This window comes from Rhamphochromis longiceps, linkage group LG10 (assembly GCF_057381845.1).
Source record: "Rhamphochromis longiceps isolate RC_006_pf linkage group LG10, R_longiceps_female_GT1.1, whole genome shotgun sequence".
In the NCBI taxonomy this organism is placed as follows: Eukaryota; Metazoa; Chordata; class Actinopteri; order Cichliformes; family Cichlidae; genus Rhamphochromis; species Rhamphochromis longiceps.
The window spans coordinates 21435295-21505949 of record NC_140566.1 but is presented as its reverse complement, the minus strand read 5'-3'; the positions used below and the strand labels follow the sequence as shown (position 1 = coordinate 21505949).

Sequence of the window (70655 nt, the reverse complement as noted above, 5' to 3'; positions counted from 1 at the left end):
GAGAAAGGTGAACCAATGAATCAATAATTTCCAATTACTAACACAACCAGTGTACCCAGTGTACTGTGTCTGTTAAAATCAAAAGAACATTCAATATGATTATTTTGACCGCACCTAAATCATGAAAACACGTGATTTTGGTGCATCTATATCTAAGGCAGGTCTCAGAATAACTGAGTTTTCTACAAAGCTTATTTTTTCCAGAAAACAAAAACTATATGGAAAATAAACTGCTTAATATTTCACTCTTCCTACCACGATTTGAGGACTCTCCACGACCATTAGGAATACGCAGACTCTCTTCACAAGATGCACCTTCGTTCATTTCAAGGACTACGGACGGCACCACACTCCCTACGCCTTGTCGCGGTGCCTCTTTTCCGGTCTGTGAAATTTATGCACAACTAGTTCAGAAATTAAGATAATGTCGTTAAGGTATAGAAATGATTTATTCATTATTAATATCCTATAATTTGTTATTATAGGAGGAAATCAGCACCTTAAGTCCAGCAGCTATGACGCCAGCTTTGCGTGCCATCATATCTACAGGAAAAAGGTGAACAAATTAAGTGCAACTACACTCAATAGATAAAAAACAAATATACAACAAAAGATCAAGAAAGTAATCATTTATTTCTAATTACCTTCACTGACTGTCAAAATGTTAAAAGAATAAGCAATGCAGAAGCTCCATTTTGTAGCCAAACTATTTGTAAACCAAGACGTCAAGATTGTTGACGTCTTGGTTTACAAAACATTTTGGCATTGTTGATAAATGAGTTGGTCTGTGTACATTTACACATTTATTTGCATTTCTTTTGTCTTTTCTCAGGAACAAAAGTTGCATCTGCTTATGCATACCTGAAAATAACCAATTATTGACCATGGGCCCGACGCCAGGCCCATTTTACAAGCGCTCTTTAAATGACTTTAACTCCGTCATCATTTACGCTAGAGAGAAAATGCGAATGGTTTTGAAAAGAAGAGAAACTGTGCTTTACGAGAATATTTGCTGTATTAATAACTCCCACAAAGATGTGTGTTAGCTCTCCTGCATGCAGTAATTAAAAGCTTGGCCACAGCTGATTGCGTTGGAGACTTTATTAACAGAAAATTCCACCACAGTTGATACCCTTCTTGATAGGTGGATACAAGCACTAACCCCACGGTGTAAAGGTGCTCTGGATGCCTGTTTTTGTCATGTACTTGGATTGCACTTTGTAAGGCCTCTACCCTAAGACCTGTCCAACTTGGGTGTCCCACCTGAAGGCTAAGCTTCTGCTGATCTAGCTCTTAGGGTCACTGAGGCACCCAACCCCCTGACCATGTCAAGGTGGCAGTCTCTCATGAGGAAAAAAGAAAAATGAGTTGCTGTTTGCCTTTCAAAAAACTCTTAACAAATTCATCCATACCCAAGTTATTTGTTATGGACTTCTCATGGGCCAAGATCGCCAAATTTCTCTTTCTTTTTTGTAACATGGTGCGACGACAAGATGTTAGGACCTATCACACATCATTAACTTTCCCTTTGTGAGCTGCTGGAAGCTGGGGTGGAAAGTGAACAAGCTTTACTAAAATCACTGTGATTACATGAGTAAATTGAAACGGCAAAACTTTTGACTGCAGAGTTGAGATGGATGGATGGATTTAACTAATTCAGGAAAATCCATTGCACATGTCAAACTGGTATGGCTGAATGCCTTATTACTCCCATAAACTAGAGGTGTTTGCAAATGTGAAGTTTATATTAACTCAAAGATTCTGTTTTTCTGGCAGCGCAGAGGCAGTGGCAAAGCCAGGAGTTAAACAGAATATGGAACCAGACCACCACAGAACCACACTAATTTCATCTTTTAACACAGATTTACAGGCTATTCAGAGCCAAGCTACCCCAGAGGAGAAGACCTGATGCATTGACTCATGGGAGGACCTTGTGTCAAAAGGAGGGATGGTACAACAAATACAGCTTACACAAAAAAAGGGATTCCAGATTTACTCGAAAAGTTTTTGCATTTTTTCTATGATTTGTGTAACTAACAATGAAAAGCATACATGGTTGCAGTCTGCACAAGTGTGCAGTTTTAGATGTTTCTTAAGCCCTATGTGTTTTGTGTGTGCCTGTGTTTTGTTCAATTTTGTATGTATTTGTAGTAAAACTAATTATTTAAAAATATCCTTTTCATATCATGAAGGATGCAAGCTGTGCGTGTGAAGTGCAGAGAACAACAAAAGTACATCAGTTTTGAGGGCCAGCTGACCTACAGATCATTTTTGGAATGCGGTGAGTAAAAAACGTCAACATTTCCTGCGTGTTTCATAATGTGAATCAGTCAAGCTTTGGGGATGATGTTATAATAGCTGCTATACCAACTGTTTAGGTTTATTTTGCTCAATTTATTTAATTTCACTTTCTTTGCCTTGTTCTGGTGTTTATTTCAAATGTATAATGCAATTTTATTATGTTCACAGTTGCCAAGTTCAACATCCCGAACATATGGCTTCTCTAAGATACTTGATCCAATTGTGAAAGATATGAAAATCCTGGAGGGGATGGAATCAGGGGCGATTCTAGGATCAGAGCTTTGGGGGTGCTGAGCACCCAGAGAGCTGCCCAGCCAGGCAAGATACACTTTACTCGTCACAATGAGACTTCTTCCCTGTCTCTTTCGGTCCCTGCATCCTCCCTGTCCTCATCGTCTGTTGTCTTCTTCTCTGTTATCAGTCATGATAATTTTACCATCTCTGTGCAAGTCTGCAAATTTCTTTATTAAATCATAAGATTCTTAAATTCATCAAGTCTCTCTGTGCCTGGGTCCTCGTCACAAAACATGACATCACTGTTTTGTACATTTTAACAATTTAATCCCACATTTGTGAAAGAAAAGCAAAACACGTTTTTGAAAAGTCTGTAACAAAACCATCAAATCTGATAAAGGTTATTTAAATGCTGCTAAAGAAGAATGGATTGGAAAAAAAATACATATCCTAACCTTAATTACTGGGGGAGAATAATGAATGATGCTCATAGTGAGTAAGAAGTAAACTGAGTGCATGTTTTGGACAGAGATTCACTTTTAATGTGTATGTATAATATAATACAGATACATAAAAGACACTCCCAAAACAGAATAAATTATTACAAATAAATTATTACATAATATTAAAAAAAAAGAATATAAAAATGGAGGCAACTTTGCTTGTGGTAGAATGTATACAATGCATGAAAAAATCTTTACTGCAGATACTAATTTTGTGTTGTAAGATTTATTTTCATTGAGTTTCATGCTTTCATAGTGGTACTTGGGAGAGCTTGACATTTTTATCAGGTGGTCCACACTGTAAAAAGTTTGAGAAACACTGATGAGTTAAGTGTATGTGTGCTTTTGGAAAACATTTAAAGCTGCAGTACAGAATCTTTGAAACAAACTTAAAACATTTTTAGAATATAAACAGCACTCTGCTTCTCTTTACAGCTCCTCACTCCACCAGGGCTGTTTTGCACTTTCTGATAGTGTGCAAATGTGATGTATGTACTGCGGCAGTCATACAGACAACTGGACGGTCCAAAAGTTGGCCTACCTATTACTGGCTGAGGTTTTGGTGGCTAAACAACATAAAAATATATAATTAATTTTCATCTCCCCAATCCATTATAATGTTATATGAGTAAAATCAGTTTTTTTTTCTCTGTCAGTTTAACAGTTTCTGTTGTGAAACATAAACATATGAACATAAAGTGTGAATTAGTTTTTTCCTTCTGACTGTAGGAAGGATACACATTGTGAGATCCTTTGAGTGTGCAATTGTGTTGATGTTATGTTCAGTAGTTAGAAAAGAAATCTCCACGTGTTTTTATGTGATTCTTAATTCTTCATTGATGAATCAAAGGATGGAATTGTAATGGCACATTTCTTTATTCTTTGTATTGATCACATATTTTAACCATATCACTTTATTATAGCAAGATCCCTCCTGTAACCAGTTGTATACATGCATGTAGAATATTATCACAAGTGGGCCCCATGTTAATTGCACCTTCACAGAGAGCCCATTGTAAAGTTGAAGACATCCAGGCACCCTGCTCAAGGGAGGTGACTGGTGGTCATGAGAGGGGGTCAAGGATGAGCTGGACAGAATGTATAGGGACATAATGTGCTGTCGAATGGTCTTTGTTTGAGAGTGTCTGTGTGAGTATATAAGATGAGCAACCCCACCCAAATTTCAGAGATCACCCTAGCGTTTGGCTGGGATGTTTCTCTCCACATTGCAATGTGTTTATTAAACCGAATTCAAAAGCTGCTCACGGGGGTGTTTGCAGGTTATTTAAAATGTCCACAACAGCAGACAGAACACACAGCTTGGTGAGGGTACAATGCAACACTGTGATGTAGCATAACTTAAGGAGCAAGGAAGGTGATAAGTAAATAGCATTAGCAGACGATTGCCGTTCTTTTAAGCATACTTTATTGCTGGCATCTCCATTTTACCATAAAACAATCAATCAGGCATGCAAAAATCCCACTTGCTTTATACAGGACTTTGCCCACACCTGACCTCGTTAGTCCCTACCATTGAAACAAATAGGTCAGACCAAACAATACAATTCTAAACAAAGAACAGGAATAAAGTCATGCATGAAACTGACAAACTTATTTACTCAACTAAATGGTTTGTAAAGTAAAACACTGCATACAAAATAACTCAAAAGGCTACTTTAAAGAAAACAAACAATACTATACAAAATGAAAAACCCTCCATTTGGTTAAACCCAGTAATGCAATAATTGACCTCATGACCCTATATAAACAGGAAGTTGTGGGCGGCCCGTCCCATGCACCTGTCTCACATATAGGACCTGAATACACAACATGGACACCATGGTAAGTATAACCAAAGAAACATAATTTACCAGACATGTGCCTGTAAACAGAAGAAAATTGACCTGATGGTTAGTAGTGTTTGCTTTAAAACACATGCATGGATGTAAAGGATGTAACTACTACTACCACAAACAAAACCCGGGATAGTGTGTGTTAAGAGAAGTTACACCAGCAATGTCTAAATCAAAGCATTATGGCTGACTGTAAAATAACAGAACACAAAATAACAATATATGCAAGTGACAAATGGCAAATGAATTCTGTCCTAGCCACTTTGTCACAAACACTGACAGAGAGAAACACAGGGCTTAAATACACTGAGGGAAACTGAGGGCATGAGACATAGGAGGGAAACATTAGACCTAACGAAACAAGGGAAGCAAAACTATGAAAGTCTGTCTCATGTCAGTGTCTAAAGTAAAACAGGAAACACGCGACAGGCACAGAAACTATGACATCACAGACATGGGAACAGCAGGAAAACAGAGACATGGAACCAGGCCAGACACACAGACTAAACACAGAACAGAGAGGGCTCAAAATACAGAAACCAAAACAATAATAATCAACACAACAAAACAAGAGAATCAGAATATAACCCACAATACAGAATCAAACCAAAACATAAGAAACTCAAGAACCGTGACAGTATGTTTTTCCCCAGCAACGTGAGTTTAATTCGACACCTCAATGCTATTGAATTTCGCTCCATGCCAAAAGCACAGCGCCAAACATGTGGAGTCAGTTTTCCTCTTCATATTTTTGCCATACAGATCCAGATCGTTTCAGTCCCCTCTGTGCAGTCTAACATGGAAATTTATCTTGGAGAGGTTGAGTTTTTTTATATTATACTGCTTTTTGAAATGCATACATTAACTTCATGCATGTGAGAAACTTAATAATCAAATGGTTTAATCGACATCAGAAGGTTCCTTGCCCTGTTTTTTTTTTAAAATTCAATCCAGAGTTCCTAGAGAGCCATGCGACCACGTGTGGAGAAAGGTAACTGACATTTTGGATGTTTATGTAATTTAGATGTATATGTTACTTCCAGGGCAGCATGGTGGCTAGCACTGTTGCCGCACAGCAAGAAGGTCCTGAGTTCAATTCCACCATCAGGCCGGGGTCTTTCTGTGTGGAGTTTGCATGTTCTCCCCGTGTTTGCGTGGGTTCTCTCCGGGTACTCCGGCTTCCTCCCACTGTCCAAAGACATGCAGCTTGTGGGGATAGGTTAATTGGATAATCCAAATTGCCACTAGGTGTGAATGTGCGAGTGAATGTGAGTGTGAATGGTTGTCTGTCCCTGTGTGTTAGCCCTGTGACAGACTGGCGACCTGTCCAGGGTGTACCCCGCCTTTCACCCTATGACAGCTGGGATAGGCTCCAGCGCCCCCTGCGACCCTGAAAAGGAGAAGCGGAAGCGAATGGATGGATGGATGTTACTTCCAATGCTTTTTATGATTTCTATTAGTATTAACGTATGCCTTTTGGTGAAGAATAGAAGATTGTGGCATAGCTGTGTCATGAGCCAAGACCGTGAAAATGAGCTGATCAAAGGGTAAATACTGTACCATTTAAATGCATCAGCTTCATCATACAAACATATTGTTGCCTCGAGGCCACTGTAACCACTTTTGTATGGGCTCAAATTGTGGTCATAAATATTTTGTACTTGTAAATCAAATGTGAAGTAGTGAACTTAGGTTTACAACCTTGTAAACCAAAATATGTGAAAATTGTATGTTTGTGCCAGGGGCGATTCTAGGATTAGAGCTTTGGGGGTGCTGAGCACCCAGAGAGCTGCCCAGTCAGGCAAGAAACTTTACACATCACGATGAGACTTCTTCCCTGTCTCTGTCAGACATTTAAGGATGCAGGCATCTCTGTTATCAGTCATCATAATTTTACCATCTCTGTGCAAGTCTGCAAATTTCTTTATTAAATCATAAGATTCCTAAATTCATCAAGTCTCTCTGTGCCTCGTCTCAAAACATGACATCACTGTTTTGCACATTTTAACACAATTTAATCCCCACATTTGTGAAAGAAAAACAAAACACTGAAAAGTCTGTAACAAAACCATCAAATCTGATAAAGTTTATTTAAATGCTGCAAAAGAAGAATGGATTGGAATAAAAAAAATTAAAATACATATCCTAACCTTAATTACTGGGGAGGAATAATGAATGATGCTCATAGTGAGTAAAAAGTAAACTGAGTGCATGTTTTGGACAGAGATTCACTTTTAATGTGTATGTATAATGTATAATATAATACAGATACATAAAAAACACTCCCAAAACAGAATAAATTACAAAATTATAATAAAATACAAAATATTAAAAAATTAAACTAAAAATGGAGGCAGCTTTGCCTGTGGTAGAATGTATAAAATGTATGAAAAAATCTTTACTGCAGACACTAATTTTACTAATTTAATAATTCTAATTTTGTGTTGTAAGATTTATGAGTTTCATGCTTTCATAGTGGTACTTAGGAGAGCTTAACATTTTTTAAATCAGGTGGTACACACTGTAAAAAGTTTGAGAAACTCTGATAAGGTAAGTGTATGTGTGCTTTTGGAAAACATTTAAAGCTGCAGTACAGAATCTTTTGAAACAAGCTTAAAACAGGGAACCAGGGGCCCGTTCTTCGTACCTCGCTAAGTAGGTTAGCTGGATTTGATTGTTGACGATTTCGCGTGATCTTGGATCGTTCGATTCCCCGAAGCTCATCCGGGACTTGCTGCCATAGCAACAGAGCCGTAAGCGTAAACCTGCTCGGGAGCAGGTTTACTTTATGTAAACAGGATTAGATCGCGGCCTCTCAGGTATGTCCGCTTCATTTATACGAAAGCAACAGCGATATTCCACCACTGTTTCACCATAAATAAAAAACATCAATGTAACTAAAGATAATGCAGCACCTGATCCATTTATTGATTTCACACAGATACATACAGGTCATTTCCTAAAAAAGGGAAATGTACTATTAACATTCTATTACATGTATGTGATTATTACAGATGTAATTCATATTTCAGAGTAGTAATTGTAAATTACTTTGTGTAATCAAGATGAGAGACCACGGCTATAAAAGCGAAGGTGGATTTGGGAAGTCTGTCGCAGCCATGTCCTGTCCGTATACGCGACCAACCCATTGCGGAAGGTGCAAGATTGATAAGGAGAGTCCTCAGAATTCAGCGTATATTGCGGGATAGACAGGATCCTTTAGCTCAGCGCGACAGTGTGCTCATAGAGAGATATCGATTTTCCCGTGAGGGTATTATTCACTTAACCAACTTGTTGATGAGGGGGTGCAGGACCACCACCTGTCTTTTTTTTTGCTCTGCCCTTTTCTTGGTTGCTGTTATAAACAAACAAACAGATTATTTCAGGGTCTCTTTCCAAGAGACTAAAAGCAATATAAGTGATAAATATTACCATTCTGTAGAATATTCTTATATTCCACTTTTACTTGTTCCCATGTTCTAGTGGGTCCTGTTGTGGCTCTAATGTGAAAGGGGATATAATATAACATATTATAATATAATATAATGTACTATAATACTGGATAATATAGTGTAATATAATAAATCTACCCTACCACCTACTGGTGTTGGCCAGAGGGGCCGATGGCGCGATATGGCAGCCTGGCTTCTGTCAGTCTGTCCCAGGGCAGCTGTGGCTACAACCGTAGCTGCCTCCACCAGTGTGTGAATGTGAGAGTGAATGAATAGTGGCATTGTAAAGCGCTTTGGGTGCCTTGAAAAGCGCTATATAAATCCACTCCATTATTGTTGTTATTATTAAATTGCTTACGAGTTTAATTTGTCAGCAACTTTCTGCCAGCCCTCTCTCCTTGCTTTTGCAGCCTTTGCAGTGTTCCCTTGCGTTTTAATTAAACTCTGAAACTCCTGAAATCCCTCACTCAAGAGTTCTTGCTCTGCTGCCGAAAAATACCGAGCCGAGCGCGCTCCTTCGACATTTTCGCCGACCAATCAGAGGGTTGCCGATCAATGTTTCTACTATCGATGCGTAGCCCCTTTTACGACACCCAGTGATCTCACATTACTTCATCCAGCTGTACTAATCGTCAACAGCAGGTGTGTTCGGAGAACCGGATTAGCGAGCTCACGGTTAGCGCGATGATTTGGTCTTGGATGTGTCATTTGATCTTGGATGTAGTAAGCGACGTACGAAGAACGGGCCCCAGCGCTCTGTTTGGCACTTTCTGCAAATGTGATGTATGTACTGCGGCAGTCATACAGACAACTGGACGGTCCAAAAGTTGCCCTACCTATTACTGGCTGAGGTTTTAGAAGAGTTGTGGCTGAACTACATAAAAATATCATTAATTTTAATCTCCCCAATCAATGATAATGTTATGTTGGAATGTTGTTAAAGAGGGTCAAAAATGTTTCAACCCAGTTTGTTTAGCAGATTCTGTATAGCAGCTTTAATATAGGGAGAACACAACTTCCTGATTGTGTGAGTAAAATCAGGTTTTTTCTCTTTGTCAGTTTAACAGTTTCTGTTTTGCCTGTCACTGTTCCCTGTCTGTTTTCTTACCTGGTTCTTACTTTCTCCTCACGTTCCCCTCTTTCCTCTCTCCCTCTTTGAACTGATAATCATACACAAATAGATTGTATTCAATTAAATGAAAAATTACATTAATATAAAAAAAATACTATTAAGATCACTAACAAAAAGTCCTCTCTCAGTGTACTTTCAACCAAAAGGCAAATAACCAAACCACATGTATATCTAATAAAAGATAAATATTGAAACACTGATCCAACATTATTCCTGATTCACGGCTCATTTGATTTTACACTTTTACCTGAATGTGGCTCCTTTTTTTTTTTTTTTTTTTGAAAAAACAAACAAAAAAAACAACCCCCCCACACACAACACGTCCTTATATCCATTATGTACCTGGCTGTCTCTCTCTACACAAACACACACCAGGAGTTATAAGGTTAATGGGCATTCAGTCAGTTAGCTAGTTAGTATCCATTTATAACAGGACAGTGGTAACAACAGTAGGCTACGGACAATTTTCAGTTTTAGATTTTAAATAGGCTGTATAAATTTCAATGGGAGCAACAGGACGGTCATATGTCGCTGATTTTACTACAGAGCAGGACGGATTGTAAGGTAGCAAACATTGTCGGAAAACAAGTTTTCAACACTGCAGGTTACCTGGTGTAATGTTTTTCAGCTAAAAAGAAACATGGTCTGACTCCTAACTATATAAAGAGTAACTGAAGGTTAAATGCAGCTAATATGTCCTGTTTTAAGCCAGGCACTTACACCTCCGCTCAGCTGTTGGAGGGGTGCTTTACTGAACTAAAGGTCCTGGAAAGGTAATATAGGTTGAAGCTGGATGATCTCTATGTAAATATCCCATAGGGGTCATACAAGCTAGGTCCCTTAACCTGCGGTAGCTGTTGAAAGGATAAAGTTGTGGTATACCAGTGGACAGAAATACCATTATTACTTTAGGATTAGTTTAACACAAAGTCAGGGCTGACCAGGGACCATTGCTGTGAGTCACAGTGCGCAGCATAAAGGTCCTTTCACATCAGACACAGCATGTGCTGCTAATGCTAACTAAAAGCCAAGGATCCAGAACTTGTTGCGCTGGCTGCTGACTATGGGCTCAAAATATAAATATTTTGTACTTGTAAATCAGTTTTGTATTTGTAAAAAGAATTTGTGTGTGGACTTAGCCAAAAAATACGTGTGAAACTCTGCACTCAAGTTACAAGTACGAATTTTGACCCTATTTTTCTTTCTTTCATCTAATTGGTCAATGTCATTTCAATCACAAATTTAACAAGAACAGATGGGTTTGGCTATTGGAAGGGTGCTTTATGGAGCTTCAGGTCCTGAGGGAATAAATGGCTTTTTACATGCCAGCCCAGCGTTTTCCTTCATCACCACGAAGGAAAACAGTGTGTGGTGGTCCGAGTTTGGTGATTTTTGTGTCACAGGGTTATGTGCTTAATACAGGGACTTCCAGAGCCTTTTCAACAATGCTGTGGCATTGTTGTGGAAATGACACAGTCTTCACTAGTGGGGATAGTTACAAAGCTTTCTTCGTTATGAATTAGCAATACATGTTTTTATTGAACATTTGAAGATAAAAACCCAGAAACTCTTGTAGAGGACATAAAGATAGAAACGACAAGGAGCAGGTGCATCTAGTACAGGTAGAGCTGCCGCAAAAACCCGCAGAGCTCAGCAGCCAGCGCAACAAATTCTGGATCCTTGGCTTTTAGTTAGCATTAGCAGCACATCCTGCGTCCGATGTGAAAGGACTCTTATGCTGCGCACTGTGACTCACAGCAATGGTCCCGGGTCAGCCATGACTTTGTGTTAAACTAATGCTAAAGTAATAATGGTATTTCTAACCACTGATATACCACAACTTTACCCTTTCAAAAGCTACTTAAAGTTAGGGGACCTAGCTGCTATCGGATATTTATATAGAGATCCTCCAGCTTCAAACTGTATTATCCTTCAAGGACCTGGGCCCTATTTCAGGAAGCCGGTTTAGTGCAAACTCTGAGTAAGTATACCCTGAGTTAACGAAAACTCTGGGTTTTCGGTTTCACAAAGCGAGTTTAGATTAATTCTGAGTGAGTTACTATGACGACACACTCCGTAAAGCTAACCTGCCCCCTAGCAGGTTTACTTCAACTAACCCTGACGTTCTCCGCCTCTGTGTCGGAAACCTGACTGTAGGAAGTGTCAGACATGGCGTGCCCCTTCCTTGAAGAGCCAGTAGATGTTGAAGCCCAAATTCTCCGCAGAGCTCTCCGCCGGGAGAGAGTGATCAGAGCGCGTTTGGACATTTTATCATTTCCTGATGATTTTCTGTGTGAACGTCACCGTTTGTCAGCACAATCTATAATTTATTTGAATAACATCCTCAGGCCTAATATTGCTCATGTGACACATCGCGGACATTCTCTCAGTTCTGTACATATTATTTGTATTGCACTTTGTTTTTTTGCAAACGGGAGCTTTCTGTATAATATTGGTGACGCTGAGCACGTTTCCAAGGCTACCGTCTGTCGGGCAGTCAGGAATGTTACAGTTGCACTGAAACATCTCCTGTACTCGTTTGTGGTGTTCCCATTATCACAAATGTGGAAGCCAACTGCTCAGCCTCTGTGAGTGGTGGTGGTGGAGGACCCCCACCTGTTTTTCGGGCCTCCGCTTTTTTTCTGTTGGCTATAACGGGTCACATTTGAGCATACAGAGTAAGCAAATATGTACTTGTAATGTGCTCAGATAATTTTAATAAGTGCTTACAGAAAGAAAATTAATGTAGCCTCTAACTGCAATTGATTTACATAGGACAAACAGACCAAGCACTATGGCTCATAATACAATTACACCTTACCTGTTTGGACTATATTTTTATATTTCATTTTTACTTGCTGCCAGGAACGTTTGGGGCCTGTTGGGTTGCACCTGCGCTCACATCATGTCACAAAATAAAATGTATAAAATAAAAAATAAAATATAATAAAATAACGTGTTAAATGGGTGGAAATCCCTAGATCAATGTTTAAATTAACACTCACGCATTGACTCTGTCGGCTATGTTTTGCCATGCATGCTCCCTTTCTTTTGCAGCTGAGGCTGTGTTACTTTTTTTCTGCAAAATTTGCATGTTATCGGCATATGCTGCCATCAGAATTTCGGCCTCAAGCGCTGTAAGATACATTGACCGCGCCTTCTTTCCCTCCGTCTCCATGGTGACTCGCTTAATCTGTGCTCCACTAATCAGGGCTTTATGTATCCTCGTGCGCGCGCTTAACTTGGGGTTAAAGCAACTCCGCGTTGATTGAACTAATTGTTATCAGCCTTTCTGAAACCGAATATTCCGAGTTGGACAGTTCGGGGTTACTCAACCCTGAGTATCGTTTTTCACTCTGAGTTTTCTAAACCGGCTTCCTGAAATAGGGCCCTGCAGTTCAAAAAAGCGCCCCTCCGATAGCCAAACCCATCTGTTCTCTGATTGGTTAAATTTGTGATTGACATGACATTGACCAATCAGATGAAAGGAAGAAAAATAGGGTCAAAATTCGGACTTGTAACTTGAGTGCAGAGTTTTACATGTATTTTTTGGCTAAGTCCACACACAAGTCTTTTTTACATGCACAAATTCTTTTTACACATACAAATCCTGATTTTTTTTTTAAGTACAAAACTGATTTACAAGTACAAAATATTTATGACCACAATTTGAGCCCATACCAATCTCCAGACGGGAAAGATTCTGGATACCAGAAACCTTAGGAATTTGAGCTTTGTCTTTATCCAAATTGCTAAACTGTGCAAACAAACCAACTGGCAGCTTTTCTAAATCACCTTGTTGGTTTTCCAGAGTCATATTTCCACAGAGATCAGGGCCCTATTTCAGGAAGCCGGTTTAGAAAACTCAGAGTGAAAAACGATACTCAGGGTTGAGTAACCCCGAACTGTCCAACTCGGAATATTCGGTTTCAGAAAGGCTGATAACAATTAGTTCAATCAACGCGGAGTTGCTTTAACCCCAAATTAAGCGCGCGCACGAGGATACATAAAGCCCTGATTAGTGGAGCACAGATTAAGCGAGTCACCATGGAGACGGAGGGAAAGAAGGCGCGGTCAACGTATCTTACAGCGCTTGAGGCCGAAATTCTGATGGCAGCATATGCCGATAACATGCAAATTTTGCAGAAAAAAAGTAACACAGCCTCAGCTGCAAAAGAAAGGGAGCATGCATGGCAAAACATAGCCGACAGAGTCAATGCGTGAGTGTTAATTTAAACATTGATCTAGGGATTTCCACCCATTTAACACGTTATTTTATTATATTTTATTTTATACATTTTATTTCGTGATGTGATGTGAGCGCAGGTGCAACCCAACAGGCCCCAAACGTTCCTGGCAGCAAGTAAAAATGAAATATAAAAATATAGTCCAAACAGGTAAGGTGTAATTGTATTATGAGCCATAGTGCTTGGTCTGTTTGTCCTATGTAAATCAATTGCAGTTAGAGGCTACATTAATTTTCTTTCTGTAAGCACTTATTGAAATTATCTGAGCACATTACAAGTACATATTTGCTTACTCTGTATGCTCAAATGTGACCCGTTATAGCCAACAGAAAAAAAGCGGAGGCCTGAAAAACAGGTGGGGGTCCTCCACCACCACCACTCACAGAGGCTGAGCAGTTGGCTTCCACATTTGTGATCATGTTGGCAGCATCACATATGATCTTCACAGTGCAGAGAACACAAATTAGCATCCATTACTATAATGAAATAATTTGTTAGTTTGAAATGCTACAGGGAACTATGTACCTGTGCATTAATGCTGTGGAAAGACTTCCTGTTCACATAGTCTCCTTCATTTACTGAAGGAGCAATGATTGGAATGTGAGTGCCATCTATACAGCCAATCACGCCTGGGAACCCTGAAAATAAATGTAAAATTTAAGTAGTAGTTCAAGTATCACCACATCATGAATTAAGTTTTGTTCATCCTGCTACCTGCAATTTTGTGGAATCCCTCTTTGATGAATCTTGTGGGTCTATGACCGGGGAACACCACAGACGAGTACAGGAGACGTTTCAGTGCAACTGTAACATTCCTGACTGCCCGACAGACGGTAGCCTTGGAAACGTGCTCAGCGTCACCAATATTATACAGAAAGCTCCCGTTTGCAAAAAACGAAGTGCAATACAAATAATATGTACAGAACTGAGAGAATGTCCGCGATGTGTCACATGAGCAATATTAGGCCTGAGGATGTTATTCAAATAAATTATAGATTGTGCTGAAAAACGGTAACGTTCACACAGGAAATCATCAGGAAATGATAAAATGTCCAAACGCGCTCTGATCACTCTCTCCCGGCGGAGAGCTCTGCGGAGAATTTGGGCTTCAACATCTACTGGCTCTTCAAGGAAGGGGCACGCCATGTCTGACACTTCCTACAGTCAGGTTTCCAACACAGAGGCGGAGAACGTCAGGGTTAGTTGAAGTAAACCTGCTAGGGGGCAGGTTAGCTTCACGGAGTGTGTCGTCATAGTAACTTACTCAGAATTAATCTAAACTCGCTTTGTGAAACCGAAAACCCAGAGTTTTCGTTAACTCAGGGTATACTTACTCAGAGTTTGCACTAAACCGGCTTCCTGAAATAGGGCCCAGGGGCCCGTTCTTCGTACGTCGCTTACTACATCCAAGATCAAATGACACATCCAAGATCAAATCATCGCGCTAACCGTGAGCTCGCTAATCCGGTTCCCCGAACACACCTGCTGTTGACGATTAGTACAGCTGGACGCAGTAATGTGACATCACTGGGTGTCATAAAAGGGGCTACGCATCGATAGTAGAAACATTGATCGGCAACCCTCTGATTGGTCGGCGAAAATGTCGAAGGAGCGCGCTCGGCTCGGTATTTTTCGGCAGCAGAGCAAGAACTCCTGAGTGAGGGATTTCAGGAGTTTCAGAGTTTAATCAGAACGCAAGGGAACACTGCAAAGGCTGCAAAAGCAAGGAGAGAGGGCTGGCAGAAAGTTGCTGACAAATTAAACTCGTAAGTAATTTAATAATAATAATAATAATATATTGGATTTATATAGCGCTTTTCAAGGCACCCAAAGCGCTTTACAATGCCACTATTCATTCACTCTCACATTCACACACTGGTGGAGGCAGCTACGGTTGTAGCCACAGCTGCCCTGGGGCAGACTGACAGAAGCGAGGCTGCCATATTGCGCCATCGGCCCCTCTGGCCAACACCAGTAGGCGGTAGGGTAGATTTATTATATTACACTATATTATCCAATATTATATTACATTATATTATATTGTTATATTATATCCTCTTTCACATTAGAGCCACAACAGGACCCACTAGAACATGGGAACAAGTAAAAGTGAAATATAAGAATATTCTACAGAATGGTAATATTTATCACTTATATTGCTTTTCGTCTCTTGGAAAGAGAGCCTGAAATAATCTGTTTGTTTGTTTGTTTATAACAGCAACCAAGAAAAGGGCAGAGCAAAAAAAGACAGGTGGTGGTCCTGCACCCCCTCGTCAACAAGTTGGTTAAGTAAATAATATCCTCACGGGAAAATCGATATCTCTCAATGAGCACACTGTCGCGCTGAGCTAAAGGATCCTGTCTGTCCCGCAATATACGCTGAATTCTGAGGACTCTCCTTATCAATCTTGCACCTTCCGCAATGGGTTGCTCGCGTAAACGGACAGGACATGGCTGCGACAGGCTTCCCAAATCCACCTTGGCTTTTATAGCCGTGGTCTCTCATCTTGATTACACGAAGTAATTTACAATTACTACTCTGAAATATGAATTACATCTGTAATAATCACATACATGTAATAGAATGTTAATAGTACATTTCCCTTTTTTAGGAAATGACCTGTATGTATCTGTGTGACATCAATAAAAGGATCAAGTGCTGCATTATCTTCAGTTACATTGATGTTATTTATTTATCGCTGTTGCTTTCGTATAAATGAAGCGGACATACCTGCGTGGCCGCGATCTAATCCTGTTTACATAAAGTAAACCTGCTCCCGAGCAGGTTTACGCTTACGGCTCTGTTGCTATGACAGCAAGTCCCGGATGAGCTTCGGGGAACCGACTGATCCAGGATCACGCGAAATCGTCAACAATCTAATCCGGCTAACCTACTTAGCGAGGTACGAAGAACGGGCCCCAGGTCTCATTTCGACTGTGTTAGTCTGTTGTGAAAACGTCTCACTCCCACCAGTCTGAGATTCACTCTGCAGCACATAAACGTCATCAAGACTGCCAAGGTGACTTGCTGGTGGATCGGACTTGTCGAGGAATGTGATCTTGAAAGTTTCACCATCGTGATCGTCGACTAAAATGCACACCTGTTTCTACTTCAGTCCTTATGTTATAGAGCACACAGTTCTTAGTGAATACTGTACTGACCTTTAATTACAGTTAAAAACAAATTAAAACAATAATGTGGACTTGCATGATTGCCAAGCAAAAAACAAGGAAACACCAAAAGCTAGCAGCTAAATTGTTAAAACAACAAGTAGGAGTAACAAGTGCACACCAAACACACTCGATGGGAGACGAGGCACTCTGCCTAGGACCCTTCTCTCCAGGACCCTTCTCTCCATCTGGCATAAAGGATTGTACCTAAAACAGGAAAAGAAAACAAACCCAAACAAAACCCAAAACGCACTCAGGCAAAAATCACAGTAGCCCCAATGAGGGCGATTATCGCAATAACAAACAGAAAATCACGCACACCAACGTACGTACGCACGCGTGTACACGCACGAGCCGGCCAAGGATAAGCAGCAGAAAATCGAACAAACGTAAAGAACTGCTGTTAATTTCGACATAAATGAAGACAAAACTAAACACCAGTGACGTTTGTAGGGTTAATGAAGTTGGACAAGCTGGTAAATAATGTGCTACGTGGTGGCTAGAAACAGAGCTGCAATCGCATGGCAGGAAAAAGATGCTGTAAACGGACCAAACCATAGTCAGGAGAGCAGATGGGAGAGCATCAATCCATAAAACGAGTTTAGTCAGTTTAACATTCTTCTACATGGGATGGGCTATAGTTGCTTTAAAACGTGCTGCCGATGAATTGTGCTTTAAAAAAAAGAAAAACAGCAACAATATTAAAAAAAACAAACAAAAATGAGAGGCCGACAGTGATCACCGTTCTTTAAGAAGAAAAAGCCTCAAGAAAAAGGCACTTGGGGCACCCATCAGGAAAAGGGCGGGTGCTCAATTTTTATTCGAGGTTAGTAGAATCTATAGTTTTTCACTGGTAGTTAATGCTTAGATGCTCACACTGATTAGAAACCTGCTGACATATCAGTATATGTGTAGGGACAGCTGTATACACGATCACGGGCGCCTGATATTAGTCACAAATTTGACAAGCTGAACGCATTGTGTACTGTACAGGAGACACGGCACAAGACTGATTGACTATGGGCTCAAAATGTGGTCATAAGTATTTTGTACTTGTAAATCATTTTTGTATGTGTAAAATTTGTGCGTGCGCAAAAAAGATTTGTATGTGTAAAAAAAGATTTGTGTGTGGACTTAGCCAAAAAAGACCCTGCAAGTTACAAGTACGAATTTTGACCCTATTTTTCTTCCTTTCATCTGATTGGTCAATGTCATGTCAATCACAAATGTAACAATCCAATCAGAGAACAGATGGGTTTGGCTGTCGGAGGGGCACTTTTTTGAACTGCAGGTCCTTGAAGGATAATACAGTTTGAAGCTGGAGGATCTCTATATAAATATCCGATAGCAGCTAGGTCCCCTAACTTTCAGTAGCTGTTGAAAGGATAAAGTTGTGGTATATCAGTGGTTAGAAATACCATTATTACTTTAGGATTAGTTTAACACAAAGTCATGGCTGACCCGGGACCATTGCTGTGAGTCACAGTGCGCAGCATAAGAGTCCTTTCACATCGGACGCAGGATGTGCTGCTAATGCTAACTGCTAACTAAAAGCAAAGGATCCAGAATTTGTTGCGCTGGCTACTGGGCTCTGTGGGTTTTTGCAGCAGCTCTACCTGTACTAGATGCACCTGCTCCTTGTCTTTTCTATCTCTGACTTTATGTCCTCTACAAGAAATTTTTTTTTTTTTTGCTAGTTCTTCAAATGTTCAATAAAAACATGTATGCTAATTCATAACTAAGAAAGCTTTGTAATGAAGACTGTCACTTCCAAAACACTGCCCTGCCCCCGTGGAAGTCCCTGTATTAAACACGTAGACCTGTGACACAAAAATCTCCAAACTCTGACGACCACAGACTGTTTTCCTTCGTGGTGATGAAGGAAAATGCTGGGTTGGCATGTAAAAGGGCATTTATTCCCTTCAAAGACCTGCAGTTCAAAAAAAAAGCGCCCCTCCGACAGCCAAACCCATCTGTTCTCTGATTGGATTGTTACATTTGTGATTGACATGACATTGGTCAATCAGATGAAAGGAAGAAAAAAATAGGGTCAAAATTCGTACTTGTAACTTGCAGGGTCTTTTTTGGCTCAGTCCACACACAAATCTCCCCCCCCCCCCGCCCCGCCTCCCCCCCCCCCCCCCCCCCCCACACACAAAAATCTCCCCCCCCACACAAATTCTTTTTACACATACAAATCCTGATTTACAACTACAAGACTGATTTACAAGTACAAAATATTTATGACCACATTTAGAGCCCACAATTGACAATCAAGACGCAGAACGCGCACACAATGCGCTGTAAAACAAACAGAAAAATATATACAAAATTGCACAAAAAAAATAAATCCGCGAAACAGCGTGGCCCCGAAAGGTGAACCGCGTTATAGCGAGGAACCACTGCACACCAAATTAATGTTTTTTAGGCTAATGCTTTCTCAAGGTGGAAAACGATCACGCTAACAATATCAACTGGTGTCAAGTAGGGCTGCCACAAACGATTATTTTGATAGTCGACTAGTCACCGATTATTTTTGCGATTAGTCGACTAATCAGATCATCATCCATTGGACGCAAAACTACAGCTTATTGCACCAGCAGCATCTGCTCTTATATAACTATCATTAGCTTACAGCTTTAAGTGTTTAAGGTCTGTGCTAACTAAAAATAAAGACAAGATGATAGTTTATTAAATTTTAATGAAATTTGCAGATTGTTTCGGTGAAGTTTAATAAACTCCTTGCTATCTAAAATATAACAGGACACTGGAGTATATTCTGGAGCATCTCACACTTCTGATAATCAGTTGTCTGCTTGACGTTTATTCAGCTGTGTAAAAACTATAACTTTAATCTCAGACAAACTGATTTACTCAGGAACAAATAAAATACTAAAAAAAAAAAAAGCCAAACAATAACATTTTTAAGTTATCTAAGTGACTCATATATATTTAACCTGAGTAGCAAAAGACGGCGGTGGGTTTGAAAACGATTTGCGGGGAGTCCGGTGTTCTCACGGCGCTAGTGAGCCTAGCCCCCGGCTCGCTAACGAGCTAGTGGGTAACAGATGTCTCCGAAAACGTCGGAGCGCTTTTGAAAATATGTGGTGTCCTGATAAACTGAGCAGATATTTGAGGTTTACACAGCTACATTCTCGCCTGAAAATATGTTAAACGTTTATTTTGTGACCCAGAAAGAATAATAAGAGTAACATTAAAACTAACCAGCTGCCGCCATTGTTGGAAACTGCGCTGGGCCGCGCTATGAATTCTGGGACACAGCTGCTTCTTCTTCTTCTTCGGGGTTTAACGGTAGCTGACATCCTTGTACATGCAATGCTGCCATCTTCTGTTTCAGTCCGTTATTACACTCTTAAATCCTGCCACTTATTCCTGCGTCTTTTGTGATCTTACAAAGCTTCAAACGACGCGTCGACTATTAAATCAGTCGTCGACGATTTTGATAGTCGACGTAATCGTGACTAGTCGACAAATCGTGGCAGCCCTAGTGTCAAGCCAGCCTTCAATTCGAGACTTGCAGTCAAGCCAGCCTCCAGTTTGAATACACAGGGAACGTAAAACAAAGTATTACGGGAATGGATGTGGAAACCGGATTTCAAAATAAAAGCCAACTTCGAGTGAATTAACAGATATGTTAAGAAAATAATAACATATAATTTAGGCTTCTTTTTTTTTTTTTTCAAACTCTAATGTTAGATCTATATGACACAGCCTTGTACCCTAATTGTGCCCTGTCACTATCAAGGCCATCTTATTTTGGATTTCAAAGTAAAAGCCCTGTGAATCTTCATTTTTGAACTACTCTTTCAATGACTTCATAATGCTCTTAAAAGCAAAAGTCGTATTTCCAAATACTATTTGAATTTTATATCAACACTTTCCAACCACAGTCTTTTTCACAGTAATACCATATCAATATCAAGTCAGTCTGATTTTGCCTTTCATCGTAATGGCCCTTTGAAATTGCCGATATTTGACTTAATCTTCTAACGATTCAAAATGCTCTAAAATGAAAAATTCTTGTTTCCACAGGGTAATTCCACTTTAGATCAACAGTATACAGACCCACAGCGATACCATATCAATATCAAGTCATTCTGATTATGCCTTCCAAAATAAAATACTTTTCAAATGGTCCATAATTGACCTACCTTTCAGTGATTTCAAAATGCTCTAAAAAGTAAAATTCCTGTTTCCACAGGGTAATTCCACTTTAGATCAACAGTATACAGCCCCACAGTGATACCATATCAATAGCAAGACATTCTGATTTTGCTTTTCAAAATAAAAAAAGCCTTTTCAAATTGCCCATATATGACATACTCTTGTAGCGAATTCAAAATGCTCTAAAAATGAAAATTGCTCTTTCCACAGGATAATTTCACTTTAGATCAACAGTATACATGACATGGTAACATCGTGAGGTTGTATGCTGTTGATCTAAAGTGAAATTATTCTGTGGAAACAGAAAATTTCCTTTTTAGAGCATTGTGAAATCACTGAAAGTTAGGTAAGTTATGGGCATTTTCAACAGGCCTTTATTTTGGAAGGCAAAATCAGAATAACTTGAAATTGACATAGTACCATGGTGTGGTTTTACACTTTTGATCTAACATGGATTCGTCCTGTGGAAACAGCAATTTTCATTTTTAGAGCGTTTTGAAATCGTTAAAAGAGTAGGTCGTATATGGGCAATTTGAAAAGGCTTTTATTTTGGAAGGCAACATCAGAATGACTTGAAATTGACATAGTACCATGGTGTGGTTGTATACTGTTGATCTAAGGTGAAATTATCCTGTGGAAAGAGCAATTTTCATTTTTAGAGCATTGTGAAATCACTGAAAGTTAGGTAAGTTATGGGCATTTTCAACAGGCCTTTATTTTGGAAGGCAAAATCAGAATGACTTGAAATTGACATGGTAACATCGTGAGGTTGTATACTGTTGATCTAAAGTGAAATTATCCTGTGGAAAGAGCAATTTTCATTTTTAGAGCATTGTGAAATCACTGAAAGTTAGGTAAGTTATGGGCATTTTCAACAGGCCTTTATTTTGGAAGGCAAAATCAGAATGACTTGAAATTGACATGGTAACATCGTGAGGTTGTATACTGTTGATCTAAAGTGAAATTATCCTGTGGAAAGAGCAATTTTCATTTTTAGAGCATTCTGAAATCTTTAAAAGAGTAGGTCGTATCTTGGTAATTTGAAAAGTCTTTTATTTTGGAAGGCAAAATCAGACTGATTTGATATTGATATCACTGTGGGGTTGTATACTATTGATCTAAAGTGGAATTATGCTGTGGAAACAGCAATTTTCCATTTTAGAGCATTTTGAATTCGCTACAAGTGTATGTCATATATGGGCAATTTGAAAAGGCTTTTTTTATTTTGAAAAGCAAAATCAGAATGTCTTGCTATTGATATGGTATCACTGTGGGGCTGTATACTGTTGATCTAAAGTGGAATTACCCTGTGGAAACAGGAATTTTACTTTTTAGAGCATTTTGAAATCACTGAAAGGTAGGTAAATTATGGACAATTTGAAAAGTATTTTATTTTGGAAGGCATAATCAGAATGACTTGATATTGATATGGTATCGCTGTGGGTCTGTATACTGTTGATCTAAAGTGGAATTACCCTGTGGAAACAAGAATTTTTCATTTTAGAGCATTTTGAATCGTTAGAAGATTAAGTCAAATATCGGCAATTTCAAAGGGCCATTACTATGAAAGGCAAAATCAGACTGACTTGATATTGATATGGTATTACTGTGAAAAAGACTGTGGTTGGAAAGTGTTGATATAAAATTCAAATAGTATTTGGAAATACGACTTTTGCTTTTAAGAGCATTATGAAGTCATTGAAAGAGTAGTTCAAAAATGAAGATTCACAGGGCTTTTACTTTGAAATCCAAAATAAGATGGCCTTGATAGTGATAGGGCACAATTAGGGTACAAGGCTGTGTCATATAGATCTAACATTAGAGTTTGTAAAAAAAAAAAAAAAGAAGCCTAAATTATATGTTATTATTTTCTTAACATATCTGTTAATTCACTCGAAGTTGGCTTTTATTTTGAAATCCGGTTTCCACATCCATTCCCGTAATACTTTGAATACACAGGGAACGTAAAACAAACTGGAGGCTTATGGGCTCAAAATGTGGTCATAAATATTTTGTACTTGTAAAAAAGATTTGTGTGTGCGTAAAAAAGATTTGTGTGTGCGTAAAAAAGATTTGTGTGTGCGTAAAAAAGATTTGTGTGTGCGTAAAAAAGATTTGTGTGTGCGTAAAAAAGATTTGTGTGTGCGTAAAAAAGATTTGTGTGTGCGTAAAAAAGATTTGTGTGTGGACTTAGAAAAAAAACCCCTGCAAGTTACAAGTACGGATTTTTGACCCTATTTCTCTTCCCTTCATCTGATTGGTCAATGTCATGTCAATCACAAATGTAACAATCCAATCAGAGAACAGATGGGTTTGGCTGTCGGAGGGGCGCTGTTTTGAACTGCAGGTCCTTGAAGGGTGATACCGTTTGAAGCTGGAGGATCGCTATATAAATATCCGATAGCAGCTAGGTCCCCTAACTTTCAGTAGCTGTTGAAAGGATAAAGTTGTGGTATATCAGTGGTTAGAAATAACATTATTACTTTAGGATTAGTTTAACACAAAGTCAGGGCTGACCCAGGACCATTGCTGTGAGTCACAGTGCGCAGCATAAAAGTCCTTTCACATCGGATGCAGGATACGCTGCTAATGCTAACTGCTAACTAAAAGCAAAGGATCCAGAATTTGTTAAGCTGGCTGCTGGGCTCTGTGGGTTTTTGCAGCAGCTCTACCTGTACTAGATGCACCTGCTCCTTGTCTTTTCTATCTCTGACTTTATGTCCTCTAGAAGAGTTTGTTTTTTTTGCTAGTTCTTCAAATGTTCAATAAAAACATGTATGCTAATTCATAACGAAGAAAGCTTTGTAATGAAGACTGTCATTTCCAAAACACTGCCCACCCCCACCCCGCGGTCCGCAGCGCTGTTGAAAAGGCTGTGGAAGTCCCTGTATTAAACACGTAGACCTGTGACACAAAAATCACCAAACTCGGACGACCACAGACTGTTTTCCTTCGTGGTGATGAAGGAAAACGCTGGGTTGGCATGTAAAAGGGCATTTACTCCCTTCAAAGACCTGCAGTTCAAAAAAAAGCTCCCCTCGACAGCCAAACCTATCTGTTCTCTGATTGGATTGTTACATTTGTGATTGACATGACATTGACCAATCAGATGAAGGGAAGAAAAATAGGGTCAAAAATCCGTACTTGTAACTTGCAGGGTTTTTTTTTCTAAGTCCACACACAAATCTTTTTTACGCACACACAAATCTTTTTTACACACACAAATCTTTTTTACGCACACACAAATTCTTTTTTACACATACAAATCTTTTTTACACATACAAATCTTTTTTACACATACAAATCTTTTTTACACATACAAATCTTTTTTACACACACACAAAATCTTTTTTACACATACAAATCTTTTTTACACATACAAATCTTTTTTACACATACAAATCTTTTTTACACATACAAATCTTTTTTACACATACAAATCTTTTTTACAAGTACAAAATATTTATGACCACATTTTGAGCCCATAGAGGCTGGCTTGACTGCAAGTCTCGAATTGGGGGCTGGCTTGACACTAGTCAATAACAGCGGTAGATCGGCACTAAATGCCCAAAAGTTATAAAAACCTAATCCCGGCGACCCGAGCACCTATTATGAAGCCAAAGCTTTTGTCGAGAAAAGGGAGTTTAACTTTTAACTTACCTCTAAAGAGCGGCGTCCAACTGTACACTCCGGTGTATTAAATTGAACTGCTCTCTGCTGTCACAAACACGCCTAGTCATGTTGAAACTTGGCGCCTTTTCGCCTGTCTCCTGTTCCACAGGCAAGAAAAACACAGAATGCCATCTAGTGTACTGGAGTGTCCAACACATAACAAACAGAAGGACAGGACAACTGAACGGAATCCCTTTGTTGTCATTGTACACAGCACAATACACAATACAAACACATTTAAATAAACAAAATAACACACAGATAAAAAAAAAATCCCTATGAAAGATCTGAAAACAACACAAAGGAATCAAAGTCACAAAAGCAATGCAGATAAATGTTAAATATATGGTTGTGTTTGCTATCAGCAGTCAGTGCAACTTAAATAGTTTCCAGTAGACATGTTCAAAATATGTGTACTTGTCTCCTTAAGAAGTATTCGTCTTCATTAAAAAGTTTTTGGTTTTAATTTTCTTACAAATCCAACATGCATCTTTGTTCAGTGCTGATAGAATGATAATTAATCCACCATCACTGTAAACATTTCTGTGTTAATTGTTGGTTTAGTTTAGCAAAATATATAACTTTGGAGGTCTTTCCAAAGAGTTAAATGTTCAACCATGAAAAACATAAGATATACTCCCTCGCAAAAGTGTTGTAAAAAGTAAAAAAATGTCATCAACATTTAGGATTTAATTAATATATCTTACAGACAATTTCCAAGATACCATGTTTGAAATCAAGAGTACAACATTTTAATAATAATAATAAAAAAAGACGTTTCCTGACGGAACGACGTCAACTCTGCTGACTGCACACCTGTTACGTTGCAACGGAGCCCTAAACGTAGCAAGACGCCGGGACGTCTCCTCTGACGTTTTTTAAAGCGACACCAACCGCTTCAGTGGCAGCAGCCTCGTTCTCGCCGCACGTCTGAGTGCTTCAGCGTTAATTCAGCTAAACTACAAAACCAACATTACATCGCTACAGACGTCTACCGTCAGTTAAACATGGCCAGTACAGAGGTAAGCGTGCAAACGACGTACGGCCATTGGCGCGTTTGTTGTTTTAATACCCAGCTGGACACTTAACAACAAAAGCAAGCTGTCAAACTGGGGTCTCTTCTCCATTGAGGGCACATTAGCTAACAATAAACTAACCAAAGCCATGGAGTTTTACCTTGTAAAGTTAATGTTTTGACCTATTTGAATTTTTCTTTACTTTTTTTCTTGCTACCCTTTTCCTTCTCAGGGAAGTAAACTCTGGGGAGGTCGATTTGTTGGAGACACCGATCCTATTATGGAGAAGTTCAATGCCTCAATCGCTTATGACCAGAGGATGTGGGATGCAGACATCCGTGGGAGCAAGGCTTATGTTAAAGCTCTGGAGAGGGCAAAGCTTGTCAGCACGGACGAAATGGAGCAGATCTTACACGGAATGGCTCAGGTGAAGTCACAACATAAACCACAACTAAGAAAGATAGTTCAGGGCAACCACAGGCTGGCAGTAGCAGAAAATCACTTGCATGGTTATGTGAATCACTGCCTTCCCTTTGGCTGGTTAATAGATGACAGCTGAAAATGTGCCATGGTGCAGGATTCCTCTACTGAGTGTGAGCTGCACAATGGTGTCATCATGTGACATCTGTCAGCTGCTAAACAGCCTTAGTTCTTCTTTCATGCAGCTTATTTTTTAGGGTGCCCTCTCTGTCCTGAGGTTCTGCTTTATTGGTGCGATTGTCATTATGTAACCAGGACTGACATTTGCTATACTCATGCACAGTTACTGAAAACTTCCTATGTATTAATATATTTTATTTACGGATTATATTTTAAAACAGTCCCTATTTGTTTCTGCAGATTTCTGATGAGTGGTCTAGAGGTGTTTTTGTCATCAAACCCGGAGATGAAGATATTCATACCGCCAATGAGCGCAGACTAAAGGTGAGTTATGGCTTGTAGAATTTCTTTTTCCTTTCGTTTTCATGGCAACACTCAGTTCAATATGCTTTATATCATAAGGCAAAGACCCTACAACATTAAAAAGAAAAGTGCAGTGAACAGAGTTCGACTTATGAGGTAGTGCTTGGTGACAGTGGCAGAGACCTCCAACAGGACCAGACTCGGGGAGGCACAGCCATATGAGGTGACTGGTTGGGGTTAGAGGAGAAAGAAGAAAGGGAAATGGAGCATAGTGGAAGCAGAAAAGTATTTTTAAAAATATACAGGTTATGTTTTGCACAGTGTTCTAATTGTTGAATTGATCCTACCAAGAAGTGCTGCATGGTGCAGCAGAAGCTTGATAGAGCTTATTCCACATCAGTATTTTCCAGAAAACAATGAAAATTACATTTATAAGCTCTACTGTTGATTTTAGTAGAACACTAAATGCGTGTGCTACCACTGCTGAAAACAATTAAAAAAAAAAAAGTATACACATATATTGGGTTCAGATACTATTTATCGCTCCTGATGGCTGTTGCGATTTCTATTTGATGAGCGTAAGATTCTGTAAAATCGCTTTGGTCTTACCCTGATGTGTGGAGGATATAGAAGAAAAAAACTGCCAACGATAAAATGTAATTTGAGTGTTTTATTGTTTCAGTTTTGGGCTATAAAACACTGATCTCCTCCTCCGTTGAGGGCTTGGTGATCGCTGTGGTGACAGATGTCATAGTCGTGTGGCTACATGTTTTCTCAGGAGCTGATTGGTGCACCTGCAGGGAAGCTGCACACAGGCAGGAGCAGGAATGACCAGGTCTGTGTTTGTGATATTAAAACTGTAATGATTTAACTGTTATAGAATAGAAAAGATTAAAATATTACCCTCTGTGTGTTTTGATTGATCAGGTGGTGACTGACATGAGGTTGTGGCTGCGAAGCGCAATCTCAACCCTTACGGACAACGCGCTTCAGTTGATAACTACCATGGTGGAGCGGGCGGCAGCGTGAGACAAACACACGCTGGCATACGTAAACATGTGCTCTGCTGTAACCTTGCAGTTTTTAAAAAATGATATTTTCCATCACTTTTTCTGAAACTCAGAGAAATTGAAGTCCTTTTTCCTGGTTACACCCACATGCAGAGGGCACAGCCAATCAGATGGAGCCACTGGATTCTGAGGTGATCTTCCTGTACTGACATATTTGCAATTTTCCCGCCTTTCATTAAGACAGTGTGATGTTCACATCAGTCTCGTGCATCTCTGTCTCCAGCCACGCTGTTGCCCTCAGCAGAGATGTGGAGCGGCTTCAGGAGCTCAAGAAAAGAGTTAACGTTTTACCTCTCGGCAGGTACGCCCTGAACGCGCTCGTGTGTGACTTTCATTTTGGTCTCACAGATATGATAAAATGAATCCTGTTGTTTTCAGTGGCGCCATCGCTGGGACTCCATTCGACATCGACAGAGAGCTCCTGCAGAGAGGTCAGGCCAATTGGCTTTTTGTTACCAATGTCTTCTTGTCATTTAACTGTTGTTTTTTTATAAAATATGAATTCAAAAATGAGCAGAAATTACAACATTTGCTGTCCTCTGGATCTGCAGAGCTGGGGTTTGATAGCATCAGTCTAAACAGCATGGATGCCACAGGCCAAAGAGACTTTGTTGGTATGTACTGTAAACTGTACACACCAGGAAGCTTTCAGACTAAAATGGATCCAAGCAGTGAAAAACATGAACTCTACTCTGAGTCCTTTCATGTTCACTTGTCTGTTTATTTAGCTGAGTTCTTGTTCTGGGCTTCGTTGTGTTTGACCCATCTCAGTAAGATGGCCGAGGACCTGATACTGTACAGCACAAAAGAGTTCTCCTTCATCACGCTCTCTGATGCCTACAGGTCGGTTCATGCTTTTATTTTGCAGTTCTTTAGCAGTATGTAAAGATCTGTGATTTACATATTGGAAAAAAATTACTGGCACATAAGAGGAGAGCTGTTCAGCAGTTTATTTACTTCATGAAAGTTTCTTATTACCTATTTTACAGGTAGTTTCAAGGCAAATTAAATCAATAATCAGTGTAAAACTAATAATTCAATTAAACAATCTAAAGCAACAACAAATAAAGAAACTGCAATAATGCTAATCTATACATCCAATCACAGTTAGACAGAGATCGGAATGCTGCAGCAAGCAAAGGAAAAGGAACTTCAAGACATGTTGAGGAGGTCATTTAGCCATTTGAATCAGCTGTGTTGGATCAAGGGCACATATAAAACCTCCAGGACACCGGTCCTCGAGGCCTGGAGTTCGACACCTGTGCTGTAGAGGTTTGACAGTTCACTGGATTTCTGTGAGCATAATCTTGGTATTTAATCTATAATAAAACGGAGCCTAAAAGTCTACATCTCATCATTCAACATTTACAGCAACCAAAGTGCAAAGGCTGCAGTCACGAAGCTGTGTTATAAGTTAATAAAGTGAAATGTTATGTTTGAATCATTATTTTCTCTGTAGTTGTGTCCATTTAGCACTGATCTCTCTGCTATGACCTACTCTATTTTATGCTGCATTTTCATTGCCCTTCATGTATATTTGTGTGTCTGTGTGTAGCACCGGCAGCAGTCTGATGCCCCAGAAAAAAAATGCTGACAGTTTGGAGCTGATCAGGAGTAAAGCAGGTCGTGCCTTTGGCAGGGTAAGCCTGAAGGGTTGGCTTTAATGCTGTCTTTCTACGCATGTCAGTAGCTCACACTTGCAATTTTATTTTGCCAGATAACTTAAAAAAAAAAAAGAAGTATAATATAGAAACACCAATGATGCTACAATAACTCTTTTCAATATCTTGGTATAGCTGTAATGTGCTGTGTGAGATCACTTCCATTAGTTCAAGTGTAGACCCTAAATCCTGTTTCTTCCTGTTGTAAATAGTTGATTCTTTGCTTTCATATTTTAACTTTTTAAAAAAGGGTCAATATGTTTAAAAGTGGAACTAACTGTAGATTTTCCTCTCTGGAGAACAGCTTGTTTTTCCTCTGCAGTACCAGCGCCCTCGTGTGTCCTAAAGCAGTCACTAGTTTTCCGTCACTAGAATCACAGTTGGCTGGTTTCAGTATGAAAGTACAGTGCCAAACTGGAGAAAAACACATGTTAATAAATAGTCTATTTTCTAATAATTTAATATTTTTATTATAGTGATACAATAGATCCTTCATAATTCATCATCAACACAGCTCTGTATGATGAAACCTGGGAACAGGAGGCAGAGGCTCTTCAGTGTGGAGGGTGATAATAGTTTTATTGTAGTTGTCTGCCTTGCAGCTACAACAGTATCCCCTTTCATGAGCATTCAGACGTGCTGTGCTCTCATAGTCTTTACTGCTTTCATTCTTTACTCGCTGCAGTTTTCTCACAAAACTCTTCCTGTGATTTTTGTATTTCAGTGTGCGGGCTTCATGATGACGCTGAAGAGCCTACCGAGCACGTACAACAAGGACCTACAGGTATGAAAGTCTGTCTTCACGTGGTTTCACTTGGAAGGAAGTCAAATTTCTCCTAATATCCAGCTCTCTTTATCACCGTGCTCACCCTTCAGGAGGATAAGGAGGCCATGTTTGACTGCTATGATAATGTTCAGGCTGTGCTGCAGGTGACCACCGGAGTCATGTCAACTCTGAAGGTCAGACAATCAGTTCACTGCTGTTTCCTTTGAAAAATAAACCGAATACATTTCTTGGTTTGTAGATGGTAATTGATTTCCATAAAGACTATGTTAAAAAGTTAATATGGAAACAGTAACTCCTGTGTGGTTAATGAGATGCTTCATTTAAAGCTGAATCATTTCCACACTTCAGTGACATCGTGGCAGTTTTAGCTGCAGTATTTGTATGCAGAGGTGGATTATGAGAATTGCATCACTGTCAGTCATCTTGCAGCATTAAACATTTTATTACAAGCACTGCTGAGGATTTGACAGAGCTGATTCTCTGTGGAGACTAGCAAACGACATTAACGTAGAAAGATTTTGTAGGGAAGTTGAGACAGTTTTCCAAACAAGAAGAGGAATTTCAGTTTTTCTTCAGTCTTTTTTCACTGTACAAATAATCTTGCAAAGGTTCAGGGTGTCCTTTAATTTTTGCTTATTTTTTTAGATCAATCAGACTGTGATGGAAGCTGCTCTCAGTCCTGACATGCTGGCTACTGATCTGGCCTACTACCTTGTGAGGAAGGGGGTGAGTAGATCATATATCCTTAAAATATTATATTATGTAGATGTTAACTATTATGTTATAGATATTCAGGATATGAAATTAATCTATATTATTTTTTTTTGAAATTACAATTTTGTCTTGCAGATATTTTTAGAACATAACAAATTACTGAGTATCAGTTTTGTAGTTTAGTTGTGTACAATATTCGAGGAAGTAATTACAAAGAAATGATTTCAAATGATGTCTACAGTTTGTACAGGAATTCAAACACTCTTCATAGCCTTTATTAGGATACAAGTTTATTAGTCCTAGTAACTAGTCCTAGGTAAACTAGTGTCTCTGGGTAGTGGTTTATCTAACAAGTGAAAGCTACCCTGTTTGATCCTGGAAGGAGACATAAATCTGTCAGCAAGGGTCTGTTTTGTCATTCTTTTTTTTTTTTTTTTTATATGAGTTTATTCACATTAATTTTTCACTGCAAAATACTTTCCTGCATTTCTGCATGTTGTGTGTTACAGTGTAGCTGTGTGTTATTGTGTGTTGCAGGTACCATTCAGAGAGGCCCATGGTCTCTCTGGCAAAGCTGTGTTTACAGCTGAATCCAAAAACATTGCCCTGAATCAGCTCACTGTGGAAGATCTCACTGCTATAAGGTGGCTGTCTTCTTCTCACACACACAGACTTTTAAACTAAAAACCTAAAACCTTCCAAATGAATCATTTTCTCTTCTTTTGATTTCTATCATGTTTTTCATACCATAATTTTAAACTCCTCTTTCTTATCTTTGTCTTTTCTTTGTCTGCTCTGTACCTTCAGCCCTCTGTTTGGAAGTGACGTGTCCTCAGTGTGGGACTACAGGAGCAGTGTGGAGCAGTACAGCGCCCCTGGAGGCACAGCTAAGAGTAGCGTCGCTGCACAGGTGGAGCATCTGAGGAACTGGCTGAAGAAACACGCACAGTGACCTCTCGGTGTCACTCGGTGTAACCTTTAGAATCAGATTTGCAGAGCGAGGTTGAAGTGAAATCTTTATACTTTGAGAACCACATTGCCTCCCAAACATTTCACTCTTCTCTCTTTAATATGGAGTGCCATTTCCATCCTGTGCAAACATGTGATGTTTGTCATTGATTGTGTACAAACTGGAAACTGACCAGTTTTAAATACCTGAAAAGAAAATAAATAGTGCCATGGCAGGTTGATTAAGTCTGATTTCCACCACAAAAACATCTGATGTGATTTACTTTACTCTCTAGCCATCCTAAAGACACACACAGCCTATTTTACTGCACAGACAAGAACGTGTATTTATTTATGTCACATAAGTGGATCCAACATTACTTTATGGCAGGTTTATGCAGGATTCACACCTGCGCTGACAATTGAGAGAAACTCTGAGGTGCCTGTTTATTTAAATGCTCCAGTGTGGCCGTTTACCAGTGAAGTCATGTAATGCAAGCATGGTTTCCTGTTGTATATGAACAAAGTTACCAACAGTCGGCTATGATAAACACAACTGACCGGGGCAGAATGAACTGCAAGGCAGATTTATTTCCATGGTGCTTAAAACAGTCAGTTTCATTCATTTTAAACTGATCTAATTGAATCTGTAGAAATCCAAATTGGTGAATACTCAATATAAAATCAGTCTCACTCACAGTAAGGGTTCAGATAAATCCACTGACGTCAGCTGTTAGTTTACTGATTGAAGTTTTGGGTTTGGATTTTGCACATCATAAGAAGTCAAGAACAAGTTATTACTCTGGCAGAGGATTAATATTAATGTATACTTCATTGATCCCCGTGGGGAAATTACTGTCTCTGCATTTGACCCATTCACTCAGGGAAGCAGAGGGCAGGCGCACCGGGGATCAGTGTGTAGGGAGAGTGCCTCGCTAAGTGGTACCTCAGGGTAGCTGTTCAGTGTATTCGAACCCCCGACCTTCCTATCATGGGGCGACCACTCTACATACTGCTCATTGGATTGCTGGAGGATTACTGGAGTTTAGATCTTAATTAAAACATGCACAGGTACATTTATGAGATGCCTTAATTACCAAATGCTTTGTTAAACTCTCTAAACAACAAAGATACAAATATATACATGAAAAGCAACGACAAAAATAGTAGAATAAAGGTTATTATTTAAAGAATCTCTCATGTTTTGAAAAAGGAAGAAAAATATGTTAAACCTCTAATTCTATATATCGGTTTATTACTTTTGTCCACAAAAACATCTAGGAGAAAATAAGCGTTAATATAAAGCAGTAAAACATGAATATTAAAAACTGACCTCCCCCCTAAAGCCCCAAGTGCTGCAGGGTACTAAAGCTCACACACATACTATGTTGGTTTTCAGTTTCCTAGGTCAGAAATACTGACATAATTGAAGTCAGTAATACTTTCAAATTCAAATCTACTGCCATGTTAGCGGCTTCAGCTGAAGTCGGCATGTGCTAATTAAATTTGATCATCATACAAATTTCTGTTTGAGATGAAGATGGTGCTGCTTTATGGTTTCAACGTTTTAAATTGGTCTGGTCTGAATCAGTTGATCGGTTTGTTTTTCTTTCTTTCAGCTTCTTTCCACAAAGAGAAAAATCCCAAAGAATCATCATGCATCCCTTCAAATCACCAGAAAACGTTCATGTAGCTCAGATATGTCTATGGTGGGGAGGAAGAAAGTAAATATAGGAAGAAGGTCTTCTTAAATAGCACATATATGTTTGCATTTATGAAACACGCCCAGTTAGCTGTTTTAACTAGTATTACTGTGGAAGCTGCCATTCTTTGCATGCTCCACCATAGCTGCGACATCAGGCTACAGGAGCCAAGTGCACTCACATTTTAGTCAAAACTTGCCTGAATCATTTTCACACCACTACCGAATTAGTTTGGTGACTGAGACCAGTTCCTCTAAAGGCTGTTGTTATCATTCTGCTCAGTACAATATGTGAATCTGTACAGATTTAAGGACAAACAATCCAGTATCTTCAGAATCAGAACACTTTAATAATCTCTAAGGAAATAAGTTTGACACTGCTGATGGTGGTGCTAGGAGAAAACTATCTAATAGGGTTGTACGAGACACTGCCTGGCAGTCATGTACCTAAATGTGGGCATTGCTGCTGATGTGATCAACTTTAATTGATGGTAATTTGTCAGGAAAAATGGATCATCTTAAAAAAAGATTAAGTATGAATACATTACCAATAGTTAACGCAAAACAACTGCCCCTTTTAAGGGTAGCAGTGGCATTTTTAATAAAAACATTTCTTTGCATCTCTAATTTTTGCATACCCTCTGATCTGCAGAGGAAGGCTGAGCTGTGTGTATCTAGCTCTATGTACTTCTGCTGAACTCAAAAAGGGACCATTACTTACTAACGATACATCATGCTTTATCATGTGACTAAGATTCATCAAGAAAATGTTTACTGAAGTTATAACCCAAGGAAGGGGTTATAAAGGGCAAATACTTTTTCACAGAACTGTATATATACAATCAGACTTTGAGAAGTCACTCCCTGCTGGCCATAAGAAAAAATGCAGATTTAAGACTTTGTGCGTTGGCTTCGCTGTTCAGACTTGAAGACTATGCCCATTTCTTGCTGCGCATTCAGTGTGCCAGACCCAGCGTAACAGTCACAAATGATAAAAACAGACACCAAAAATGTGTCGCAGTTGTCTGAGCTGTACCCGACTTTGAGGAGTACACAATCCTGCCATCCAGCGGCTGCGTAGGTCGGAAAATGTCAGTCATGGGATGCCCTGTCCAAAAGCGACACTGCTTAACTATCGCATCCAGCTGTGAAGTGGAGAGGGAAAAAATGTGTTTGAGGAGATGAAGAGTTGTTTAAAGAAGGAAAGTTGTTGTAGGTCTTGACCTCTTAAATGCAAAGTGTTTCTGAAAAGTTTTTTTCTTCCCCCAGGCGTTTTCTACTTTTGTAGTTTTACTAGTTTTATTTTGCAATTTAATATCACATCTCCATAACTTCTTCAAATATGCTGTTTTTGTTTACATTGTGAAAGAGTAAAGAAATGTCCGTTTGGAGGTTCACAGGTTTATGGATGAAATGCAACCAAAAGCACTAGTTTCTCTACTGTGAGCCTTTTATCTCTTTCACTTATTTATTCTTGCTTACCTGTCGACTACTGATGGCCAGCTTCCTGTGAAACACTGTCCAGGCAACTGCCTGCTCACATCCCGGCGTTGTCATGGAGCCCACGTAGCGGTAGTAACCTTGTAGGTCCTTTGCAGCTGGGATAATGTCACCGAGTCTAAAGTTTGGGATCACTGTGGTGCTGCCTTCATGTGACAAAGAAAGAAGCAAAGTCAGGACTGAATAAAGCTTATTGTGCCCTGATGTGGGAAACAATTATTTGATCCCAATCTGGATCAACTCCTCACTTTATTTTAATGGAGAGAAACAGATTATCCACCAAAAATCCTGAAAAAAATTATTACATGAAAGCAATAAACTGACTTATTGAATTTAAGTATTTGATCTCCTGCAAATCACAGATGGGAAGATAGATTACAATCAATCGATTAATTGCAGATACTCCTCAACTGGTTATATGTATAAAGCACACCTATCCACAGAAATCAGTTTCTTCCAACCAAAGAGCTGCAAATTAACAGCATACATACCGTTGTTTTGTACGCGGCCCAGCGCATCTATTACTGTGTCCAAATGAGGATGATCATCCGCTGTTTCCTAGAAAGATACCATCAATACTATGCCGCAAGTCACGTCTTAACATTTTATGAAGAAGGTGAAAACATCACAGTGTATTACCTCAAACAGGAAGGCGAGCAGAGCTATACCTGCTGTGTCATGTTCGGCCTCCGCCAGAGAGCTGTACGGCTCCTTAATGTGGACTATGTGCATCTGTATAAAGAAAAGAGTACTGTACTCTATCAAGGGCCCTTTCTGCTTTCAGAGATCAGATCAGTCACATAATTTTTTCAACAATGGATATAACAATATTAATAAAATGTTATTAATGACCCTCCTGTGTCATTGTGGTGTATCTGTTAGCCTTACTGAGCAGATTTAAGGTAAATAAAAGGGAATAATAAGGGAATAAAACATGAAATTTTTCACACTAACATAACTGCCATGCTTGAACATTTTTGATGTCAGAAAACCAAATCCATGTGCCAACAAAATTATTGACCTCTACTCAAATCTTTTATAACTTTAATGATGACTCCTTTACCTCCATGGGGAATCTCTCTCCGTCAATGGTGTGCTCTGATCCTGGTCTCCCATTCCCTCCCCAGTGGAGGTGAAATTGGGCGGCTCTGTAGTGACCTGGCAGAGCTCCCCCAATGAATCGAACAGACGCCGGCAAAGCAAAGTGGGCTGCAGGGGCGAGAGATTGTCACTGAGCAAAGGTATTATGTTACTTTAACAGTTATTTTTATGTAAACATGTTGAAAGTATTTGGTCGTTAAGGGAAAAAACACGCTCTGTGTGCCAGACTGGATAAGATCGGCTCTTCATTACCAGAGTGCCCTTTGTTTTCCACTGTCATGTTGATTGTGTCGGTGTGGCCAATGAAGTTGAAAGGTGACAGGGCGATGTCGATGTGGACTTTGCTGGTCACGATGTTAATCGGTGACTGGCGTAACCCTCCACATTTTGGGAATTGAGTAGCCCAGTGGTTGGGGTCTAAGCGACACAAACAGGAAAAGCAACAGCATCATCAGATTTTAGGCTTCACTGACCATACAGAGTGCTGCCTCTCAGAGAGTCCATGAAGATTGCCTCCCCCACCCATGCTGGCTGAAAAGACAGGATGCCTGCCTATTTACGTAAACGCTTACATATTGTATTTTTTAAAGACTTATTTTGGGGCTTTTTTGCCTTTGTTCATCAGCTGAACAGCCAAGAGTAGACAGGAAGGGGGCAGGAGAGGACACACAGCAAAGGCCTGCAGGTCAGACTCAATTTATAAAGCAACAACAAAATGAATAGTGCTCAGCCAATTCACCTCATGAATGACGAATATTTGCTGGTGCTGTAGATCTCAATGAGAATGAACATCACTTTCTTCTGCTTTCATTTTGCTACTTTGGGTTTGCTTCTCACAAACACAAGAAACTGCACCTGTGTCCTGTGGCACTTACTAACAGCTGAATCTTGTTTTTATTATTATCTTGGTTTAGATCTCTCGTTACATTAAGAAACTTTAAGATGAAATTGACTGTTTGAATTACCATCAAACTGATGCATTAAGATTCTCATGGGCACCTTCATGTTTTTAGTCTTCAACTATATTACTTAATATATTACTATATTAATTTGGTTTTTGATAGTGATCTGATAGTGTATTATTTTTTTTGACACTTTCAGGACACTGGTAGCAATTTTATTATAATTTTGTATTTTTATTTAATTTTTTACTTTTTATTTTGCAGTTTAGTTTTAGCTGGTCTCCAATGTGGGTATCCTTGTTTCAGTTTGTCTGAAGATGTTTAGTTTTAGTTTAGTTTGTTAATAGTTTCAGTTTTTAGTTTTAGTCTTTTTTAAAAATGTTATTATATTTAAGGAAAAGTGTTTTAAAAAAGTGTTTGCCCCCTTTATTATTTCCTAGTGTTTTGGATATTTGTCATACTTACATGTTTCAGATGATCAAAGAAATTTTAATATTAGACAAAGATAACGCGAGTAAATACAAAATGCACTTTTTAGATTATGATTTTATTGATTGAGGGAGAAAGGGTGAACTAACCTAAACCTACCTGGTCCTGTGTGAAAAAGTAATTGCCCCTCTTGTTAAATCACAAATTAAATGTGATAAACCACATGTAAAAGATCTTAAAAAGCAACACATCATGTCACGATCTAAAGAAACACCTGAGAAACAAAGTCACTGACATCTATCAAGTGTTAAAAGGCCATTTCTAAGATTTTGGGACTCTGATGAAGAGTCATTATACACAAGAGGAGAAGACTTGGAACAATGGTGAACCTTCCCACGAATGGCCAGCTGACCAAAATTACTCCAAGAGGGCACAAAAGAGCCCAGAAAACTTTAAAGGACTGCAGGCTTCACTGCCTCAGTTAAGGTCAGAGTTCATGATTCAACACTAAGAAAGAGACTGGGCAGAAATGGAATCCACGGGAGAGTTCGAGAAGACCACTGCTGACCATGAAGAACACAAAACCTCGTCTCACATTGGGTAAACAACATTTTTTCGATCCCCTTGACATTTGGGAAAATGTGGACTGACGAGACAAAAGTTGAACTTTTTGGAACGTGTGTATCCCAGTACTTTTGACGTAGAAGTAACACAGCATTTCAGAAAAGGAACATCATACCAACAGTAAAATATGATGGTAGTGTAATGGTCTGGGGCTGTTTTGCTGCCATGAACCATGAATTCTGCTGTCTATCAAATCATGAAGGAGAATGTCCGGCCATCTGTCCATGACCTCAAGCTGAAGCACACTTGGGTTCTGCAGCAGGACAATGATCCAAAACACAAAAGCAAGTCCACCTCTGAATGGCTTAAGAAAAACAAATGGAAGACTTTAGAGTGGCCTAGTCAAAGTTCTGACCTGAATCCAACTGAGATGCTGTGGTACGACCTTAAAAAGGTGGTTTATGTCCGAAAACCCTCCAATGTGGCTGAATTACAGCAATTCTGCAAAGATGAGTGGGTCAAAATTCCTCCACAGTGCTGTAAAAGACTCATTGCCAGTTATTGCAAACTCTTGACTGCAGCTGCTGCTGCTCAGGTTCTTCCAACCACTTATTAGGCTTAGGGGGCAATCGATTTTTCATAGGTTTGGATTTTTTCCCCTTAATAATAAACACCTTCAATGATTTGTTGGTGGAAAACTAACAAAATAACTCCTAACTTAGAAACTATGACAATAACTTTTTGGCATGGGATACGCTTTGAGTGTAGTTTGTGATTTTGTGTATAGTACACTAACAGGTTATTACAGTTAAAACAATTTTAATACATGTGCAATGTTTCTGAATAAGTAATATTTTATTTGGAAGATAACATAAATTTGTGTTTCAAAACTTGAATGAATGCCACATGTGTATTATAGCCACATAAATAAACAAATTAACTATACTCAGAATTATGTCAAATATATTAAAATGGGTTTCAACAGGACAAATAACAGGACCTCCACCTGTTTTTGCAATACAAATGTCTTAAAGTACAAAGAAAATAAAATGTTTATATATAAAATAAATGACTATTCCTTTAAAAGTAAATACTGCTCAGAAAGTGAGCTGCATTGGTGAAGGTTTGATCTCTGAGTCATTCTTGATTCATTTAACTATTGTTTTCCAAGTTCAGAAAATCTTTTTCATTTTTCAAAAGTCCAGTGTTTCACCTGGTGGCTGTAGCTCAGGAGGTAGAGCAGGTAGATCACCTACTGATCAGAAGGTTGGTGGTTCAATCCCTGGCTCCTCCATGCCAAATATCCTTGGGCAAGATACTAACTCCAAGTTGCTCTCCGATGCATCCATCGGAATATGAATGTGGTTAGACAGCACTATGTTTAGAGAAAGTGTATGTGGCATGTTGTATAGAGCGCTTGGAGTACTCTGAGAGAGTAGAAAAGTGCTCTATATGAATCAGTCCATTTAGTTTTTATATTTTCCACATCTAGTTTTAGTTTAAGTTAAATGCAATAACTTTATTCTGAAACTGATGACGTTTAACCAAACAGATTTTTGGAGGCCAGTGAGAACCTCTGTGGTTAAGCCCAATAATAAAATAAATGGTTAAAGAATTGTTCATATTGCAGTGGTTTACATCCTTGACTTGCAGGATCTTTGACACTTTTTGGATTTTCCTCTAAAATTTTGTAGGTTCCTTTCTTTCTAGTCTTACCTCTGCATGGGTCATCACAGGCATTCTGGTTTTGATAACACCAGTTAGCTGGAGAAAAAGTAAAACACTGAGATTAGACCCAGGAACACACACAAACAGACACACATAACCTGCAGTGTACACAGCGCTTATATTTATGTTCGGGATGGTGCTGCGCTGTGCCAGGCCAACAGTCTCCCTGCAGTTAATAAATGAATATTAATTAAGTTCACGCTCTATTAGACACAGCGTTTATTTTTTTCTTAGTCAGCAACTAGCTGATCTGCTCATGTGTTTGTCCTCTGCACCTGAACTTTGCAGCTGACATATTATTAGTCTTCACATGACACATGTGCTCAGTGTGTTAAAAATATGCTGTGTCCATTAATATGTTATCTGATAAAGCACAGACAGAATGATGTGTGATTACAAATGACTGATCCTTACGATTTATTGATTTATTACAATGAATCACCCTGCCTCCCTGCAAATTTAGTCTGACTGCTGAGCTCAGTGCACTTTGAAAAAGTTGCACAAAACCCACCTCTGCAAAAAGTGAAAAAGACATCCAAAAATGTGTTCAGTCAAATTCACAGACCCCCACACTTACTTCCTTTGTTTACAAGAACAACAAAAGCTGTGCCAGAACAAGAGAGTAGTATAAAAATATATTGACCGAAGGTCTTACAATAAAATAAATTAGCAGCTTACATTTAGTTTTCAAACATGTTTTACTCAGTTTAAATGTTGGAAAATGTGTCTGTGTGTGACAGTGAGTGGAAGAGATGCAGGCGGATTTTAATCACCCAGGTCAGCTGGTTGTTATTACACTGATTGCTTTCAGTGCAAAGTGGCTTTATCCGACTCCTTAACTGCCTCTGCACCGCTGCATTAAGCGTGTTCATTCAGCAGGTGCTGATGACGTTATTAGAGTTGTGCCGTGGTTGTGTATTGTGTTTCTGATGTGAATGAAAGTCCGGTGTTTGACTCTGCAGTGGGAATGAAAGCCGCTATAGAGAACCATTTAGCTAATATAGGAACACAGATTAGCCCTGCTGACTCCCACAATGCCGTCCTTTGAAAAGGGGACAGTGGTTCTCACCAACTGAGAACAATACACAGCTGGAGGCTGGCTTTACACCACCTGGTTCATTCACCTGTGTGAGACTGAGCAGCGGGGAAAAGTCAGAGTGAAGTCTGTGCAGTGATTACCTCGCTAAATTCCCAGTTTTACTTTCCTTACACTGACAATATCTTCTACAGTTCACCATCTGAGCTTTCAGAGTGGCTCCATGCAGCCTAAACTTGGAGCTTACACATGACAACGTGAATCCCTGTGAGAAAATAATTAAACTCTTACTGCATTGACAGAAATTAAGAAGGTAAGTAACAGCAGGTGCTGCTGATCAGTTGCACTTAATATAGAGTGAGCACCTGTGTAAAAGCAGATGTTTTGGCAGTTTGCTGATCTGGAGCACTCGGGTGTTTGTTAACACGATGTCACAATCTTTCCAGGAGTGGAAGTCCCGGCAAATTTTATATGTCAGACTGTGCAGCGCTCAGAAACTGCAAAAACATCCAAGCACTACATCTCAGACTCCAGGCCTCGGCTAAATGTTAAAGTTCATTACAGTAACCAGAAACCACAAGACATCTGGAGCAATGTCCTTTAGACAGAGGAGACCACAGTGGAGATATTTGGCCATGTTTGGCAGAAACAGAAACACCTAATACCAGCTTCAGGCGAGGTGGTGATGATAAGTGATTGATTTGGAGCCACAGAAATTTGGCACCTTGTAGTGAATTCGTCGACAGGAACTGATTGAAAAGATGCAGCAGGACCACAAACCTGAAGCTATGTTCAGTTCAAGCTATAAGAACGGCCCAAAGTTCCTCCACAGTGATGTGAGAGACTGATAAAACTATAAAGAAAACGGTTGCTTTAAATTAAAATGTTGTTCTTAGGACCTGTGGAAATGTTCTTTTCATGGGATTGTAGCTCAGGACACTTAGAGGCTCTTCTGCAACTTGTTCTGGTTGGTAGCGATGAGTTTTTTGTGGCAGGTGTTCTTAAACTGGAGAAAGATATTGCTGCAAAGCAGACACTGGTTTGTTGACTTTTATGGCTCCATTCTTGTGACTCTTGTGAACTGCAAGCCAAAACACCTGCTCCCCGGCAAACTTTCAAAATCAATTAATTTTTTACGTAAACTTTAGGAAAATGAAAAACTCACAGATGTGAGATTTGCACATCCCCAAATGGGAGAATTGGTTGCTTTTCCACTGCTTTCATGATCTAGACGAACTGTTTTTGAGTCTTGGACTTTGTTTCAACAGAAAAAGACATCTGATGTTGCCTCTAATCCACTTTTTTCCACTATGATTTGCAGGGCTTTGTCATTTAATCATATAGAAAAACTAATGAGCCTATTAATTAGTAATAAAAATCATTGCTGTTTGCAGTTCAGCTCGTGATCTTTCCAGTTAATATTTAAACATTCATGAAGAAGTAGCAAGAAAATTCAAAATATGTTGTAGATAGTTGTGTTGCTGCTTTGATTCTTAATAATCTCATGGCACTTGTCTTCCCACAAATTACAGCATGTTTAATCAAGTGTGGCTGCAGATGTTTTATCGTCATATCCACCCTTTTGACTTAAACAAGAACAAGTTCAAACTAAAAAAATAGGCGCAGAAAACTGAAGCCCATCATAGTTCCTGCATTTAGCTTAAATGCAGTTATACTGTGTATATTATGTGTGAGTCTCCTACCTGTGCAGCGGGAAAGGAGAAGATGCAGAGTCAGGAGGTAGAGAGAAAAACCCATGATGAAGTCAGGCGAAGCTCCTCATAGACTAAATTTCAGCTGTCTTCACACACCAACTCAGCCACCTTTGAAGGTGGGAGGGAGGTGATTATTGTGTGTTTGTGTGTGTGTGTGGAAGTTATTCTAAACAGGAGGGGGGGTCTTGGTGCAAACGTTCCTAATTTTAAGTTGTGTAAAACGAGAGAGGAAGACACCTGGTGGCAAAATGTACAAAATGATTTCAGCTGTTCCTTGTTTTTTATTTTTGACTTGATACAGCAGAAAAACCAGGAGGAACAAGAAAGTATTTTAACTCACCGGACAAAATGTCATTATTTACATCTGATTTCCATTTTCTATAATACATTAGTGCACATAATAAAGTGGATGTGTTTATTTGAAAAAACTTTAAAATTAAGCCTGGAGCTTTTGCTTTGCTATTTTATTTTATTTAAAATTGGCAGCATTTTTCCTAAATTGCGTGCTTGTCTTCCATCTTCCACATAGTAGAGTGTACTTAATAAAGTGTCCGGTTAGTGTTAGTGTCTATGGAAGTTAGCAGTGCAGCATCATTAACATCAGAAGAGGTTTCCAGTTTTCTGTGTCAGAACAAGCTTTTGTGCACCAGCGAAGGTTGGGTGTGGTTTCTGGTCCCAAAGATCACGAGAACTGAACTCTGAATTTTCTGAATCTTTTAAATGTTACCATTCATGGAGATTTTATCACTGCAGATGATAAAATCCAAAGTCATTGAAATTTGACTTTAAGCAACACTCTTCATAAGTTCTTGACCCACTTATGTAAAAATGTTTTTCATGACCTTTAACAGTTAATTTAACAACGTATGAGTCTGAACTGTGAATCTATTTCTAACTCACAGAGGAGAGCTGATGAATATCAACTCTGTATTGTGCAACATACGCTTGTAAAATACAGAATAAAAATAACTTAAATTTCAAACTGATACATGTAGCAATTTATTTAGTTGAATATTAAAATAGAAATGCATATATATTTCTTTAATTGTTGTTTATAAATTTAAATGGTGCGATATAGGCAAATATTTAGGAACAACTACACTTGGTCACTTAAATGTTTTACATTTGGTCATAAAAAAAATCATTAAAAACTTCCTTCACATGAACCTGCGTGATTCGGATGAGCTGAAAACAAACACTGAAATCTCACTGGACAGATTGTCTTCATGCCTGCCAAACACAGCCTGAAACTACTCTGGGCTGAAATCAAGTGCATTCGGGCTGATTGTCAGATTAATGGCGGATCCATTACTGAAACAACAAGCTAAAAATACCCTGTAGGTAGCTCCTACATAATAATAATAATAATGATGAAAAAAATCATTTTTCATTATTAACATGAACTTCATCTTATGGCCCTTCATGTAAACATGTTTTGTTTTTTAAATGCAAGGTAGAATAAATGGACATCATACTTTGAATCATGCAATACCTCTACACTTACACTATTACTTCATTAAAAAAAAACAACTAAATCATTCATATTTAAAAAAAAAAGTATTAAAAATGTGGTGATGAATTAATGGAACGTAGTGATTCTTGCATAGATGAGAATAAATAATTATCTTCATTAAAATAAACGGCTCTCAGTGAGCTCCATGAAACTTCACTGAAATGTGAAATGGAAAACGGCAATCCTGAAACAACACAACATTGCTATCTTGTTCATGCATAAACAAATGAATCCTCCTTGTTCCTCTTCTGCAGCCCAGACGATAAAGGAAACAGCAGAATGGCTTCAGAGGAGGTACTTCTGTAAAACCAAAGACACAAACAGAAGACTCAGCTGGAGGTTTTTCTAAACATTTGCTCTGCATTCATAATGCTTTTAAAATGACTGATGGGTGTCTCAGAGGTAAGCTGTGACGCAGCTGTAAGCAAGTGTTTTAACAATATTTCTATTTGAAATAGTGCTTCTATTTCTATTTGAATCCTTTGTTGTTACTCAGTAGGAAGGTTGGGTAAAAACTAGTCTGCAGACTGTAGAGGGCAAAAGGTACGGTGGCCCTGAGAGGCCAAACGGACTGCAACTTAAGAAAACACTAGCAATAAGAAAAACGCTGCAAAAGCACACAAAACACTGAAGGAAAAACAGAAACAGAAATAGGAAAAAACAGATTTCCAAAAGCACAAGGGAAGTGTTTCTGGGGAGACAATAACCCGACGGACCAGTTGCAGGAACCTAAAACATGGTAGGCGTTTTATCATGATTCATATAATACTCATGACGGATTTTTAGGCCAATAGTTAGGCTAACACACTTACCTCTCATCTTTTCTTTCCTCACAAAACTGATAGATCCTCCACTTATTTTAAGTGTCTCCCAGCGCAATTCTTAGCATAATTTGGTTCCTGCAACTGGTCCGTCGGGTTATTGTCTCCCCACAAACACTTCCTTTGTGCTTGTGGAAATTAGTTTTTTCCTATTTGTGTTTTGTTTGCTCCTATTTCCGTTGTTGTTTTTCTTATTTCCGTTGTCGTTTTTCCTATTTCCGTTGTGTTTTGTGTGCTTTTGCAGCGTTTTTCTTATTGCTGGTGTTTTCTTAAGTTGCAGTCCATTTGGCCTCTCAGGGCCACCGTAAAAAGGAGTATACAGAGCAGAACAGAAAAATGCCACAGTGCAAAAAAAATAAATGTCACACATTTAACATTTATATATGTGAATACTGAATAAAAAAAATACAGAAATACTGTGAAGTATTTGCATTGTGAACCAAAAAAAGAAGAAGAAGAAGAAAGAAAAACATTCTGCATCTTTGTTGCCATTTGACCCTTTCCACATCCAGATCTGTGTGTGTGCCAGGCTGTATCTGCCACATTCACTGGATAGCATTGTTTACTGAACCAAAGAGCCCCGGGTTGTTTACTTACAACTGTGTAGCTGTTAATGAGTGAGTTGGGAATGTTTTTTTTTTCAGATACAAGAAAGTTTTGTCATTGTTGCGTTGTTCTGTTTATTGGCATGTGTAGTTTTGGATCATTCAACTCTGTTTTCATGTGCGTCGTGGATTCGCTGCCTGTATATGGACAGCTTGCCAATCGATCACAGACGACCATTTATCATCAAATCTGCCTCAGAATCACTGATTAATCTTTGAACTTTTGGAGGAAAAAAAGGCTGAACCGCCACCACTTCCACAGGACTGAGCACTAAACAGCTCAAAACCTGAATAAATTAAATCTGCTTGAAAGCACTGAAACAAAACTGGGCATGCCTATAGTATGACAAGCCAGCTGGTGGTTATGTAACCCTTAACCCTAAATCTGTCTTCACCCAGAAGGAGCTTTTCATTAGGCCTTTGAATGTAGATGGAAAGACCAAAGTTGAGCTTAAAAAAATACTTGTGGACGGGGGACTTGGTGGCACTTGGATGGTTCAGCTCCCATTGTGCAGCATGACTGGAAATGCTTTATATTTCTATACTGTAGCATGTTTAGAAAAGTGATTTACAATAAGAAACAAAAATAAAAGATACAAATTCACGCATTTACATTAATTACATAAAATTACAAAAAGCATGATGTCTTTAGCTAAGAGTTAAAGACAGAGGTAGGTGACGCATTTGTGAAGTCACTTGGATGATCATTCCAGCGTCTTGGTGCAAGCAAATTAGCTTTGACTCTGCGATGGTCTGGACTCTAGAGTGATTAGGAAGTAGACCTTAACCCTGTAAGGCTGAAAAATCTGATGTATGCAATCAGACACATGGAGTGCTACTGCGAGACAAATATTACAAATTAAAACTCATATATGGAAATTAATGTTTGCTTTTTTTTTAATTGTCAGAAGGTTTAATAAACACTTTTTTTCCAAAAACTTTTTTTGAAACTGTGAAAAAAAAAAAACAGTTTCAAAAAAATTACAATCGTCCGGCAGTCATTGCATAGTTCAGGATTTACAGGGTTAATGATGTTGAGAGAGAGTATGGATACAGCATAAGTCTCTACCGCAAACGCAGGTGCAAGGCCATTTAAAGCTTTAAATACAATAGCGCACTTCATGCTGGATTCTGTGATGCGCAGAGAGCAGGTGCAAGTCTGCCAACACTGGAGTAATGCGATCGCTCTTTTTTGTCCCACTCAGTAATGCACATGTGCACTGTGTGACACTCAAAGGATGTGTTCAACTACAGAAAGGTTTAGGTTTCTCTGCTCCTCTTAGAACATTGCAGCTAGCTGGGAAGCTCGTCCACTGATACTGCCCGTGTCAGTTATTCCTTTCTTTCTTTTCAACTCACCTGAATCACAACAGCAGCCACCATAACCAGAGCAGCTAGGAGCGCCATCCGTCCCACCCAGCCCACATCTACGGTATTGAGGATGAAGAAGCGCGCCCAGCCCAGTTTCTTCAATGTGTGCGGCGGGTAGCGCATGTCGTTCACCCCCTCCATTTTCAGCTTTTTGACCAGACAACCACGCAGGTGGCTCAGTCGGTCAAAGCTGAACTTGCCGTGGTAGCAGCCTATTCCACTGTTTCCTGCACATGGAACATACACAGATGTTGGCATCAGGTTTGACCACTTTTAATCAACACAATAAACCAGTAATACAGACAGTAAAGTCACTAAGGGGTTAAAAAAAAGGCTCCATTTGCACAGTTTCTCTACTTACCCACTCCTCCAAATGGCAACGCGCTGACAGAATAGTGCACGAGGCAGTCGTTGGCCAGGAATCCTCCACTCGAAGTCTCATCTCTCATTCTCTCTATCACCTTTACAGAGAAGAGAAAACAAAAAACCCTGACAATAAGTCTCGACCTAAACACTGGTTTCCACGTGTTAACTGCTTTGCTGTGTTGGCTGCTGGTAGATACCTTGTTATCTGGTGAGAACACATAGAGAGCCAGAGGTTTCTCTCCCTTATTGATCAGCTTGATGGCTTCGTCCAGGCTGCTGACTGGTAAGATAGGAAGTAGAGGTCCAAAAATCTCCTCCTGCATTACCTTTGCCTCTGGCTTCACGTCCCGTAGAACTGTTGGAGCTAAGCACATCACAGAAACACTGCATGACTTTGTCTTGTTCCTGAAGGTTCTCCTTTCAGATATTCTGGTTTATCTGTCTGAGTTTCAGTTTGATTATTTTAGTTTAAAAGCTATCAACATTTGTCTTCATTGTAACTTCTATTGTTATTTTCCCCTTATCCTCCTGCTATTGAGTATTGACTCTGTATATGGTCCCTGAAGGTGCATCTGTCAAGGCCTGAGAAAATAAACACAATATTTTAAAAATGAATTAATTGTTACCTATGTAGCAGTCTGACTCATCATTTTCCCCGCCTACAGCGATGTTGCTGTCTTCTAACATGGCCATGACCCTCTTGAAATGGCGCTGGTTGATGATGCGACCATAGTCCGGGCACGTCTTTGGGTTGTCTGTGTAGAACTCCTACAGAAATTATTTTAAAAACCAGTAAATTAATGGACAAACACATTAAATTACCGCCCCCCCCCCCCCCCCCCCCCCCCCTCTGGTGCACTGTGTTGCTACCTTGATAATGAATCTTTTAGGCATAAACATTTCTTTGAGGTTTGTATTGAAATAAAGGCTAAAGACTTTATTTTTTCCTTAGTTTTAAAATTCTCAACTCAAAGTTATGTTTTTTTCAATCTTCAGTACCTTAATACACTTCTTGACCTCTTCAATGACCCGGTTCTGGATGCTGGGCTCACAAAGGATGTAGTCTGGGGCGATGCAGGTCTGACCACAGTTACTGTACTTCCCCCACGTGACACGCCTACAGAGCAGAGGAAGTGTTACCGGTGACTGGATTTATGTCATATACAGTTGTGGTCTGAAGTTAAACATACACTCATCATGAGCATGAATATCAAGACAATTTGAGAATTCAATTTCTTTGAATTCTTTGTCCTTCAGGGTGGAATGATGTGCCATCACGTTATCAGGGTGTTAAAGAAAACCCCAAGGCTCAGGCCTGCCATGAACTGGAAGCGTTATAACACCAGCGTCCACAGTCGAGCCAGTTTTACATTGACTCGGACTGAGAGTGTGTCGATCAAGAAAGAAGGCCCCGCTCTAAAATCGATGCCTTCAAAGTTTTATGGTCGGACGAGACAAAGATTGAAGCCGTTTTGTCACAATGACAAGTGGTAAGTTTGGAGGAATAAAGGTGAGGCTTTCAAACCTAAGAAAACTGTAACAACTGTCAAGCATGGTTGTGGTAGCATCATGTTCTGGAGCTGTGGTACCAGTGCATTGCACAAAGTGGATGAAATAATGAAGGACTATCTCATATTCTTCAACTTTACATTAAATCAACTGCTTTTATTTGGTGTTCCACCTGGACAATGATCCCAAACACACATCGACCCTGTTGCAAATTTGTGGATTACGCTTAAAACCCATGTGTTGGCAAGGAAACCAAGTTATCTGATTTAACTCTACCAATTCTGCTACAAAAGGTGGTCAAATGCCAGAAACTTACTTATGACCACCAGAAGTGTATCTTAGCAAGGTGCGACTTGCTTGGACACTGAATATTACTGATGGTGTGTAAGTATACTTTTGACCTTATGTGGATTAGAGAAAATTAAAAATCATTCAAATCATTAAAAGCCCCAAATTACTATGACATTCATGTCCACGACTAGTATATAAACATCTGACCACAGCTGCATATGCTTTGACAGCACTCGCTGGATGGACCAACACTCAGAACAAAGGTGGATGCTCATATTAAATATGGCCTAAAGCTGCAAGTATTCTAAAGCCCATGCTTTAGATTCCTCTTAACATCAGAGAGAGTAAATATATTTATTATGCTCATTTAGGGTACACAGTTCTGAATTTGAGCACAACAGCTCCTCCCACCAGCTGTTTGTTTATGAGGTGTAGCCAACCACAAAAAAGCTGACTTTAAGGCAGGGTGGTTGAAAGAAGAGAAGCTTAAACTGATAACGACAGATGATGAACCAACGGCCACAAGGCTAAAATAAAAGCTGTCTTAAACTGTGATCATGCAAAGCTACCCAGCATATTCAGACACCCTTAATGGAAATATTAAGATTCTGAGTGACTGTATGTAAGAAAGAAAAAAGAAATTAAAATTGTAACATGAAGACAAATAACACTGAGCACTGCTTTCACCTGCAGGCTATGCTTATGTCACAGTTCTTGTCGATGTAGCAGGGGCTCTTCCCGCCAAGCTCCAGGGTGACTGGTGTCAGGTGTTTGGCGGCAGCTTCCATGATCACTTTTCCCACCGTGCTGTTGCCGGTGTAGAAGATATGATCAAATTTCTGGCGTAGCAGCTCCTGGGTCTCCGGCACTCCTCCAGTTACAACAGGGTAAAGTTCCTGACACACAAAAGAAAACATACACGCAGGTATCACAAAAGCTCCGGAAACAACACGTCTCTGTAATTTACACAATTTGAGATGCAAGGCAGTTTTCTTCTTTAGATCATTTGCAGAATAAATAGAGATGAATAAAGCTGATTATAAAAAACAAATACAGCACAAGTCAAAAGCTTTTCTCTGCTCGACTTCCCCCATCGTGTGTATAGTAAACACAGTTTCCCTGACATCTTGTAAAACACAAGATGTCAGGGAAACATTTCACAGTTTGTTTTTATATGACACAGCATAAAACTATAAGTGTAAGCACAGAGGCAGTTTGTAAAGAATAAGCAGCTTATAACAGAGCCTTGTTTGGCTGGACATAGGCTGCTGTCATGTGACCTGTCCTTACTTTGTCAATGTAAATCGGCAGAAGGTCCTCCATGACTTTGGAAGTGTGCACACAGACCTCAGAGGGCTTCACCACAGCTGCATTACCTGCACAGGTAGAAGAGAATAGCAGCTCAATATTGTCTTTATCTAACAATTATTTTCAATCATTTTCTTTGATGATGTTTGTCCATTTTTGTTCCTGACACATTTAATATGAAATGTGCTAATGTTGTTATTGCTTTGTGATCTAAAAACACAGCCTGTGGATGGATAGCTATTCAGCAGAATGCAGATCATGGCTTAAAGTCCAAGAAAATATCCAGTTCTCTTTGTGTGCAGGCATTTGGCATCATTATCTTATATTTATTGATCATTATCTCCACTAAGACAGCTGAGATCACACGCCTACCCCCAGACGTTCACCTTTGTCTGTGCTGGCAGCCTCAGCTACACCTTTGTGCTTTTTTATTGGTGATCAACAGAGTTCTTATAATTTCGTTTTTATTTTCATTTCACTTTTTGTTTTTAATTCTGTTTAGTTTCAGTTAGTTTCTATAGTACTGCTGCTTGTTCCACTTTAATATTTACTGCTTGAAAACATTTTCAGTAGTTTCACTTTAGTTTTTATTGGTTTCAGTGTCAGTTTTAGTCTTTTATTGTGTGGAGGACACACGACAGAGGCAAGATTATGGAAAATTAGAACAGGCATTCCCAAAAATACAACTTTTTTAAAGCTATTGACTCTCACTCTTTTAAACATCCATGTCTCAATTAACATGTCCATCAAAACCTCCACAGCTAAGTTATGATAGCAAATTATAACAGATAACAATGTCTAAAGCTAAGGATATTAACTTATTATCTATATTTTTATTTTACTTTAATTCATTTTTCACATTAGCCACAATTGTTTTGGTTGTTTTTATTTTTATTTTTAGTTAACTACAATAACCTTCAGGATCACTGACACGTGAAATGCAAATCTAATTGATTCAGTTGAACAAGTATCATTATATATATCAGAGTTTTTACATGATGGTATATATCATGAATTATCAGCCTATTACATATAGTACATACGTTGTTCATGGGTCTCTGTTTTACTGAGATTAATTGAATTATTTTTACTCCCTGGAAATAAATGACACTTATATCCTGCTTTTCTACTCTTTTCTAGCACTCAAAGCACTTTTATACAACTAGCCTCATTCACCCATTCAAACACACACATTCAGGCTGTGGCTGCCCAGACAGAAAATGCTAACTTACTATTTTAACCTGAAATTGTGACTGTAAATATTAACCAATCACAATGAAAAAATATTACGCACATCAGTGTGCATTATATTTTAAATGCATAATTCTTCAACAGTTTTGTTGAACTGACAGTTGCCTTTGGCCTGAAAATAATCAGAAGAAAAGACTTCTGACCCACTGGGCTGATACGAGCATCTGTGTAATATCTGATATTGCCGGTGCAAAGAGCAAAGTCCATGTTGTGCCAGCAATCACAGAATATTAAATGGTGGCACAAAGTGCTGCACAACTGCACTGACGAGTGCTACACTTTTTCAGTATTTGACACTAAACTAGATTTATCCAAATGAAATACAAATGAGCCGCCTACTTGCAAGCACTGATATGCAAAGCTATCACTGGACAACCACAAATACTGCAGTGTCATGCTGTGTAGTCACAAGAAACCTCTTCATGACATCGTGATTAAAGCTGAGTCGCACAGTTTGACCACTCAGGCTGAACTTTATGAAGATAATGTATGAGAAATAGAAAAAAAACATGATCCCAGCATCTGATGAGTAAATACCAACGTACAAGGACACACACAATGAATCTTTTGCCGTTCCTAAAACTTCTGCTCTCATTATTGCAGTATAGAGTTCACAGAGTGGCCTTTGACCTACTTATCACAAGCTGAAAGAGAACACTTGGCAGTGGCTGGATAGAAAGGGGAACTTGAGCGGTTGTGATCACGGGACAAAAGAAAAGAACTGGCCTGAAAAACAGACGAATAGAAAAGAACTGAATACACGCCTTGATTTCCAAATCTTAGGCGGAAATGTTGTGGTCTTTGCTGTCTGTTGCTAACGTATCCAAAGACATTTACATAGGTTCTGATTTTACTCTGAACTGAAAAAATGCTACAATATCAGAGTTAATAAGGCTGTGTGCTTAAAGGGCCAGGCACTACAAACTGTGAGTAAATTGTATATTTTAAATTGAGAATTTGGTGACATATAAGTTTACTCCAGTACTTAATTATATAGGTAACTTTGTTTTCAGTTATTATTTAATATGCACACAATAATAATTATTATTATATATAAATGCTAATGCTTTATATAATTTGACTTTTATGCTATTTTATGCAATTCTGCACTTGAGTAAGTGGCCACAAGGACACAAATTGCCTGTGGTATTCTTATCATAAAAGATGTTACAGATGTAAGCGCTACTCAGGCACATTACATCACACTCTGCCCTTTCATCCACCCCAAACACTCTCAGCATGGTACAGTACCGGCAGCAATGGCTCCAATGAGCGGCCGGATGGTCACAGCCCAGGGGTAGTTCCAGGCCCCGATGACCAGCACCACCCCCAGCGGCTCTGGATGGATGTAGACGGTGTCAGACATGGTCAGCAGGTTCTTCTTCACATGCCGAGGGGCTGCCCACTCCTTCAGATTCTTAATGAAGAGGCTGATCTCACCCTCCAGACCCAGAGTCTCATAAAACTGTGCCCCAACCTCGGTCTGAGGAAGAAGAAGATGAACGTAGGATCTCCTTATGGTGGATACTCTTCAGCTTCTGTATGCTTCCATGAAAGGAAACCATTTTGGCTATTTTTGATTCATGAACATTTCATAGGTTTTATGATCTGACCACTTTAAAACTTCTATTTATATTTCTTAACAAGGCAGTCCTATACATATATATTTATTTATAGCAATCAGATTTCCAGAGGAAAGAAGGGATCCCATCCAGCTCTTTCTATGTCAGACTGTTTGTGTGCCAGCACAAGTATGCACAACTACCAAGACATTAATGACACAGACAAAAAAATTCAGGATTTAATTGGGTCCAGATGACTTTGTTTAGAATTACGAAATGTGCCTTGGCCTTGGCAGTGGATGTGCTTTCCGGGAGCTTTTGTGCTTACCTAAGAAATAAAATGGGAAACATCGGAAGCCAGTCTGTAAAAACACAGACAGGAGTCTATGTGTTTTGTACTCACTACTCACCTTATTGAGGTCTTTCTTAATGGCAGCTGCAATCTCTTTCTGTCTCTCGCTGAATAACCGCTGCAGATTCTTGAGCTGGTTGATTCGGTACTCTACAGATTTGGACCTGCCTGTTTCAAAGGCTTTCCTGGCACGAGCCACCGCTTGCTGCTCCCGGGACATCTTTTGAGACCAAATGAAAAAGATTTCCTCAAAGCTGCAGAAAGCAGAAATCAAGAAAAGGTGGATAACTTTAAAAATACACAACTCTCCTACTGCAGCTCTCTTCTCACCGGTCCAAGCACGAGCAAGTGCATCAAACACTTTAAAAAAAATCTGTTATAACCATAACTATCCTAGTTTTATTGATCTCTCATCTATAAAGTAAGAACTGTTAAATTATATAATGTAATTTGAGGTTTTGGTGGTAGTTTAGTAACTTAAGCTATAAAGGTTAGGATAGTTTAGTATTTTCTGTTATATTTAATTGTGATTGTTAAGGCCCGGGAGCCAAAATCAGCCTGCTTAAGACTCCAGTCCAGCCCACTGAACATCTTTGGAAAATTTAGGAACGTTTCAAATGTAATTTCAAATATTTTACAGTTTGTGTTACTGATGCACTGATATAGACCTGCCCCACAGCCACTCATACTGCAAAGTAGTTAAGTAATATATAAACAGTTAAATGACAGAAAAGGTTTTTTCACTATCTACTATAGATATTTTTTATTTATTTACATTTACAGTAAAACAAATGAATGAATGAATGAATGACTGAATGAATGAAGACATTTTCAGTGTAATAACAAAAACCTTTTACTTAATTACAGGACAGTGTGGGCAATGAGCAGAAGTTTTGCTGTAATTTGTTTCTTATAGTTGTGCTGAGAGATTTCGTTCATTGACTACAGCAGCACTGCTTTTTCTTTTATTGAGACAAACCCACTATATTATAAAAATCACAGAAGTGATAAGATACATCATCGTTTTGCATATTAGCAATTAAGTATTATATAAGTACGTTTTTCTGTTGTTGTGTTGGCTCTCTGTACTTTTAATTATATGCATACGTTATTATATGCTCCTGATAACTTGGATCAAGCGGAATATTTGTCCATTATCGCTTTTTAGGGAGGGAGCCTGATGCTTTCTATGCTTGTATGCTGTGATAATGACAGCAAAGGGAAACCATCACAAACACCAGGCTACAGCGGCTGGCTCACACTTAAAGGTACAGTAATTAGAAACTACACATACAACATCCGGTATCCTGTTTCACGTTAAATGCTTCACGGCTGACGTTGGTTATTCTGCACAAACTTTATTGGATACATTATCGTCTTAATGTGTCCGTCTGGCTGATTAAATTTCGTGTTTTTATTGTTAGTCTTATTTGTTTTTTTTTTGTCTCTTCACAAATCGCTCCCGCGGGTCGCTCTCTGTCTGTTAGGTCAGGAACTTAAAACGCGAAAACACCTGTGATCTGGTTTTGTTCAGTCCTACCTTTATAATATCAGGGGCGGTTAAATTCTGGAGATCCTGAAGCGTCTCGATGGTGAGATAACCTGCTGCGGAGGAGCCGGACGGGTCACACTGGCGGAGAAACAGAGCTCTCCTTCCCCGTTAGATCCCACCCCCCGCTGGGGGGAGGGCCCCACACTCCCTCCGCTGGGCTTAGCTTTCAGCCTCAGCGTGTTGCTGGTCCACACCTACAGTTCATAGTCCACACCGAAATATGTCAACATGGACGTGGTTATTTGTCATAAAAAAGACTTCAAAACGTTAAATCTGACTTGTTATGTTAGTTGATATGCTGTTTCTGTATTTTGTTTGCAAATTCAAACTAAGTAAAGGTGTCACAGAGATGTAGTGCACCGCTGGACCTGCAGTCGACTTTCAAACTGAGCCAGGAGCACACAATGCCATAATAAGCAAAAATAAATGAAAAACTAAAATAAACAAATAAACAGATCCAATTACAAATGTGCCTTATGCACATGAAACAAATCCCCTTCTCTCTGTATTTATACAGAAATATCTTAATGGACTTTTTCCACTGTGGAAAATAACGGTTTTCTACTTTTAATAAAATATTAATGTTTCAGAGATTTAGAAATTCTGTAAATAAGATGATCTGGAAATATTACCTTTGGGAGTCATTTATGACAAATAACCAAGTCCTTATTTTTGCACAGGTTCAACAAGGTGCTGGAAACATCCCTCAGACATTTTGGTCCATGTTGACATGTCAGATTCTCACACTAGTTGCAGATTTTTCGTCTGCATGTCCACAATGAGAATCCTTCCCACCACATCCGATATGTGCTCTATTTGACATCTGAGGACTGTGGAGGACATTTGAGTACAGGGAACTTATATTAAGTTGTGATCAAGACAGTCGTTTGAGATGATTCGATGTTTGTATCATGCTGTGTTATCCTGCTAGAAGCAGGTCAAAAGGGGATGGAAAACAGCAACACTGCTCTGGGAGACTTTGGTGTTTAAATGAGCCCCAGTGTGCTCACTCATACAAGGGAGGATGGATCCATGCCTTCATGTTGTTTGGCAGCACATTTTGAACTTAAGAACTAATGCTCTTCTGCATACCCTGCTGGTCAGGCGGCTGAGTGAGTGTGAGTGTGCACTAGGATGCAGAATAAAATGTGTGAGCGAGACATGTTGAATAAAGAGCTTTGTGTGCTCAGGTAGAAAAATCACTAAATAAGAGTAATTCCATTTACCATGTTTTGGTTGTAACATGAGGTTATTTTAAGTTACCTTTACGTTATTATCAGTTTGAAGCAGTCTGACCATACTCCTCTGACATCTGACATCAATAAAGCATTTTCTCCACTCACTGGATATTTTCTCTTTTTCAGATCATTCTCTATAAATCCTAGAGATGGTTGTGCACCTAATAAAGTGGCCAGTAATTGCCTACTGCAGTTAGGATATCATTTTTTAGCTTCCGACTTGGCATATTGACAATTTAAAATTATGTACTGGTAACATCTAACAAATTATGCTATTGTTAGTAACAATGCACTAAAACCTAGTGTGAATATTGCATATATTCATATCCAAATCAATTCCCTGCTGAGGCTGAATCCATCTTTTATCAGATGCCAGCAGTCACACATCTGCTTTAAATCTCAGTACCCTGTGATTCCTGGAAATAGGGGAATAATATTCTTGTCTATGTATGATATCCAGTTTCCCATTCAGGCTTCTGCAGACCCCAAAAAACACTGCGACAATCCAGCACATAGCCTGAGTCAAGTAAGACTGCTTCATTCATTCATTCATTCATTGAATGTACTGTCATGTCAAATTTATTTATCAGTACATATAAAGCAATAGCTGTGGACCAAAGTGCTGCACATCTAAAAAAACAAAAACAAAAACAGTGATATAAAACAACAGACTTAAAGAACATAGAATTAAAGCAAAAAGAGTAAAACAACATAGATAAATAACAGTCAGAATTCAGTCTGATCTAAAAGCCAAAGAATAAACATGGGAGATGCTGATGTGAAGACGCAGTTTGTTCCACAATTTCACCTCCTGTGTTTAATTAGGAGCTCGAGACAGGCAGACATTTGCTAAGCAGATCTCAGTGATTCAGTTGAAGTGCGCAGGGTTAAAAGATAAGCACTAACCCATACAGTGACAAAATATAAAATCTTAAACTACATTAAACTAAAAAGCAGCCATCATATTACAAAGGAAGCTATTATGGATAATGTGCGGTTTACAATATCCATCAGACACCTGTGCTTGAGAAACTGTAGCCCAGGTTGGAGGAGCAAACTAGTTACATCTGAACATCTGTTAATCAGCAGCAATAATTAATCACCACCTGATTGCATGTACAGGTTGTGCCTTTGGTCAGGATTTTGACAGAAAGAGGGGAGAAATTAATTTCTTTAATTTCACTGGGAAAAAAACATCAGTAGTTTCAGTAGCTAAGTGCACAAAAATGCCCAAAAACCCATGTTATGTGTTACTTTGTTGGATTTAATTCAGTTTATGAAGTTCACTGAATAACATGTGATCTACAGCCACAGTTTTCTCCTTCACTGACTTCATGCTTTGCTTACTTATCCAAAGCCAAGTTGAAGTCACACCGACCTGTTGGATCGCAATGCTGACAGAATATTTCAGCTTCCTTTCCATCTGAGCTGTAATACCCATTTATTTTGTATCTCCAGCTGCACTAAATCGTGTGTGATGCTTTTGCTGCTTGGCCTGTTGTCCTTTTATCCATAGCCAAGCTGGAATCACACTTTGCTCCTACTTCTCAGATCCAGAGGGGCCTTTACAAGCACGGGACAAGAGGCGAGGAGTAACCCCCTCGCCTCTGCTATGCAGAATTCAAGATTGGGCCCCCAAAATCTCTCAGGTTGACAGGAAATGTGGAATGAGTTTCCACATCAAATAGAGGACTGAGGAGCGGCGTTTGTGTATTGTGAAGGAAGGAGCGAGGACTGAGGTGACGGAGAGGAGGTCAGAGCGTCATTCACGCCTGAGTGTCAATCCTGATTTCTTAGAGGGGAGTGTGGACACAGGAGTGCAGCGTTTCTCTGTGTGCACACCTGAGTTTGTGAGGTATAAACTGAGGCATTCACACACAGAGAAAAAGACAGTTTGTGTATTGTGTTTTTTCCACGGTGAGGCCGGGAACACAGTCTGGGCAGAGGAGTGGGTAGGAGAGTGGAAAAGTGAAGAGAGCGACTACTCAGTGAGAAGAAAAGATGAATTCTAGATCGCCCTGTCAGTTTATGATTAGTAACAATTGAAGTACAAATGAAATGAGAAGAAATCTCCATTAATGTATTAATGTTCTTTGTAGATGGACAGATGATAAGAAAAAACACACACAAAGTCTCAAACAGCATTCACTAGATAACTGGTGGGTTGAACATCATCTGACCAGAAATATCATTTTTTAGGAGTCCACTTTGCATCTTTATTCCACCACGATCTATTGCAGCTTTTGCCTTTAGTTTGTATTTGTGAGCTGCCATGCACTGCTGAAAGAATTTGTCTCTTTACGACCTGCAGTCAGCTGAGACTGAAGAAGTCACTTGGATGAGTGACGAAACGTTTCTCCCACTAAAAACGCTACATCCAGATGGACAGAATAAACTTTTGGAGATTTACTTACCTGGATGATTGAGCATGCATCAAGATGTCTCTTTATGACATACAGTGGACCCAACATCCCAGTTAACATGAATCAACATTTGGATAGAGCATTAAGTTCATTCAAGTTGTATTGTTAACCCAGCAGTGCAGTTGACCTTGCTTTCATACTTTAGTCAGTTTGGATTGGTCCGGTGCAATTGACCCAAATTTATAAGCAAACAAACTCTATACTCTATTCGAAAATTAATTTAACATCTATTTAATAGATAGATAGATAGATAGATAGATAGATAGATAGATAGATAGATAGATAAAAGCGATTAAATGCTGCCATCTAGTGGATCATTTCATCTCTGCAGCTGTAGCTTTAGAAAAAGCTTTACAATAAAGTAGGGCAAGTAAAACGGATATTTTTGTACCACAAACACACCACAAACTTTTCAGCTGTGCACTCATATTTGTTGTAAGCACGTGTTTCAATTATCTGCAGAACCTGCTGATTGGTGGGACCATGCCTCCCACTTTTCATATTAAATGCATTTTCCTGCTTTTCCACATACAGCGACTTATAGAAACTGTGTCCCACATTTTGAATGGCTCTAGCATTCAAAAGTCAACACTGAAGGGCACTTTTCTTAAGTCTGAGAGCTGGGAAAGCTGCCTCTGTGGGCGCCATACAAGTTAATGTGTCACCTTTTACTGTCAATGCTAAATTCAACAGGGAAAATTTCAGCTCTGAGGCATAATTTATGGCGATTTCTGGGGAATAAGATGAAACCACACACACACACACACACACACACACACACACACACACACACACACACACACACACACACACACACACACACACACACACACACACACGGAATTGCAGCAGTGACGGCCAACCAAAAGCTGTGACAGAAGCCACAGGAAGGCAGTTTTCATATAGTTTCTTCTTCCTCTCATTATTCATAGTATTTTCATTTTTGGGGAGAATATTTATATGAAGCGTTGTTTAATAAGATATATGCAAATCTATCTTCATTACAGTGAAACCTAAAGGTTATTATCTGAAATACAAATTAATCAGTTAATTAACAATTACTGATAACAATTTGAACAGACAACACTCGACTTAATTTTATGTCATTATTTACATACAGAAAGCATTTAAAAAGTTGCATTTTCATATCTTCCATACGCTTAAACTGTGTAGCTGCATATTTTTAGGCCGTGATCTAAAACCAAAGTGTTCCTAACAGCAGTTTGTGTTTGCAGGAAGCTTTTAATCCTTTCTGTGCAGTTTTATTTTTATAGAAGACACTGTCGCGGTTACACTTGGACGTGGCAGATTTAAATGCATCAAGAGTTTCCTTTACTAAAAACAAACAAACAAACAAACAACAACAACAAACAGTCTGAGCTTTCCCGAAAATGGTTCCTTAAGGAAATTATTTCTGCTATAAGTCTGTAAGCACCTCTTAAAACCAACTCTTTCGGGGAGAAGTTCTTTGGTCGTTTATATTACCCATTCGTGGAACTGAAAATGTTTCTTCTACCACCTTCATTTTTCAGACCACTTCCCAGCATTACAAACTTGTCCCACACAAACACAGGCCACTCTTTGCACTCCACAGTTTGCTGGGACCTCTTCGACTGCATCTGTTATGTTATTGCATTTAATCAAATCACGTGAGCTTGGCTTATGATCTTTTTAAATGGCGCATTGTTCTCTGGAGAGAAGGTGAACGTAGAGTACTTCACAGCTAATTTGACCCACTCAACAAGGCCGCCGTCTCAGTTCAAGTAGGCTAATTTTTATTTCATGCAGCCTCTACAAAATATATTGTAGCATTCAAAAAATCTGCTTATAAGCAAAATCAGTGGACGTGTTGTAATTTAATACATGCAGCCCGTTTCTGTCTGTTTGTGAAGGAGCTGCGAGTCTGGCACTCGCCTGGGAACTGGCTGAAAAGGACTACGAGTGATCCGGTGTTTTGATGTCTCGTTCGGTGGAAACACAACCGACAACGAAGAAAGGGGTGGGGAAAGAAGTTGCCTGATTTGTCACCTTCACACATTGTAGCTGACAGAAGCGTCACTCCCACAACTTCTCCAATACGCTTCCACTGCGCGCTTTCATGCGCACCAGGAGGCGGCGCGCGGTAGAGGATGTGCCGCAGACTGGAGCTTCAAATCAGTAAAACAGTGCCGGTGTCGCTTCGCTCCTCGTAGTGCGGATGCCTTACACTGTATACGTTCATGAATATCATTATTACGGGCACTATTAAAAACAAAACTAGACCCGGATCAGAGCAGCCGTTCTGGCGCTTCAAGGTGTTTCCAATCATTTTAATTTGCCCCCCTCCACGCTGTTGATTAGTAACACATGTGTTTATAATTTCAGGCCAAAACAGTTGCCATAAAATCAGAGTGTCTTGCTTCGAAAATGATCTTAAAATGAAAGAAAACGCGCCCACGATAAGTTTATTTCTTCACCTGCGGATGTCTTTGATTCATCTTTCCATTTTAAGGTTTCTGGAGCATCTCGTTGTCCGTAGCTGAAGACAAGCTGTCTCTCTGGTCTAAACGGGGCCCATTAACGGGCCATAGGGGATCAAACAGACACCTATTATCCAGACAGCCATTAACAGGTGAGCAGCACATCAAAGCCACGCGTTCGCAAAGCCCGATAGCGTCTGTGATGTGCAAGAGGATGCCACGCAGGGGGTCGTGTTGTGTCTGCAGAACTCGGGTATAAAATCCCTCTGACATCATGCCTGCTCACTGGAGAAGTGTCTGGGACTCACTCACGGAAACTTATTTCCCCTTTTAGCTGCGTGCTTCGGACACAGCGTGCGGGATGGATTTTACCAGCGGTAATGTTTCTGAGATCATCACGTTTTTCTCGGAGCAGTTATGGCCTGATGCACTGACTGACAGCAACAACAACGGGTCGGCAGAGCTCTCCAGCACGGGTAGGTGGACATGTATTTATATTTGCACATTTAAAATGTGATATAGTTTGAGGACAAACATCTGTATAAATCTGTGGGCTGTTGACTCTGCAAATTAATTTCTGCATTTAAAATGTAATTGTCAGTTTTAACAAAACGTTTTGCCCTCCCTCTAAAGTGCACCATGTTCCATACACTATCAACTCGAAGACAAAGTGCCGCCGAAAGCGCACAATATTCAGCAAGGCGCAGCTGAGCCAGCTGGAGAGGGCCTTCTCTGCTACACCCTACCCGGATATCAATGGGAGGAAAACCCTGGCCACTCTAACTGGACTACCGGAGTCTAAAATTCAGGTAGGACACGTGCGACCTAAGGCTAATTTAGACAACGTACACTTGTTTTGTTGACTAAGAGTTTCATGTAATTCTCAATTTTCTTCAGGTTTGGTTTCAAAATCGGCGCGCACGCTTCTTCAAGACTAAGAAATCAACTCGAGGAGCCACCAAACCTTCACAGGTCAGGCACAAGACACCGTGCACTCCTCAGGTGGCTTCTCCTCCACCTCCTAGTCCCAGCCTTGCGTCTCCAACAGACTACCGGGTGCCCAGTCTACCTCAGTCCACCAGGCTCTCGTCAATCCTGGACATCCAGACCAAGTCACCAGACGTTCCCCAAACCTTTTGCCACCAATCCCAGGACTTCACCAGCTACTGCCAAGACGTGTTTCCATACGAAGGGCTGGATGAGTTGGATTTACCAGAGGACTTTGAAGCTTTTCTCAATGCACGGGGGGTACAGCCAGCAGAACGTGGCCATCCTGTCCACAAGGAAGACATCCAGAGTCGGCAAGGCCTCCAGGCTCTCTCCAGCTCTATAGAGACCCTGGCCGACCTGTCGGATCTGTGCTTCCAGGACCTGATGGTCCCCAGTCTGCCCAGCTTGGACAGCTCAATGATTGACTATCTTTTGGCATGACTGACAAAACTGAGAGCAACATATTGAAGACTACGACATGAATGGGTCCACGTCCAACAACACGTCCGTTTGTGTAACAGCTACGAGCCAGCCTGCAGCAGGATGTCTGCTACATCAGTGTATCCGTTCTCACACCCATACGTCTACGCTGTGTCGCCAGTTGCCGTGGTGGCCTCCACTAGTGCACCCATTCGGTGATGTCGCGGTCTTTCAAAGTGTTGCGCTAATTTTTTTTTTTTTTTTTTTTTGGACAAAGGTGCCGAGTCTACCTTGGGGAGGTGGTAACTGTGACTTATGCTATTCGTTATCTATTTAAGAAACACCAGTATGATGCACATCAGATGATTTCACATGTCCTTTTTGCACATAGTTTGTTTATATTTTGGATGGGGTTGCAAAGATAACGTTTAGCACTTGACTCAAAGCTGTCCTTGCTGAGTGGGCTTCAGCGGAGTCCCGGAAAAAAAGTAAATGAGACGCACTTGTTTCCAACTGAACCTCGGTACCAGATATGTTACAAGGTATGCCAACTGCTGTGACGGGGAAATGGGACACGAATGACCAGATCGCCTTTTTTTTTTATTTTTTTATTTTTATTTTTATTTTTATTTTTTTTTTTGGGGGGGGGGGGTATATTTCACGATTTTCATGGCAGGCCGTGGAGATCTGTAATGTAAATAAAATGCATATTACGTTATGTACATAACATTGTTAATAGTATTTTTTTTTTACTAAAAAATGTGTCCTGAACAAGTCTCTCAGGCTGTGTGTTATCATTCATAAACTCTTCTTGAGGTCAGGAATCACGTGGCGCCGTGGCTTAGTTGGTTAAAGCGCCTGTCTAGTAAACAGGAGATCCTGGGTTCGAATCCCAGCGGTGCCTTTTTGATTAAAGTAAACTTTTAAACACTCCCGTAACATTAAATGTTGCGACACTGACGCAAATCAGATTTTTATTCATTTTTAAAAAACCTCAAAATAGTGTGTATTTGGTTTTTTTTTTTTTTTTTCTTTTTTTTTCCCACTGATGCAACAGTTCAATAATATCAGGTTATGTTAAAAACATCTGTAGTGGTTTATAAATTACTTAAACCTTAATACAAATTTCCTAATGCCTTTTCAAAGTTGTAACACAGCTTCTTATTGTATTTATTTTTGATATATTTTCCCTTGTACCGGCCTATTGCCCAACAGAGGGCGCTGCTTTTTTTTTTTTTTTTTTTTTTTTTTTTTGCTTTTTTTTTTTTTTTCCACCTGAAGAGGTCAGCACAGGATTACGGCAGCCTCTTGTAGGGATACTCATGAATTCACTGAACAGAGGCCTGTATGTGTGCGCGCATATTCAGTTGTATGTTGCATTTGTAAAAACCAGGTCAGGCTACCCCAAAAGCTTGATTCAGTCCCACTAGATACAGCATTTTCAGGGGGAGGAAAGTGACCTCTTCAGTCTGCAGGTTTCCCTAAGCTTATAAACATTACATCTGCCCTAATTTATGTGTAAAAGGAACCGCAACTGAACTAAGTAAATCTTTCACCATCTTCTAATGCTGTGATAGCAGCCATTCCCTAACTCTGTAAATGAGTGGCTATTTGCATAACTTTATTAAAACTTGAAGTTATTTAAAAAAAAAAAAAAAAAAAAAAAAAATATATATGGTGTTATTTTAGGTCAGTATGAAACTGTAGTCTTTAAAAGATTGAGCAAATCTGCTGTAAGCTATGATGGATGAGTGGTGAAACATTTCTCCCACTGATAACGCTGATAAAGGCTCGGTGTTGAGTTTGGGCATGTAGGCATGATGCATGGCTACAGATCACATTAGATGTGTGTGTAATCTCTGCCATGTGGTCAAAAATATCAAAGCACTCAAGCACTGAAATGTAAAGTTTATTAATTTTGAATAATTTCAGTGTATCCACCTAAGAGGCCATTGGAGAGGTGTCTATCCTGAACTACATGCAAGGGTCAAAGGTTTTGTCATCATTAGCCCCATATTGTAATAGTCAAGACAAGTATTTATCTTTTTTCTGCCCTTGATGCATCAGGTGCAGCAGCTTCATGCTTGCAGCCCAGCCAGTACTTTGCGATAGATCGAGGATAGGGAGGGTAAGTGGCATCCACGCGTTTTGTCTGCAGATCCACTCTGTAGTACTTATCTGATATTAAAAACAAAAAGGAAACACACAAACCAAAAGGTGTTAAGGAAGAATAAAGAGCTGTTTTTGGAAGGATTTTGACTCATTTTTTTTCAGGCTGATTTACCCTTCTTGAAGAAGTACACATTTTGAACGGGGGTGCTTTGGTACTCCTGCATGATGCTCTCTTCAGAGCTGTCACTGTAATCACCGAGGTCGAACAAATCATAGAACCAAAAGTCATCGTGGCGACTCTGCCTTCTTCGCTGTCCACGCCTCTTACTGGGCCTCTTCCTCCGACTCTTCCACTTCTTTGCGGTCGGAGGTGAAGTTGGTTTGGGAGTGGTGTAGACTCGTCCCACTATGGCAGCATCTATAACGGGCCTAATACCCCGCCAATCCCTGCTGATGAACCAAGGGCCTGTTTGGGAACTGGTAACTGCTAAAATACAAAAGTCATGCAGATGGAGAATAAGAAAAAAAAATCTGAAACAGACAAGCATAAAGAGACCAAGGTCCTTACAGGATCCTCCAAAGAGCTCAGTGAAGAGATCCTCCCATGCGTTATCGCAGAAGAGGTCTGTGTATTGTGTGAACAGCACAGAAGGGGAGGACCTGCTCATCTGGATGCACTCCTCGTGGGAAGGCTGGTGCTTGAACTCATATTGATAATACCGGTCCCCTGAAGAAAAGAGAAAAATCAGATTTCAGGATTTTACTCGATGAGAGAGAAACAATGAGGCTGTGGAGTTGCCGATACATTTTTAATGATATACAAATGCAGATAAAACCTTGCCATCTGCATTTGCTTCCATCAGATTCTGTAACTCTTTGCTTTGCCTCTAACTGCTTTTTCTGAAAACTTTAACCTCTGTGCTCCACTGGGTGTCATCAGACTGCTCTTTATAACTTGCTCATCTTTACAACTTGCCGTGAAATGATGATGCAAGGAAATTTTGCTTTAGAGGTGAAGTGTAGAAGGAAAAGCACCAAATGTTACAAGTGAAGACACTGCATTAAAATAATAAACGAATATAGCAGTGCTCTGTTTGAAGTCATCACTTTAAGGGTAAAGTTAAGGGTAACTTTATCAAGTAAAGACAAAATAACTTGACTTTCAGATAAATGTGGTGGGTTAAACATTTCCTAAAAATGTCAAATATTTACAATATAAGTAAGTACGTATTCAGCTCCTTAACTAATTATTAACAAAATGAAGCAAAAAACCCCCAAAAAACATGAAAACAACTTTGTTTATTAATTTGCTTGTTTTGTGTGATAGGGTGCTACTTCCCTATTCTTGTAAAAGCCATTATATATTCACATGCAAAGTCATCTTCCTTAGTTTTATCAGATCACGAGCAACACTTAGAAACCCCTGCTGTACTTGTATATGATAAAAAACATTATCACCCATTAGTACAAATACCTTTGAAGAAGTAGGCCTTCTCCTTGCCACGGTGACTTGGTGCTGGTATGGCAAACGCAGCATCGATCTCATCTGGTATGCCATCAAAGCCGTTTGAAATAAGCCGTGGATAGTCCTCATCCAGGACGTCACCATCAAATCTCCAGTACTGGTTCCCCTGAGAGAAAATGGAGCCCAGAGCATTGAAGTTTGAGGATACCGCTGCGAGGGAGTGTTAATGAGGGCAACAGACTACTCTCCCTAAAGAAGGCTTGAAGTCTGAAACATTCCTAATCATCATCTTCTTCTTCTTTTTAGGGGTCGCTGCAAACATCTCAGTCAATCCTCTGTCCCACCAATCATCTGCACGTCCTCTATCACTACATCCAGTAATTTGGTGCCTTAAAGCTCCATCTTCACCATCTTCCACTATCCCCCCGCCGCACATGTCCAAACCAACTCAGCCTTGCCTCTCCAACTGCCTCTGATATACTCATTTCACCATTGCCTCCAAACCATATATCACAGCAGGTCCATCTTCTAAACATTCCCTCTTTCTCATGCTGCTACACTTCAGTCACAAATCACCCCTGACACTCATCTCCACCCACTCCACCCTGCCACCCTGTCTCTTCTTCACCTCTATTGTGCACCGTCTTTTACTTTTGATTGTTGACCCCAGGCGCTTAAATCTCCTCTCATTCACACACATATTTCATCTTGCTTCTACTGACTTTAATTCGTCTTCATACCGCCACCTGCTCTCTACTCTCACTATAGATCACAATCTCATCTGCATAGAGTCCATAGAGACGCCTGCCTGACCTCATCTGTCAGTGTGCATCCCCCTGCAAACAAGAAGAGGCCCAGAGCTCATCCCTAATATAAAATACTGCTAATACTTTGCATAATTAACAACTTTTGTTAGTTAGTTGAGAAGAACACCGCTTTCTCTCCACGTTTCTTATGTTTTTTTTGTAAGGTTACTCCATTTTATCCAGCTGAAGACCACTGGCAGGGTATAGCAAGAAAAAAATGCACAATTCTTCTTCATATGCACTGTACAAATAACCGAATCAATAAGGAAACAGATCAATATTATGAGTAATGAAGCGACACCATTTTCTAGCAACAGTCATGCCAGTGTGGGGCTGAAGAGCATTATTTCTGCCATAATGTTGGATAGTGTATTTGATCTGAATTATTGCACGCAACAGAGTCACTGTTTGAGTATTTCGCAGTTACAGAGAAACGGTTTAAAACAATGGCTTTTACAACTGTAGGCACTCATTTTGAATTTTCAGAGGCTTAAAAGAATAAACAATAAATGTAGCTCAATTAAACCTGAAAACACATGCACACCACCAAAAAAAACACACATTTATGTGAGGTGGAGCCTTTTGTGTACCTCATCACAAAGAAATATGGCAGCTTATACCTTAAAGATGTAGGATTTCCCCTGGCAGTTGATGCGTGTGAATGCAGCACTGATGGGTCCACTGATTCCCCAAACGTCCTCGATGAGTTTGGGGTAACCAGGAAGGATGGACTTATCATCCAGCTCAAAGAAATATACACCTACGAGGAAGAGCAGGCTCTGGATCAGTGTTTACATCAGCATTCAAAGAGTTTCAAATCTTGCAGCAGGATAATCCACAAAGTTTCCACGAATGGGTACTCAAGTCTGATTTTGGGTCTGTGTTCAAAATGACTGCAAATATGTACCCATTTATCGTTTACTTTTTAAAGAAACACATTCTGTTTTCATTGAGCAAAAGCTCCTTTAGCATTTAATTTCCTCAAACAATTGTTATCATTTTTATTTTAATTTTGGATGAAATTGAAAAGGCTTTCCCTCCTTTTCTTTAATGTTTGGATCTTTTAAGCTATTAACATTAGTTTTTACTATAATCTACACTTTTAGGCACTGTATCAATTCTGCATCTTCTGATTATAACTTTCTCCTCTCTGTATTGGAAAAAACAGCATTGCTGAATAATTAAGGAAATTAAAAAGAGAGACATTACACAATGGCAACAAAGTAACAAAAGTAAAAGTAGAAGTAAACTGTCCTGTTATGTGATCAGGATTACCTCTAAAAGCATAGATTGATCCATTTTTCAGCTGCAGAAAAGCATCAAATGCCCGCCCACTGCAGGGCATGGCATCAGGATCCACCGGTAGTAGTGTGGGCCCCTGTGTAACATTGGGTGTGACAGTTGGTATAACTGTGTCTGAGGTTGGCATAAAAGTTGCTGTGCTCGGGCTCGTCTCTTCCAGTGGTTCCTCAAAGACATCGCCTCGAGAAACTGAAGGTAGAACATGAGGTTTTGTCAGATGGTGACGTTTCAAAGGAGAAGAAAATTCAAGCTGACTCTTTAGTGAAACTGTCACACAGCACAGCACTGACCTTTTCTGGGGCAGATGGTGTAAAAGTCCCCACAGCAGCTTCCATAATACACACACATGGAGTCACACTGACATTTGCTCTGTGGGCTGAAGGAGCCGCAGCGACCTGCACAGGACTCTGTGGGAAAGTAGTTTTAGTGTGAGATATCATGCAGCGTGTAGACCTGGTCTGAGTTTACCATTCAATAATCAGTGAAACCAGAAGTAATCAGACCCTTTACTCGTTTAAACGCACCAGCTGTAAAACAATCCAGATGCATTATCAGAAAGATAGGATATAAAGTTAGGATTAGATTCTTCCTAATTCATCACTAAATAAAATATTTCACATTGTCAACGTTTGAAATATTTACAGTTATTTACCAAGGTGAACTGAATTTGAAGAATTGGGACACGAATAAGAGGGAAGCAACAAAATTGTGTTTTGGGTTCAAAGAGTCATTGAAATCAATTCATTTAGATATTTAAAGGGGAAAGTGTGTAAAACACGAGTTACAGTTACTAAAAACATGTTCCCACCTATCAGCCTATGACAGGGATTCTTTCATTGATTATGGTGTGGAATAATGGATGCTATATATCGTCCCTGCAAGCTATTTCTACCATTTTTTCACTCTTGGCTCTGTGTGATGTCACACAGCTCTGGCTTATAGTACAAAAGCTCGATTCACCTCCCGTTCAAACATTCTGTATGCATAAGGCAGCCAATTGGAAGAAAGATGAATTAAATAAAGGGAGAGGAGCATGCTTCAGAGAGGGGATAAACTGGAAGTCTGAGATAAAGAAGGATATTTTAAAACTGAGTCATTCAAAGCATTTTCAGTAGAGTCCAAGAATAAAAAGATTTAATTAGAAATTAAAAACAATAAAACAAACCTCTAAGAAAACACCAGGATAAACTACTAATATACACTATACTGCCAAAAGTATGTCCCATCTTGCATGGCAGCTGCATCCAAGCCTTACATCACCAAACATAGTTTAAACCACGCCCCCACTCGATCTAGAGAAGTGGAGACGTGTTCTCCAAAGTGAAGAATCATCCTTCTCATTCTGGTGGACGAGTCTGGGTCTGGTGGTTGCTGGAGAACAGTATGTGTCTGCATTGTGTCAAGTGTAAAGTTTGGTGGAGAGGGGATTATGGTGTGACGGTTGTTTTTCAGGCGTTGTGCTCAGCTCCTTAGTTCCAGTCGAAGTAACTCTTAAGGCTTCAGCTCACTAAGACATTTTGGACATTTTCATGCTTCAGGATGGTCCCTTTCTGTTCCAACATGACTGCACGCCAGTGCACAAAGCAAGATCCATAAAGACATGGATGTGCGAGCTTGGTGTGGAAGAACTCGACTGGCCTGTCATCCAACATCAGTGCCTAACCTGACAAATGTGCTTGTGGAAGAATGCTCAAAAATCCCCATAAACACTGCTAACATTGTGGAAAGCCTTCCCAGAAGAGTTGAAGATATTATAGCTGCAGAGGGTGGAGCGACATCATAATAAACCACATGGATTAGGAATGGGATGTCTCTCAAGTTCATATATGTGTGAAGGCAATGAGCAAATGTTTCTGACAATATAGTACATTTTGTTTCATACATCAGTAGCTACACATCAAAGTCAAGACATTATACAAAACTTAAAAATATGATCTATCATGTCTAATAATTACAACTGCTATCAACAATAATACAAACTGCACATCAAAAATGTTTTACCTTCTGCAGCAAAGGCGGTGTCCAACAACAGGACGAGGCCCAGCAGAACTACCGCTGGCTTCATGTCGGCTCACAGCAAAAATCCCCCAAACTAAAACTCTGAAGGTGTACTATTCTAAAATCCTGCTTACTAACCTAAACCACTAGCTGGGTTTGAGCTCGGTGCCCCACTTTGGGGTTTAGTACTGTGTGCAGCTGATCAATAGATATTTTTCAGAGGCTGTTGACCCCCCAGGATTCTGCTGTCCTGACTGGTCAATACTCTGATAATCATTAAGCTGATCTCTGTCCCATCTGTCCTAGAAACATGCTACAGACCAGAAACATGAACACTTTATGGCTTTAATTTGATGTTATTTAGTAAACCTATCACCCAGTATAATTTTATAATAACTTTAATTTACTTTATGAA

At 39.5% G+C, this 70655-nt stretch overlaps 5 protein-coding genes and 1 non-coding gene across 9 annotated transcripts; 3 read left to right on the top strand and 3 right to left on the bottom strand.

The window, feature by feature from the left end:
- Window positions 1–25639: 25639 nt before the first annotated feature.
- Window positions 25640–34231, top strand: asl (argininosuccinate lyase). Its single transcript, XM_085420904.1, has 16 exons — window positions 25640–25772; window positions 25999–26193; window positions 26607–26690; window positions 27448–27504; window positions 27597–27694; window positions 27793–27870; window positions 27963–28040; window positions 28118–28170; window positions 28291–28353; window positions 28468–28582; window positions 29295–29379; window positions 30125–30184; window positions 30277–30360; window positions 30833–30913; window positions 31439–31545; window positions 31709–34231. Exons 1-16 carry the CDS (start codon window positions 25758–25760, stop codon window positions 31851–31853), a joined length of 1398 nt encoding a protein of 465 aa, XP_085277030.1. The 5' UTR covers window positions 25640–25757; the 3' UTR covers window positions 31854–34231.
- A 258-nt stretch (window positions 34232–34489) lies between these two features.
- ca4c (carbonic anhydrase IV c) lies at window positions 34490–42569 on the bottom strand. Its single transcript, XM_085420906.1, has 8 exons — window positions 42515–42569; window positions 39764–39811; window positions 36405–36569; window positions 36115–36260; window positions 35691–35783; window positions 35543–35609; window positions 35034–35197; window positions 34490–34696 (listed from the first exon to the last, which is right to left on the bottom strand). The coding sequence occupies exons 1-8, from the start codon at window positions 42567–42569 to the stop codon at window positions 34508–34510; spliced, it is 927 nt and encodes a 308-aa protein (XP_085277032.1). The 3' UTR covers window positions 34490–34507.
- A 1501-nt stretch (window positions 42570–44070) lies between these two features.
- aldh3a2b (aldehyde dehydrogenase 3 family, member A2b) lies at window positions 44071–55167 on the bottom strand. 2 transcript variants are annotated; one of them, XM_085420903.1, is made up of 11 exons: window positions 55016–55167; window positions 53534–53695; window positions 52813–53044; window positions 50293–50378; window positions 49690–49898; window positions 48202–48319; window positions 47829–47970; window positions 47400–47566; window positions 47198–47297; window positions 46825–47063; window positions 44071–44339 (listed from the first exon to the last, which is right to left on the bottom strand). In XM_085420903.1, exons 2-11 carry the CDS (start codon window positions 53693–53695, stop codon window positions 44325–44327), a joined length of 1470 nt encoding a protein of 489 aa, XP_085277029.1. In that variant the 5' UTR covers window positions 55016–55167; the 3' UTR covers window positions 44071–44324. The 2 variants fall into 2 exon arrangements, with proteins under 2 accessions (XP_085277029.1, XP_085277028.1); XM_085420902.1 differs by having other exon boundaries at window positions 53534–53729; window positions 55016–55164.
- A 5784-nt stretch (window positions 55168–60951) lies between these two features.
- LOC146660866 (uncharacterized) lies at window positions 60952–63317 on the top strand. 2 transcript variants are annotated; one of them, XM_085419646.1, is made up of 4 exons: window positions 60952–61299; window positions 61482–61623; window positions 61781–61956; window positions 62045–63315. In XM_085419646.1, the coding sequence occupies exons 2-4, from the start codon at window positions 61509–61511 to the stop codon at window positions 62576–62578; spliced, it is 825 nt and encodes a 274-aa protein (XP_085275772.1). In that variant the 5' UTR covers window positions 60952–61299; window positions 61482–61508; the 3' UTR covers window positions 62579–63315. The 2 variants fall into 2 exon arrangements, with proteins under 2 accessions (XP_085275772.1, XP_085275771.1); XM_085419645.1 differs by having other exon boundaries at window positions 61291–61400; window positions 62045–63317.
- Window positions 63318–63387: 70 nt separating this feature from the next.
- Window positions 63388–63461, top strand: trnat-agu (transfer RNA threonine (anticodon AGU)). The gene has a single exon. It is a non-coding gene; the product is annotated as a tRNA-Thr (tRNA).
- A 1004-nt stretch (window positions 63462–64465) lies between these two features.
- vtnb (vitronectin b) lies at window positions 64466–70435 on the bottom strand. Of its 2 annotated transcripts, none has more exons than XM_085420901.1 (8): window positions 70244–70435; window positions 68533–68649; window positions 68216–68431; window positions 67561–67700; window positions 66144–66300; window positions 65238–65396; window positions 64842–65153; window positions 64466–64735 (listed from the first exon to the last, which is right to left on the bottom strand). In XM_085420901.1, the coding sequence occupies exons 1-8, from the start codon at window positions 70305–70307 to the stop codon at window positions 64596–64598; spliced, it is 1305 nt and encodes a 434-aa protein (XP_085277027.1). In that variant the 5' UTR covers window positions 70308–70435; the 3' UTR covers window positions 64466–64595. The 2 variants fall into 2 exon arrangements, with proteins under 2 accessions (XP_085277027.1, XP_085277026.1); XM_085420900.1 differs by having other exon boundaries at window positions 64467–64735; window positions 64842–65156.
- Window positions 70436–70655: the final 220 nt, after the last annotated feature.

Excerpts from the sequence above, each read along its gene's own strand:
- LOC146660866 (XM_085419645.1), top strand. The coding sequence starts at position 61,350 with ATGTGCAAGAGGATGCCACGCAGGGGGTCGTGTTGTGTCTGCAGAACT. Across the intron at positions 61,401-61,481 it reads GTTGTGTCTGCAGAACTCGG|CTGCGTGCTTCGGACACAGC; the intron begins GTATAAAATCCC and ends TTCCCCTTTTAG. Across the intron at positions 61,957-62,044 it reads TACCGGAGTCTAAAATTCAG|GTTTGGTTTCAAAATCGGCG; the intron begins GTAGGACACGTG and ends AATTTTCTTCAG.
- vtnb (XM_085420900.1), bottom strand. The coding sequence starts at position 70,307 with ATGAAGCCAGCGGTAGTTCTGCTGGGCCTCGTCCTGTTGTTGGACACC. Across the intron at positions 68,650-70,243 it reads CACCGCCTTTGCTGCAGAAG|AGTCCTGTGCAGGTCGCTGC; the intron begins GTAAAACATTTT and ends ACTTTCCCACAG. Across the intron at positions 67,701-68,215 it reads ATCAATCTATGCTTTTAGAG|GTGTATATTTCTTTGAGCTG; the intron begins GTAATCCTGATC and ends TCTTCCTCGTAG.
- asl (XM_085420904.1), top strand. Across the intron at positions 28,041-28,117 it reads AACGTTTTACCTCTCGGCAG|TGGCGCCATCGCTGGGACTC; the intron begins GTACGCCCTGAA and ends TGTTGTTTTCAG. Across the intron at positions 31,546-31,708 it reads GAAGATCTCACTGCTATAAG|CCCTCTGTTTGGAAGTGACG; the intron begins GTGGCTGTCTTC and ends CTGTACCTTCAG.
- aldh3a2b (XM_085420903.1), bottom strand. The coding sequence starts at position 53,695 with ATGTCCCGGGAGCAGCAAGCGGTGGCTCGTGCCAGGAAAGCCTTTGAA. Across the intron at positions 47,567-47,828 it reads TGAGTCAGACTGCTACATAG|CTCCAACAGTTCTACGGGAC; the intron begins GTAACAATTAAT and ends TGATGTGCTTAG. Across the intron at positions 47,064-47,197 it reads GTTGCCATTTGGAGGAGTGG|GAAACAGTGGAATAGGCTGC; the intron begins GTAAGTAGAGAA and ends TTCCATGTGCAG.
- ca4c (XM_085420906.1), bottom strand. The coding sequence starts at position 42,569 with ATGGGTTTTTCTCTCTACCTCCTGACTCTGCATCTTCTCCTTTCCCGC. Across the intron at positions 36,570-39,763 it reads CTGTGATGACCCATGCAGAG|ACCCCAACCACTGGGCTACT; the intron begins GTAAGACTAGAA and ends TGTGTCGCTTAG. Across the intron at positions 36,261-36,404 it reads GGAAAACAAAGGGCACTCTG|CCCACTTTGCTTTGCCGGCG; the intron begins GTAATGAAGAGC and ends TCGCCCCTGCAG.